Raw genomic sequence first — 72089 nt, forward strand, 5'->3', positions numbered from 1 at the left:
CACAGCCAACTTACCACAGCCAATTTGTCAAGGCCATCTTGCTGCGGCCAACTGGCCACGCGACAACTCACCACAGCCAGCTCGCTGTGGGGCAACTCACTGTGGGACAAGAGTTACACTAATATCAAAGCAATGGTAGAATAGAATAATTAAAGAAGGAATGCAAAAGGAGGGACAGAATGAAATGTGAATGATAAAAATTAAAATATTTTTATTTATTTTAAATCATTAAATTGAATTGTTAAATTGTTCCGTGACAACTCGTCCCACGGCGAGTGGGCCGTGTTGAATTGCTCTGTGGTGACTTGACTACAGCGAGTTGGCTGCAGCAAATTGTCCCATTTGGTTCCAAGGGTCATCTCATCACGACATTAAAGAGTGGTATTAACTCCTTCTATACTTGCATTGTAACGTTGCATACAAGTAAGGGGCACAGCATGCATTGTGATTGCACTTTTTTTCTGATGAAATATTAGCTTGCTGTAGGTTTCCTGGTACAAATGCAGGTATAGTGGTTAAGGTGCTGGCCTAGAAACCAGAAGAGGTTGAGTTCTAGTCCCGCCTTATGCATGAAAGGTGGTCAGTCACTCTCTTCTCTCAGCCCAACCCTCCTCACAGGGTTGTTGTTATTGGGAAAATAGGAGAAGGGAGCATTAGAAATGTGTGCTGCCTTGAATTCTTTGTCAAAAATAATAAAGGCAGGATAAAAATAAAATAAATAATTAAATAGAAAGCTAATCAGCTGATGATGCTCTTAATAATTTAGAAATTATTACACAATTGTTTGCTGCTTTTCCTAGCAGTAAAATTTGCCAAGGAAAAGAGAAATAGGGGCTTTGAGGCATACACTGAAGTTTGAATAAACTTGTCTATAAAACTTGGGCCTAAATGTATTTAATTAAGAAGTATGTTTTTTTATTTCAGGTGGAACTGTTTTTTGTCAAAATTAAGACAAGGGCCTGAAAAACACTTTTAGAAGGATCATGTGGAGTATAGAAATGCAGGAAAAATATTTTACCATTTTTTCTAGTTTGTTTCTTTTCACAAAGTCCCAATGAATTTTTCTTTCTTTCTGGTTCCTCATCTGGAGCAATCTTGTAAATTTTGCTTGCATTATAAGCATTCACATAGTATGTACAATTGGCAGTTTTTGCACCCATACTATACCTATCTTGAGAAGATAGACAGATAAAGATGATAGATGGATGGCTAGATGGATGGATGGATGGATGGATGGATGGATGGATGGATGGATGGATAGATAGATAGATAGATAGATAGATAGATAGATAGATAGATGATAGACAGACAGGCAGATATGTTACTTTTTATATGGAGTTGTGCATTTGTCTTTTTTTGATCCTAAACTGGAGTACATTTAAATGAAAATTTGAGTACAGTTTAGTGAACAGAAAAAAATGGACAGGCATAGCTTCTTTGGTGCGGGAAGCAGAACCCATGCTATGCCTGCATAAAAATCAAGCAACTGAATTCGTTGTTTCTAATCATGAGATTTTTGCTGGCAAGCCAAGGACAGGTGTCTGGCTGAAACGTCTGAGTGGCAACAACATTCAGAGTAGATTATTTGGATCTGCTGTCAGAAACAGGAACATCTTTCATTTATTTATAACCTGGACTGAGGCTTAAGGAATGCCAGAACAGCCTTGCTAATAATCATCTAAAGAAAAGGCAACTCAGAATGCATATACATGTGTGACAGTGGGAAGGGACAACTTTAATTGAATCCTTTTCTTTGATTCTACTTGAATGGAGGTGTTGTTTTTTGCTGGCTTTTCCATTTCAGGAGCATATAAAAGGAACCAGGCACAACATACCGGTCAAAGGTTTATTGGTGCAGCCATATGCTTCCTATTACATTCAGAAGAGTTGTATTGGGGTCTTTGCCCCGACAGTTCAGATTTGCTACACAGGGCACAATGGAGGTCACTGTCTGTGGGTGGGGTAGGCTGGCAGCCAGGTGGGAATGATTAGAGGAATATATATATATATATATATATATGGCCTCATGACAATCCAGCCCTCAACAGGTAACCCCTGAGGTAGGTGGGGAGGGACAGCCTCCATTTTACTAACAGAGAGAGGCAGTGGAGGAGAGTGGTGCCATGAACCAAATACTTATGCCATATGGTTTGCTGCCTCACTAGAGGCAAGAGTCAGGGTTGGCCTTTTGCGTATATCTTTTATTCCACTTACATAGAACAGATTTATGGAACAGGACTTCACAGTTCACAAGAGTCCCTGCATAATGACCCAATAGGATAGCACTTCTGGAATCTTGCGCTGAACGTTTGCTACATGGTGCTTGTGCATATGTTTGGCCTATGAATCAAGCACAAATGCAATGTACATGACTGAATGAATGCAACTGAAAAGGGAGCAGGCGTTTCAGATTCTAAAAGTTCAAATTTAGGGAACAAAGAAAATGCATCTTTTGTGCAATTTAGCTTTGTCACAAAATCTGATCTTTATATGACAACTGTAGAAGAAAGTAGCAGGGCTAAATTAAAAGAGAACTAGGCAGTTGTCAGCGGGAGAGACAAGGATGATATGGGCCTGAGAAAAAGGCAGAAGGTTTTAGGGTCAGGTAAAATCCAGGAGCTAGAAACTGTTGCTTTGACATATCAAAAGGCAAATGAAGACAATCCCTATAGAAAGCTTGTACAATACAGTGGTTCAAAACTACAAATGCAGAATATTTTAGCTCTCAGCGCCATCATTCTTATTCATTAATTATCAGGGCCAAACCATCAGTAGCTTTTCTGGAGAAGTGACTCTGTTGGCTCAGCTAGGGCTACTTAAAGAAATACTAAAATGAGCAATGCAATGACCATGGAGAGACTAAAGAACAAAGCACGAGGAGCAATGAAGGTAAAACATGGAAGAACACTAAGTGGAAAGGAGGTGACTGAGTACAACAAGAAGGCTTGGTGGATCAGATAATTAACCAGATTAGGTTTCAGACTTAGCTTCTGTGATTCCAAATTGTCTGGTTGCATATTTGACTCTCTTTGCAAGAGGGGAGAAAAACAGCATGAGAATACTGTAAAATCTTCTTGGATGATCTCACTTAGAACCATATCCATCATTCAATTTTCACTCCATCATTAGTCAATTTGTTCCTGATATCCAGCCTGTGTCATCAAATTTTACCTGCACTTCTTCCTTCCCTGTGTGAATGCATTTGCTTCCTAGATCACCCCAACACTTTGGACAACCAAGGAAACAGCAAACATAGGCACAGTACTTGCCCAAACTGATGCACGTGCCCACGACTATTGCACAAATACCACATTCCACTTGCTGAACACATCATGGTACTGAAATCCTTGCTGGCACACTTACAATCTGTGGTCTCCAGCAGTCCTTATTGCCATTCCTCAAAAGGAAAGGATCAAAAGTTCCCATAAACATGAAATCCCAGGCAAGGATATCATGCAGAAGAGCAGATGAAGCACACTCTCTTAGACAGTCATGAGACTAAGTGGCTAAAGTTCAGTAAGGAAACACCAGCTATTCTTCCACTTCCTGCTACCACACCAGAAAACTGTCAATTCTGGAAAAAAAAAAGCATCGCCCTCAACATTCCAGAAGGTTTACTTGCCTCTTTCTTTGTTAACCTGCTGCTATTTTTCCCACTGCAAAACAGTTTAATCTGCTTGACCTCTCTAGACAGGAGACTAATAACAACTGGCTAAGGTGTCTACGTATTCAGGTCAATATATGGCACAGCACTACAACAAGGTCTGTTCAGAAGGAGCATGGGTGATAGTGGCTGGAATTATATTCTGTGTCTGCCCATAAGAAGGCAGCAATTCCTCTTGCTCTGCCTTGCCCAAGTTCTCTTCTGGTCTGGAGCTTCTGGGAGGGTTGTGACTCAGCTGCCAATTGGACTAGACCTATGATCAGTTCAAAAGCCACTGCAGGAACAGCACGAGGAGAACAGCTTATCCCACAATGCCAGGAAAGAACCAGTAGACCATATAGCAGCCTGCTCATACTGGCATGTGAAGTTCATTGTATTCATCTCGCCCATCTTCATCGAAGTTTGGCTCTGCATCTTCCGAGTCTAGCTGCAAGTGAGAGGGAAGAAAGGAATAAGTATCCACTCAATTACAGTGGGTATCTCTGTTACAAGTCAAAAGCGTTGGGGATGTTGGAGGATGGTCGAGAGATATCTGGGAAAATGCGTATCTGCTATTCTAATGCAGTAAGGAAGACAAACATTAAATTGCTTGTTCTTCCTCTTCAAGTGGTATCTGCATGGCATACTTTATAGCAATACCGTGTTTCCCCGAAAATACAACCTGTCCTGAAACTAAAGCCTTGCCACATTTTTCGCGTGGGCAAAAATATAAGCCTACCCCCCCCCCCAAAAAAACCTGGACAACCCCCCCCCCCTCCGGCCAGGCAGAGTTGACACAGCCTGCAGTACTGCACTCTAACCACTGCGCCACCTCACCACCTTATAAAGCATACTATCCATTTGGCGAAAGTAAATGTGCCTAATGATCAAATAAAGATTAGTTCTCTTAATATCTTACCGCTTTCAGTTCTCTTTCATGGAAGAAACGTGGCAAAAGGTATCGCCGTAGAGGAACTGTCATGATCAGGACAAATGGGAAAGCCAGTGATGCCACTGTGGATTTTACCACCCATAGCAATACAATGCAGGCTAGTTGGATGCATGTGAAGAAATTCATTCGCCAAGTCTTCACCTGAAGGAGAAAAACGTGTTAAAAGAAATCTTGTGCACAGAAACAACAACCTGCTTACAAGACAAAGATTGATAACAAAAAAAACCAGAACTTGGAAATAATAATAACAGTATGAAACATCAACATCTGCCTATCCCATGTCCTTGGGAAGGACTCGATAGGGGAACAAAAATGCCAAATCCAATCTGAAATCTGGTTGACTGTGCGATGAACAACAACAACAACAACAATAATAAATTTATATGGTGTTTGAGCCCCGGTGACTCTCAGTGAAGAAAACTATAGGAAAAAGACAACAGGAATAGAAACATTAGACAATAATTATTATTAAAACACACAGTCTCTATATTCTAAATAAAACACCATTGTTTTGATGATGCCATCCCAATCTCCATTTACTACTTCTACCTGCAGACATTCTTCTCTTGCCATCCAATGGATTCATTGTTTACCTTCTCAATCCCCCTGAAAATATACTACAGTACCTTGATAACATAAACGTGATCAGGGTGATGCTTGGATGGCATGAAGATCAGAAGGAGCCTTTCATATAACTGAATGCCAGTCAAAGATGTGACGCCCATATACAGGAAAACCCCGAACAGCACAGCCAATGGAATCTGACGGAGTATACTTCCCATGGCAATGGAGAGACCTGCAAATAGCACAGAATGTTCCATTTTCTTTCAAAAATACCTATGTAACTATAGTGAGAATATAAGACAATGCCTAAAATGGCACATGTAACTTTCCAAGGAATTCAGAAGGACGGAGCTGGCAGAGATATACAAATATAGTGGTACCTCAGTACTCGACTACTTCAAACCGTATTGAATTTGGTATTCAACACATTTTGATGTTAAAATGTTGTCCTGGTACTCAGCGTTTGTTTGGTATTCGACACATTGCAAAAGGAAGTAGGGGACAGCTGCAGAAGACAGACGGAAAGTTGGCTATGCTGGGAAGATTGCTGACACAGGAAAAAGGACAAGATAGGAAATCTTTCCCAGCTGAAACAAAGTGTCATGTCACATGGTTAGTTTGGTACTCATCCTTTTGAGTACTTGTCATGCCTCCTGGAACCACTTAAGGGTGAGTACAGATCAGTGGTGGGTTTCAATTTTTTTTAGAACCTATTCCGTAGGTGTGGCCTATTTTGTGGGCGTGGCTTAGCGGTCATGTAACTGGGTGGGAGTGACCAACTTGTAAATGTGGTGAAACTCAATTAACAATGCTCTTGCTTAGGAACCAAAATTTTGGTCTCAATTGTGATCATAAGTTTTCTTCCTTTTTCTTTCTTTCTTTTTCTTTCTTCCTTCCTTCTTCCTTTCTTTCTTGTGTCTCTCTCTCCCTCTTTCTTTCCTTCCTTCCTTCCTTCCTTTCTTTCCTTCCTTCCTTCCTTTCTTGTGTCTCTCTCTCCCTCTTCCTTTCTTCCTTCCTTCTTCTTTTTCTTGTGTCTCTCTCCCCCACTTACTTTCTTTCTTCATTCCTTCTTGTGCCTCTCTTTCCCTCTTTCTTTCTTTCCTTCCTTTCTCTTCCTCTGTCTTCCTTCCTTCCTTCTTTCTTTCTTTCTTTCTTTCGTCTCTCTCCCCCACTTATTTCCTCCCTCCTCCCTTCCTTCCCTCCATCCTTCTTGTGTCTCTCTCTCCAACGTTCTTTCTTTCTCTTTCCTTCTTTTTCTTTCTCTCTTTCTCTTTCTATCTTTGTCTCTCTCTCTCTTTCTCTCTCTCTCCCCTCCTTCCTTTCTCTCTTACTCTTTCTTTCTCACTCTCCCCCCCCCCACACACACACACCTTCCAGTTGGCGAAAATTTCTGTTTTGCCAGCTGGGAGGCTGGCAAAGAAGCCTCGTTTTGCCTGCCGCCCTTGTCACTTCACTTGCTGCAACTCGGACAATGGGGAGGTGGGAGTAGCGCTGTCTGGGTTTGAGGAACGGATGTTCCTTCTGCTCAGCTTACGCACATGAAAGACCCCCGCAGTTCCACATCCACAGCTGATCCCTTCTTGGTCAAAAGGGCGCCTTTTCGGTCCCAGCTGGGCGTCTGGAAGAGAGTGGCCGAAGTTGCTTCTCTCTCCTCCTCCTGCAGCTGAAGGAAAAGCCCCGGGGAGACGGGCTCTGCGCGCTGCAGCCCGGCAGAGCAGCGTGTGGAGCCCGTCTCCCCGGGGCTTTTCCTTCGGCTGGTAGGAGGAGGAGAGAGACGGACTCCGCGCACTGCTCTGCAAGGCTGTCGCAGCCGATCCTCCACTGACCCCTAAAGAAGAAGCGGTGGTGGATCCTCTTCTTTAGGGGTCAGCGGAAGATCGGCTGCGACAGCCTTGCAGAGCAGCGCGTGGAGCCCGTCTCCCCGGGGCTTTTCCTTCGGCTGGTAGGAGGAGGAGAGAGACGGACTTTGCACGCTGCTCTGCAAGGCTGTCGCAGCCGACCCTCCGCTGACCCCTAAAGAAGAAGCGGTGGTGGATCCTCTTCTTCTTTAGGGGTCAGCGGAGGATCGGCTGCGACAGCCTTGCAGAGCAGCGCGCTGAGTCCGTCTCTCTCCTCCTCCTACCAGCCGAAGGAAAAGCCCCGGGGAGACGGGCTCCACGCGCTGCTCTGCAAGGCTGTCGCAGCCGATCCTCTGCTGACCCCTAAAGAAGAAGCGGTGGTGGATCCTCTTCTTCTTTAGGGGTCAGCGGAGGATCGGCTGCAACAGCCTTGCAGAGCAGCGCACTGAGTCCGTCTCTCTCCTCCTCCTACCAGCCGAAGGAAAAGCCCCGGGGAGACGGGCTCCACGCGCTGCTCTGCAAGGCTGTCGCAGCCGATCCTCCGCTGACCCCTAAAGAAGAGGATCCAAGCAGGGGTGGTGGTAGCTCCGAGCCTTCTCGCCTTCAGACAGAGCTGATTCTGCACCTTCTACGTTGTCCTGGGCATGCGCCCACCAGCTTGCCTGTCTTGTCTTACACAAGTTGGCCAGCTGAAGCCTCCCGCCTTTCCTGAGCAGCTGGCAGCTGCAAGAGGCGCGAAGGGGAGGCAGGTGGGGTTTGCAACCCGAAGGCTGGCATTTCGTCTCTGCAGCGTGAACCAGCTTGGGTGCGACCGGAGAAGCTTCCTCAGTGGAGCTCCTGAAAGGGACGCAGGCTGCCACCGCTCCACTGAAGACATTTCTGAGAAGAGAAACTTCTCCAGTCGCGCCCGAGCTTGTGGAGTGCAGGCAAGCGCCGTCCCGTGAAAGGGGCGGGGCAGGAAACTTACTTCCGGGTTCATTGGCCAACCGGATCGCACGATCCGGTGCGATCCGGCAGAAATCCACCACTGGTACAGATAGTCCTTGAGTTATTATCATAATTGAGCCCAAAATTTCTGTTGCTAAGTGAGACATTTCATAAATGAATTTTGTCGCATTTTATGGCATTTGTTGCCATAGTTGTTAAGTGAATCATTGCAGTTGTTAAGTTAGTATCATGGTTGTTAAGTGAATCTGGCTTCCCCATTGATTTTGCCTGTCAGAAGGTCACAAAAGGTGATCACATGACCCCGGAACACTGCAACCGTCATAAAGATGAGTCAGCTGCCAAGCATCTGAATTTCAATTGCATGACCAGTCAACAGTCATAAATGTGAAAAATGGTCATGTCACTTTTTTCAGTGCTGTTGTAACTTCGAACAGTCACTAAATGAACTGTTGTAAGTCAAGGACTACCTGTACCGAGGTACCACTGTATACAGATTCATAGTTTGGAAGGCAGAAGGATGATCTGCTGATTTTGTTGTTTCTATGATTTTGAGAAAATCATCTGCTCAAACCTCCAACCCAACTAAAATATATATTCGACAGAGTCATTAAACAGAAGATGATGGCTCAGCAGATTAATCTAACTTCATCAAGTGAACATAATCACAATTAGAACATATTCCTCTGAGAGGAACTCACCAACAAGACCAGCGATGAGCACTCCTGTCACACGTTGTTCTTTCACTTCCTTGATCTTTGGCTTCTCACCAGGTGCTATGGCCTTGCTCATTACAGTAAGGGCATTGACATGAGTGATGGAGCGGACAGTGGCAGCCGTGAGCCAAGGCAATCCCAAAAGGGCACAAAGTCCTCCCATTGTCCCAATAAGCAGCAAATCAAGATGGAAGCCTGACCCCTTCAACAGCTTCCGTTCCTTCTTGCTGACAATCAGACTACAAAAAATGGCAACAGAACATATGTGAGTTTCAAAAACACACTAACACTGCTTTGCTTTACTAAGGGAAATATAAAAAAGCCATGGTCTTAGAGGAGGAGGAGCCAACGTCGCGACGATATGGACGTGCGATCTCGATGCTCCGAGACAGCAGCTGGTACTTTTGCTGCTGGGTGGTCCAATCGGACCTAAACCGTCCCGCAGAGACAGTGAACAAGAAGAATACGTCTTGCTGATCTCAGGGACATCACAAAGTCCCTGATCGATCCAAGAGAAGTTCTTCAAGCTGGCGACAAAAAGTCCAGCCATTAGGCTGATGAAGTCGGGGTGGGTCCAAAATGGAAGGATATGGAAAGAGAAAGTGTTTCCAGCTGGTGAGGAATTTTTACCGTTTTAAAAGAGACTGCCTATAAAAAACTTAAAATAAATTTAAATTGGAGAACAGAAGAAATAAGCGGCGGAATTAAGTTTGGAATGGTTTTAGACAGTGGGTTATCTTACTTTTTAAATGCTATCTTCATGGATGGAATTTATGCAAGCCTTTTAAAACGAATGGATTAAGTTTTCTTCTTTTATTTTTTTCCTTTCTTTTATTATTCTTTGTAACCTATGGACTAAAATTCTCCTCTTTCACTACTGTGGGTGTTCTTCTAACTCATTCAAGAATCGGACTTTTTTAAAACTTGAAATACAAAAAAAATACAAAAAGAAACAAAGAAAATTGCAACAATAACACTGCTACTCGGAGGCTGGAGGTTTGTGTATTGGAAATGAAACACTCTTACTTTTCTCACTGATTATCCTGGCTTGGCACTCCAAGGTCTCACTGCTTGTTTATAGAGAGTGATAAGAAGAAAAGCATACAGATGTCGCTTTGAAGTATATTTTTAATCAGAGAAAAGTGAAAATAAAATGTTATTGTGAATCTATGCTTAATCTTGTTAAAACCTTCCAAGCTAGAGCAGCAGTGTTTGTTAGCTGGAGATAATGGCACAATTTCAACAGCAGAAAGAAACTTTAAGTCTGCAAAAGATATTCTTAGAAATACAGAAATTATCAAACACATATGAGAGGCTAGAGAAGAAGTTGGAAGACTTAGAGCATCTAACAGTAAAATATGATGAAGAAGTTGGAGATGTTTATCAAGTGGAAAAAGTGGTGGTTAAAATCCTAAAAATCGAAGAAGAAAATGAATATAAAGAAATTAAATTTGCTGGGTTTTTTTTTTGCAAAAAGTTTTTATTGGTTTTAAAACATTTATAGGGAAAAGGTAATAGGGTACATAGAAAATTTTAGTAGCTCCCGTGTTAGCAGTAGAAATCCCCCCAAATCTCACACTTTTACAATTTTAAAGATAACATGTAAAGGATAGCATAAACAGAATTCTTACTTTATATCAACAACATGTTCAATCATATCTTTCTTTGTCACTTTCTAATATATTAACAATTACAATAGTATTTCAGATATATTTATTTTTGTGACCTGAGCCTTTTCGAAAATTTGCTGATATTTATGGTGATTGCTTTGTCTCTGAAAATGGAAAGAGTGGAATACTGAAAGAGGAATTAAATGGAGGGGAAATCTACCCCAGATGGCAAGATACAGAAGAAGAAGAAACAAAAAGATTTATGGATTTAAAGAGATAAATTTTATTAGCAATATCATTGATAACACCACGGACAATCAAAGATAAGATGATTACGGAAACAGAAGAAGGGCATCGAAATTACATGAGAGATTTTACAAGCAAGGAATTGCTAAGAGGAGTCCATACAAAGTTGATTAAGGAGATGATTAGAGGACTGACACCACAAATGGCAGAAGATACGAGACTGTTCTGCTACTGGAAAGATACAGGTTGATAGATGGAAGAGTATAATTTAAAACTAGTTAAACTTAGTGAAATTTAGTGACAATAGATATAGTTAAATAAATAATTGATAATGATAATAATGTATACCATGTGTAGTGTTATGATAAGTAATAATTAGATATGAATATTGAATGGTACCCATGAAAGGAAGATTATAAATCCTTTTGGATTATATATAAAGGTTAATAAAAAAGAACTAAGTTAGATACAGTTAAGTCTTGATTATTAGGGGGAAAATGTTATGATACAGGATATAGTTAAATAAAGGAGGGATAATGATAACAATGTATATATAGGTATGGGTACAACATAAGGAAACTGGATGTAAATTGTAAACAGTGATTTGGAAAGGAAGATTAGAAAATTTTGTTATTAAATATTATGGATGTTTAGCTAGAATAGGACATAAGGATTCAGTGTTATTGGAGGATTTTAGAAATAGTAAATGAAATGCCAGTATGTGGTTATGTATTAAATCTTGGTATATTTTATGATGAAGGACGTTTAAACAATTATGTATAGTCAAAGGAAAATGGAGGTATGATGATGGTACCATGTAAAAATATCTGAGTTAAAATACTTGAGTTACCGTATTTATTCGAGTATAATGCGCACACGTGTATAACGCGCACCCCCTAATTTTCGATTAAAAATCGGTATAAAATTTTGTTTCACACCAAGCATTGTAATTGACAAAAAAACGTTGTTGAACACGTGCGGCCATGACTATTGCCGCTGCTGCTGCCGCCGTTCACAGGACCCGCCTCTCACCCTCTTCCTCCTGCTGACTGGAGGAAGAGGGTGAGAGGCGGGTCCTGTGAACGGTGGCAGCAGCGGCGGCAATAGTCGCAACTCAGCTGCCTGCCGCCTTTCCCCTCCTTTGTCTTCCAGCCGGGGCGGCCCGCCGCCGAGTTGCGACTATTGCCGCCGCCGCTGCAGAGGCGGGTCCTGTGAACGGCGGCAGCAGCAGCGGCAATAGTTGCAACTCGGCGGCGGGCCGCCCCGGCTGGGAGACAAAGGAGGGGAAAGGCGGCAGGCAGCTGAGTTGTGACTATTGAGCATGGCGCGGCGCCGCCTGAGGCCGGGATCGAGGCTGCAGTCCGGAAATTTACAATTTACAATTCGCCTGCGCCCTAAATGGACCGGCCGCCACTGCCACCCCACCCCAGCCCTCGTTTATAACGCGCACCCACACTTTGATTTCTTTTTTTGGTAGAAAATTTTGCGCGTTATACTCGAATAAATACGGTAATATGAATTATGTTTGTTGACTGTGGAAGAGATGCACAAAAGCCTTTTTGTAACCAACTGATAAGAAGGATGTGTTGTGTTTGTTTTGAAAATTAAAAATAAAAAAATTATTAAAAAAAAGCCATGGTCTTAAATGTTTTGCAACAACTTGTTTTTTTTTAGTTAGTAAAGAGATGGGGCACATTGGCAATAAATGAAAAAGCAGAGCCAGCAATTAAATTCTATACCGCAGATAAAGCTTCCTGTGTTACATGCTCATTTAGGATTCATAAGATGGTAAATATGAGTAACCCAATCTATAACATAATGGTCTGGCACTTACGTGGTGATCTGGGTTTCCATAAAGATAAGGATGAAGACTAGTAGTGCAGGAATGGCAGAAGCAAACATCATCCACAGGGGAAAGGGCTGCTGGCTTCCTAAGGGATGGATGAACCAGCCCCGTTTATCTGGGGCTGTAACTGATAGCACTGAGGGCACATTCAATTTCTGTAAGGAGAATATAACATATCAAGACACCAAATGTAAAAATCAGCATGCGATAATGGCACAGATGTATCCACACAGCTTTTTAGTTCTTAATAGACCCTAGCCCTACCAGTGTTGCTATGCATGTACAGAACTCCCAGCAACCCACTCCTGATATTTGTACACCATTTAATCCAGGGATTAATTGTTTATCTTAATAACATAAGTCAACTGGGAAGAAAAACAATCGTATACGGCTCAATTCAAAAGATTTCCTAAGTAATCTCAAAAGTTAATATGTCTGTGTGTAGAGTTTTTAGCCTTAAATTGGTTCTGTATGTTTAATCCCAATCGGATACATTTTGCTATAACTATGAAATCTAGATGGGAATTTTAGCTTTTAACTACACTAAAGACATGCCTGCTTCTATCATCACAATTATCCTAACTCTCCAGATTCACACCACAACATAGCATCTGGTGTATTTGGAAGACCAGATGAACAGTAATTGTCCTTAGATGACTTCACATTTAACAAAACCTCCCACTGAAGCAGAGGTCAGCTGATCAATACATCATACAACATGACTGGGACACCCTTTATTTTCTGCCTGGCAGCCTTCTGAATTCCTGAATGTTAAAAGGCACAAATTCAGAGTTCTACATCCACAAGGTTAACTCCAAGTTGATGGAGTTAGCAGAGATGGCCAAATTGACTGCTTTGATTAAAGAAAAAAAATACAATTACTTTTGTTTCTTGGAAACTTGAAAATTACTTGGAAACCGCTTCTGATTTTGTGCTTTAGGAGGAAAAAAATGAAACTTTGATTTTGGATTTGATCGATTAATGGGTTTGTTGTTAAACAAGTGACTAATTTGTAATATTATTATGTAAAAGTAAAAAGTTGAGGTTTGATGTTACTATCTTATTATTCTACTGTAACGAAGAGAAATGGAAGTCAATGCCTTTTCTTTCTTTTCCCCCCTTGTCATACACTTTTCCCTTTCCCTTTTTCTGCTCTATTTCCCAACTATTTTCTTTTGTATTTTGTATTATATATTATACACTAATAAAAAATTAAAAAGCAAAAAGATTAACTCCAAATGCCTAGAAAAATCAATGTATTTTAGTTCCCATGAGATGGTGAATACTTCGGACAAGCAACACCAACCTGTGTATATGTATCGGTAATAGTATAGTCTACCAGAACCATGACAAGTATGGAAATAGGGATTCCAAAATCTCCAATGATTCTCCGGGCCTATAGAACAAATATGGGAGATAACAATGAACATAAGACAAGTTGGAGATATTACTGGGGGATCAAATCTACCTTCTGAACCCAATTTTCCCCAACTTCTGAAGAAATGTCCCTTATGACATAGAAGGGTAATTCTAAGTAAAAATACATTAATAGGGCAATAATACACCTTCTGAAGGATAATGACTATATCTTTAATACTCTTATGTCTCTTTATCTCTACATTGCCAGTTCCATAGAACCTACCTGGCCAGGTTCAACATGATTTATTTTGAACACTCTCCAGGTTTAAAACAACTCAGGAGCATTTTTACTTTTAAATATAGTGGAAGTTGAATACCCAAATTTCTATAGAGACAGATTACAGCTGAGTATTTGCAGGGAGAAGAGGGAATATCTTTTGATTCCATAGCTATGATTTTGGCCAAGCTATCTATTAAGAAATTCACAAAGAAAGACTACTTCATTTATTACTTTTGGGAATCCTAATTTTATTGTGAATTAGAATGAAAAAGACAGATAAATCAGCTGAAATAGTTGCATGGGAGAAAAGCCACAATACATTTTTACTCAGAACCAGATCTTAGGGCTTACCTTTCCTCCCAAAAAACGGCTGTTCTTAAACTTGCGCATAAAAAAGGCAATGAAAAATGTCCCCAACATGAGGATGAGGGATAGAAGGGCTGTGTTGGGTTGCATTCGGATATCAAGGGCTGTAGAATCGGCAGGTAATATGCTAGTATTCAAATTTCTTTGAAGATTTGGTGGATAGAATCGCAGCAAAGGATGTTCTGCAAATATCTGGGAACACAGTATAGGGAAGAAAGGCATTTACTACTGTATCACTCCTTTCAGCCACAGAAATTGTAGCTGTTAACACCTTTTATTTAGAGCCAGAATGACAGGGGGTAGTTTAAAAAAAGATCAAAACTGGTAAAGAGTCAAATGCCTATCGGTTATTTTAAACTGAATCTGACAGCTTATATAAGCAGCTAATCACAAACTCTTTGGAGACAGACTTACCTTGTACAGTTTGTAGAATGTTTCATAAATGAAGATGAGGGAGATGAGGAAGGCAAAAATCTCCTGGGTGAAGGGTGTAATGTAGCGCACTAAGAAGCTGCCTTCAGCAGCTACAATAATGACAATGAAGACTATGAGCCAGAAGCCAATCCACACCCGACCTGTCAAATACTCGATGTTCTGGCTCTGACAAAACTGGCAAAATAAAAATAAAAATAAAATTGGGAGTTTAGAAACATCACCTAAGTCTGCCTTCTCACCTTGCATAGTTTCCTAACCTGTCCTCAAAAACACCCCATAATATGATCTCCTAAGTATCTGTTGTTTCAAGAAGACAACACTAATTGAAGTTTATCAAAAAAAAAATGCATAAGATTGCAGTAGAGATAATATAAACTCTAATTTGTATATGGAGAAAGTTTCAAAGAACCCACAGTGGGTTCCACATAGCCTACTTCCCAATATCCACTGTCTTGTTCTATTGAGCCTTACTAGGCTGCTTTGAGATAGAATTGCAGTTTATTTACCCAACCTCTCTTCCAGTGTAATACAATATAGAATACTAGCCACATGATTGCCAAACCTGCTGAAGTTACAGAGAGACCTTCTGGGTGCAAAATTCTTGCAGGCAAAGATAGAAAACATTCAAAGCAGCAGCAAAAACAGCCATGTTGGTCATTGATTAAGATACTTGGCTATAAAAATTGAATAAATATATAAATTTTTGCTGTATACTATTATACAGCAACACATTACCATCTTAGCTAAGGCAATGAATTTATTTTAAGTTATTAATTTGAGACCAGTGCTCTTATCCTAGGTACAATTTGCTGAAGTATGAATGCACAACAACTGACAACTATTGGATCTATTTGTGGAGATTAGAAAACTGTTTTTTAAAATAATATGAACCATCACTAGCTTTAAACAGGCCAAATCTAGATGTTACTTGAGCAGCATAATGGCTTCATAAATACATGCTACCAGAAAATATCAAGTCTTTGTGTAGTATGTCCTATATGTTATGACGTAAAAAAAACCATATTGGTAGCTAACTTTAATGAGATAGAAAAATAGTTTCAGCATAGGTGAGAAACACTTCATACAAATCATTTCTCACATGCCTTATCTGTTCAGTATTTTGACAGCAACTGTAATACCCAAATAAATGTGTGAATTAGACTATAAATGAGCTTTACAGGGATACACACACACACACACACACTGTGTAAATGTGTGTGTATGTATACACACTCTCACACACACACACACTAAAACGCTATAGAAACATATCAGAAGCAATATGTGATACCAGAGATTGTTAAAGTAATAAGAAAGGAATTATTTTTTAATACCTTGTAAAAAGCTTCTTCAAAGACCAGCAGGGGCCCTGAGAAACCAATGATAAGGAGTGGCTGTGCACTCAGAAGTGAAAAGAGCATGCCCAATACTGATGTGGAAATAATCAATTCTGAAACACCCATGAGACCATCTGTCTTCTCACCTGTAAAGAGAAAGCAATGTCTTTAGGATACACTGCAATTTTGCAGTTATAAATATCAATGCTGTTTCTTTTCACATCTGGGGTTTAGAGAGACAAAAAAACTTTTTTTCTCAATAACCCCTGCTAATGAGTCCTTCGATACATATCTATTCTATTATTACACCTGGATTCTGGAACAGATTAAATAAGGCCCACAATTGCATCTGAAAAGAGACACACACAGAGAAATACCCCACCTCACACACATCCCTACCCCCCAGCTAGGTTCTTATATCATACTAATTTTGACGTATTTAGGCACAACATGTTGAATAATCTATTGTTGCCTGAGTCTATATACTGTGTTATGATTCATGGCTAATAAACCACAATGGCTAAACTCATATAAAAGTCAAACTAAATAAACAGTATTATGGCTTAATGCAATGTATGAAGCTATCCTCTGCACATAATTCTTAGGGCCAAACAACTGATGTTCAATCTGTTCCAGAAAGATCTCTACTGGCTCTGAAGAGGACTGACAATAGCTAGTTACTTATGAGCAACTGTGATTTTACAGTGGTCATCTGTGAACTCACACATTATAGGTTCTATACCTGCGCAATATGCTGTCAGGAATGCTTCAGAGCTAATTTTTTGGCAACCTGTGTTAATCTTTAGATAGACTATACATCAATCTTCCACTGAAATCCTTAGATCTGCTTTTTCAAGAGGCAACTGGACTTTTTGGCTTTTCTTTGAGCTCAGAGCTGAAGAAGCTTCTTGGATGAACTGTGAAATGTCTTCAAAGAAAAGTCCAGTTGCCTCTTGGAAAAGCACCTTTGGGACAACCATGACTTGGATGATTGAGAATCCCCATAGACACTTAGCTCTGGAACATTCCAAGGTATAAGGGAATAGCCATATGTGTGAATTAGACAAACCCTCTTGAAAAAATATAAATTAGAGTAGAACTTAACTGACAGATTTTGAACTGATTCATTCAGCAAAATCATGTGGTGAACAAACCATGTCAATTGCCTATCTGCTTCCAAGTGAACTCACTGCAGTGGTACCTACCTTTAAATTTTTTAATCAGAGCTGGATAACCTTTTTTTCTTTCAATAGCCCCATTCTTTTGGGAATTATCTGTAGGTATGTGCATGTCCATGGAGGGACTTAAGCAGTGGGAGATGGTTAAAGCTAGTATTCTAAAGGGCTACACATAACTCTGTTTTCCATTTTGTTGCCCCTTTTTTAATCTCTTCCCCATTCTCCAATCCAACAAAAATGTTCTTGCTAGAAGTCTGAATAATTTGATTATGGAAATTTTATGCTTGAAATGTATTTGTTTGTTTATAGAATTTATTGGCTGCCCATCTTACCTCAGGGTAAGTAAATATGTATTCATTGGCCTCTAGCACCTATTCCAATTTTCCTTCACTTGTCTATAAGAAGAGATTAAAATTGACTTTTCTCATTTGCTGCCCTTATCCTTCTCCAGTTTGGACTGCTAGGTTGTTTGCTAATGGAAATCCCATTTTAGCAACATAACGGGTGATAGAGTTTTTGTGGTTGCCATAGAAGATGAGACATGCAGTAGACTAGAAAGCCCTAGAGCCAGGCAGGTATGAAACAGATCAAAGCCAAGCTCATCTGAATGCAGCAAGAGCCAAATGGAGCCTGTCGTACTAGACCAGCACAAATACAGGCGCACAAACCAATCCCAGTCACTCAGCTAGTAGAAGCAAAATGTTAACCTCCTGCTCAACATCTTGGGCAGCATAGAAAGACAGGAACCAGCTTGAGCAGAAAATGTGTGGGGAAGTGGGAGATGAGGAAAAAGGAGGGCGGACTTGTTACCTAGCAGTCCCCCAAAGGTGATGGCAGGAGAGAGAGCAGCGAAGTAGATGAATAGCACGGCTGCGAGGCACTGGCTGTGCAGGGCATCTCTGAGGTCACTCAGATACTTGGGGTACCTGCGCTTTATGTCCCGCACCAAACCACCAAAGAAAATGCCGGTGCGCTTCAGAGGGTCATCCTCCTCCTCCTCGCCCTCTTCTTCTTCTTCTTCAGCTTTCACCTCACATAGCTCTGGAAAGGCATAAATAGAAGAGCAGGGAAATGGTAGGAGAAGCTGAAACAAGACACATTTCCACACTAATACCCTACTATATATAATCAGACAGGTGCTCGGATCAAATTTTCCCTTATTTGCTTGTACTAATTGCCACAAAGTCTGCCTTCAAAATCTACTTTGTTACTACATTAATTTTTAATAGCATTACTGACATGTCAAGTCATATTTCAGTCATTCTAGTCTAGCCACAGTATGAATCAGAGGAATTAGACAGAATAGGCAAAGACAGAAGAGACCTTTGGATTCCTGGAAGTTTGTTTCTTTGAGGGACTTCTTCTGGTCCCGCTCTCTTCTCTTCTTCAGCAGCACTTTCTGGAAGGTGGCAATTGATCTGAGCAAATCTTTCCCTTCTACTTCTGATGGAGGAATGACAATGCTGCAGTCTAGGAACTCATTGATGGCATTAAGGAGATCTTGGCGGTCATCCGCCATGTAAGCCGCTTCATGGAAATGCTATAAACCAATGGGGAAACATGGTGAGACACAGACAGCATCTTTATACCTGGCCCTGCCCACCCTAATATTACGGCTTGGTGGTGTAGTCCCCATGTCAACATAAATCCCTCAGTTCATTTTCAGTGAAACAGTATAGCTGGCTTTAATTACCATTTTGTTCCCATTTTGCCTTTTGAGGAAAATGTGTGTGTGCGTGTGTGTGTGTGTGTGTGTACATACACATGCATTTCTTTAAAATATTATTACTTCTGAAGTCTTTAATGTCAGCACACAAGCAATTAAATATAATCTTGATTCCAGTAAGTGGATAATTCATGTATTGACACTAAAACATTATTTGGTGCTGAGATAAAACACATGATCTCCCAGTTGTTGCTGAACTCCAGCCTACAGCAGCCCCAGTCAATTTATCAATAACATGTTAGGAATATTAGGAATTACAGCTCCACAGTGACTATGATGATACTGATTTCCCATCTCTGTTTTAACAGTCCTTTCTATACAGTGTAACTTAATAAGTTTCATATTCAATTGTTAAGCATGATCTTGTTATGTGATAATTTAATTTTTCTGGTTTATCTTACATTTTTAAAATGCTGTTTTAAATCAAGGGGTGGGAGAGGGAGGCAGTAATATTTTTCTTTGTTTCAAAACAGATAGAAAATATATTACCTCATAAATATAGTGCGATTTGATATAAAATTAAACATTTAGAAAAACTATTAAATGGTTCTGGTCAGCTTGGTAGTACATTTACAACAAATAAAATAGGCTACTTCAGAATGAATAAGCAAAATTTTGAGCAGATAGAAAAACACTTTTAGAAATTTTAATACTGGTAGGAGAGAACTCAGACAGTGATCCTGGAATTTAAGAATCACTCCCTTTTCACTACTATATTTTAATTACATTAAAAAGAAGTGTGGATAAATTATTACTAAAAAATTCATCCACATGAAAAACAATGCTGAAGGCAAATAGGAGGACAGAGTTCACTCACAGCACATGCTACAAAAATGCTGGATCAATTGCTCAACAGAGCTGGCCGGACAGGAAATGGGGGGAAATATACTTCTTGTCATGATAGTTGACTTCTCAACCTCTGTTAAACTCTTGTGAATATTTGGAAGGACAAATATTTCACACAAAACTTACAACTGAATAGGAAAGTAGAAACTAAAACATAGCTGCAGCTCTAAGCCAGCTTTTTTTTTAAAAAAATTTCATCAAAAATTAAGACCATCAAAAATTAACTTCAAGGGATGTAAGCTTAACTTGGAAAAGATAGGGGAGTTAATATAGAATGCATCATTGTTGTTTTCTGAAATCTTAACATGTAGGACTTTTTCCCCCCTTCCATACTCTGCAATTTGGCCCTTGACATGTAGAATAGAATAGAACCTATTCTATTCTATTCTATTCTTCTATTCTATTCTACTCTATTCTATTCTACTCTACTCTGTTCTATTCTATTTCTTTCATGTGACCAGCATCTCTATTTATGCTTGAGCTTGAGCCTGAACCAATAGTCAGGTCTTTACCTTGTCTGACATGAGAGTAGAGATTGAACGTCCAATCTCATGGTAATCCACATTGGATTGACTTGGCCCTAGCAAAACAAAGATGAAGCGAACAGGAATAGGAACTTCCAGAACTGATTCCAGGAACACAGCTTCATTTAAACGGACAAAAGCCATTGATGGTTGTTCGAGAAATTCAACACAACCTATTAGGAGAGGAAGAATAAAACCAGAGTTATTGGATCAGGGTAGAACTTACAAGTAACAAGAAGTATGTCCCAGATAGGGAAGTCCAGGCAGAAAGCACACAGCATAGTCAGAGTCCTATTACATATTACATTTAGTAGTGCTTTACTACTTCAATTGCTGTTAACACAATGTCTGTAACTAATAGAAGTAGCTCAAATTAAAAGTTGGCAGTTACTGTCCTAATTTTTTTTGAAAGATATACAAAGATTAAATTTAAAAATAATAATCTTCATCTGTGTGCAACTATATTCTGATCCAAAAACAAATGCAACAAAGCCAATTCAGAAATTTCACCCCCACAACCCCCACTCCATAAATGAGGATAACCAAGAAGGAACAGAAGCTGTGTCAATCTTAATTTTTCTCAGTTTAAGAATTTCTTTTTTTGTAATAAAATTTTATTGGTTTTTCAAAATTTATAGGGAAAAGGGTAAATGGACAGGTATACAAATTTTGGCAGTTGCAAAGTGTGTGAGGCCCCCCTCCCTCCATACCCATAGCGTACATTTATATATAATGCATTAGTATATAATTGATTATAATCAGCATATTAGTTCTATTATTAAATTCAATCAAATTAAACATTACAATATAAAATCCAAATATAATTCCATTTTCACTTTCGGTCAATTTATAATAATATGATTTTCATATTTATTTCTGTGATCTGAGTCTTCTTGCTATTGCCCCATCTCCCTCCACTGGCAGAGCTCTGGCCCCTCCCGTGTCCTGCGTGTCCGTTGTAGTGTCTGGTGGTTTCTCTAGGAGTGTTTTATTTTTTTCCATAAAGGCCTGCGCCTCTATGGGTGAATTAATTCTGATTCTTGTCTCCTCCCAGAATATCAGCATACCTTCAGGCATCAACCATCTAAACCACACCCCTTTCTGGTATAATTTATTCGCTAATTGCGAATAATTTTTTCTTTTTTCTCTAATCTTCTTAGGGATCTGCTTCAGAATGGTTATCTCCATATCATGATATGTCAATGCTTGCCCCCTTTGTACACCCAGAATTTCATCTCTTGTGGTTTTTCTAAGGAATTTAATGTGAACCTCCCTGGGTAAATTGTGTGTTCTAGCATAAGCTGAGTTCACTCTATAAACCAGATCTATATCCCACCCCATCTGTTGTTTTTCTTTGTGTGTATAGTCAGCCAGAATGTTTGTCATGATGTCCCTTATATTTTCCCCATCTTCTTCTATAACATTTTGAAATCTAAGATAATAGGACATTCTCTCAAATTCTAATTTCATCTGTTGGATGTCAAGATCTTTGTTCCCTTTCTGCACAGCTTCCACCACCCCCCTCACCTCCTCCACCCCCCCTTCCACAAGATTCAGTCTTTGTGAGTTCTTATATATTTGGGCTTGATTTTCTTTAATTTCATCTTTCATTTCCCTTAACTGTTTCTTGATTTCCTCCTGGCCCTGTAGAATTTGTTGAAGCATTTGTTGAAAGTCCATCTCTGTAGTCTTATGTTGCATCAGTTCTGTTATCTTTGACTGTGTGGCTGGACTGGATGTTACGGATGTTGGAGCAGAAGTGGCAAAGCCAGGTTTTCCAGGAGGGGGTCTTTTAGATGCCATCCTTTATAACGTTAAAAGTTCAGTCCAAATATGAAGTAAGCAATTAGAAAAGAAGGGTAGCCAGGTGAATCCGGGAGCAGAATAACCAGGCAGAAGAGAATCTCTCCAATAAGTCTGGCAATAGATAGAAAATTTCCCCTAGAAGGTTAAAAAAATACCAATCCACAAGAGGTTCCTCTGGGAGACACGGAGACAAAGACCGGAAGCCTGAATTTTAAAGGTGGAGTCAGGTTTCAGAGTTCATAAAGACAACGGAAGTGTGCCATCTTGCCCTGCCAGTTTTGGGCACAGAGGCGTAACAAAGTTTTAAAAAGTTCCAAAAGTCCTCAAATCATTATAATATGTAAAATTAAATTGAAAAGAAAATCATCTCAGCCTAAGTGAGGCTTCATTCGTTGGCTCTCCCCCCTCCTCCTTCCCCGGGGGCTGAGAGCAAAATTGTTTCTTGCCGCTTGTCCAAGGGGGGGGGGAAAACCCCCCTCCCTCCAGCCGCACCTCCAAAATGCTCCGAAAGTTGTTTTAAAGTTTTAAAAGCTGAATCAAATCTTCATGCAAAGTAAGGGATGAAGAGAGAGGCAACCTCACCGCACCGCAGCTGCTTCCTTCAATTGTAGCATTCTCCAGTCGGCTTGTAGCGAGGCGCGAGGCGTGGAAACGCGATGCGCCCTCCGAGCTTGCTCCCCGGTGCCTTGGGCGCGCGAGAGAGCCCCCGCCGGCTGCCGCCGCTGCAGGAGACCTCCGCGATGCCGCCCCTCCGGCAGGACCCCTCTGCGGGGTGTCCTGTGCCCCCCAAGGAGTGGGGAAGCCCACCGGGGAGCCGGAGCGGGCAAAGAGCTGCCCGTCGCCGCCGCCGCCGGAACCGGAACCAGTTTAAGAATTTCTGAATTTCCAGTTGAGGAGCTAAGATGTCAGAATGATCTCATAGTTAATAGGTTACTGGCAGAAGCCTTTCTATATCAATGGAACACAAGCTGAGCCGCAGCAGTTAAGCAAATATGCACACACAGAGACTGATAATGCTTGTATTCTGGCTCTAACATGATGCTTTTGGTCAAATTATCTTATGCAATAAGCCAGTGGTAACGCTGCTACTACTGCCAGTAAATGATTATGAGGTTTTTTTTTATGTGCTCTCTTTCTCTCCTTTTGTCTAGTTACTTTGATATGAGCAGTTTGTGCTACTTATTGGCTTCTGTATTGGTAAGAGTGTTCTATTTTATTTTATTGGTTTATATTTATATACTGCTCCAATCATCCCTGGCTCAGGTTATACACATCCCAGAATAGAATAAGCAAAAATATGACAGCATAAACATAATTATAAATACCATAACTACACTAATTGCATGAGCCCTTCTCAAGGTATTTTGTACTACACTTTGACTTAGAATTCCTTACCAACAAGCACTACGGTGGCCTCAGCATCATCAGGAATCTTCTCCATCAATTTGATGTATTTGCCACGATGTCCCTCAGAGCTGTGAAGGTGCATGTTTTTCTGTCCCAACAAGAAATATCTGAATTAGCCTGAATTAGCCTGTGATGATTTTCATATGCCATATGGCTAGAACAGCCCCTGATTTTGTGAAATGTATAACCTACACTCTAGATACTAAGGTCCGACAAGGTACAGACTTTAACCTCTTACTTTTCTACATGTTTATTTAAAGTAAGACTAAAGACTGTTACATTATGTCCCCCTTACACATTCATGGATTTGTTAATTAATTAATTAATTAACTAATTAATTAATTAATTAATTAATACATCAATTCAATTTATTCTCGGGGCCATTATATTATACTAATTACTTTCTTAATTTAATTTAATTTAATGACCTACTTTCTCCATATACTCATATTATTAATTAAGTCACTTCTTAAAATTCTTCTTATTCCTTCTCCATGGCTAGTAGAAGCAGAAAAAACTGTAGAAGGTCCTGAAATATGTACAATTTCGTACTAATGGTAAAATCCAGGTTTTATTTGATACAAACTTTTTTAAAAATTGTTTTGTTTGTTTGCTTTCAGTGTGCACCCATATCAGTTCATAATTCATCTACTTACTTTTCTTGAACTTACACATCACTTTAAATTAGTTTTACAGATAAATTCAATCTGATCCTGTAATGGGCAGAAGAAATAATCTGAGGAACAGGAGGAAGAGCCACTACCAAGATACCGTCAGATAAAAGAAATCTGAGTGCAAGTAAGAATTGTAAGCTGAGAAAATGTTTCACACAAGATCCCTTTTAGTTCTCAAAAAAATAAAGGGATGAACAGGGGAAGTGCATTCAGACTTGCAAGATTCATGCAAAGATAATCATTGCAATGAATTTACTACTTGTAATAAAAAATACTATTAGCCTCTATGACTTAAATTTCCTAGCCTAGTCTACCTTGAAGGGTTGACATATCCTTTTTTAAACTCACCTCTCTGTACTCTGGGTCATGGATTCGTGGTTCTGTCATCTCAATCCTCTCTTCACCCATCAATGGCATGCAAGTGTCAATTGTGTGATTGTGATTGAGATGATGATTTCCCACTATAGAATTCAGGCTGGAATTGGAATGGTTCCGGGGGAAGAATGCTTCCTTCTCATCATTGGGGTGGCTGAGGAAATAATATGGATGTCAAAGATGTTAAACAACCTTGGCCTAATTTCTCTGGCTAAACAGTTGCTCTTCAAATATCTGTCCTAAAACCTGACTGAAGTGAAAAAAAAACCATTGTTCACTCTTGCTGAACAATTGCTTTTCAGCAAAAACAATGGTTTTTTAAGAAGCAAATTTCTGCTCATCTACCTTCCAGTTCCCCTATATGTTATAAAATTCTGATTTCCCTGCTTGTATGTAGATTTGCTGGAACTTCATATATGTGATGTTTTTCCTGTTTCAGGCTAGCCAGTATATTCGTACATTCTTTCTTCAATAACTTCTTCAAGGAATCACCAAAACGTTACCTTGTTCTCTTCAACTGCCTCTTATCATCTCAAGGACCTTGATTAATCTTTAGGATATAAAATTTTGTACTATGTCATAATTACTTATAATTTAGTAGTTCTTCCTCTTCTATTATAACTTTATCCACAATTCCAATTAACTGTGTTTCTAGGTTCACCATTTTACATTACATCACCTACCTATGCTTGAGCAGTAGGGCCCTCAGGACATTGGCTCTGTCTTCAGCCTTGATTTGATCTGAGATTATCATTGTTTCAACCACCAGATGAGCAATGCCTGGTAATGTTGTTTGTTCCAGGTCCAACAAAACAGCTCCTGAGATAATAATAGAAATAATAACAGGAATTATTTCACAGTCAAAAAATTTCTCAAGCAGATTGTCTCCTATTCTTACTTCTACTTTTCTTTTCTTTAGGCAAAAATGTAGGCAGAAATTCTTATGTTAGCAGCATATCTGCAAAATAGGCTGGTAAAAGCTTTGAGAAGCATTTTACATTCATACAAATGTATATGTCTTATGAAAAAGATAAATAAAAGCAAAAGCCAACCTTTAATGGTTTAATTATGTTATTTTCTTGTTCTATTATTACACTTTATGTTATATTCTGCCACAGGGCTAGGTTGATAATGACTACAACCATTGATCATTTTCTCTTTTTTGATGAATAAGTTTATTTCAATGCTAAAAATTCTTCCTTCATCTTAAAAAAAAGTGTCTTCCTTTAAGTGACAAGGCAGCTGGGATGTCAATACATGTTTCCAGCCAAAGCCTAACCTCATCAGGATTACTCACCATGGGCGATAGTCTTCCTAAGCTCCAAAAGGCTGCGAAAAGAAAGTGAGGCAACATGAGGCTTTCCCCAGCGTGCCGTATCCTCTTCCACATCCTCCTCAAATTTGATCCAGCGTGCTGTCTCCTTCCAGTGCATGTCCTGGTTTTTGTCCACTACTAATTCATTTAACTCCACAAAAACCTAAGAAAAAGCAAGACAGTTAAATTCCAGTCCATTACCCTGTTTTCTGCTATTAGTTTACAAGAATGGCTTCCCTATCTGCCCTATTATAACATTGCTGCAAGAAAGAGATAGTACCCTTTAGCCCTGCCCTTATAGTACCAGAGATTCTGTAGATGACACATGCTTAACAGCATCCAAAGTATAGTTCAAGAGGAAATTAGGGCCATTGCTTATGTCCTCATGTCAATTCAGTCATTCAAGTCTTAGCCACCCACCGAATGGATAACTGCAATGCACTCTATGTAGGACCAAGCTACCTTTGAAGAGTATTTGGAAGCTTCAACTGCCTTAAAATGTGCCAATATGGGCAATTATGGGTATTTGTCCTTCAGTCCATGTGACATCTCTGCTTTGCAAGCTGCACAGGATGTTTTTAGATGCAATTCAAGGTGCTAGCAGGTAGCTAAGTTAATTATAAGAGCTACTGTCCCCAGTGGAGTCTACCTATTCTATAAGATCTGGTAGGAGAGACATCTCCAGGTCCCAACCATAAGACAGTGGTATCTGGCAGGAGTGGATATCTTTGCCATGGCACTTGTCCTTTGGAACATCTTCCTCCCAAGAATAGGCTTGCCCTGTTTCTTCTGGCCATTCCCAAGGTGTTAAAAACTTGGCTCCTTTTTCAAGCCTAGGGCCCTGATGGTGTGAGTTAGCTGGTTTCTTGACTATATTGTCTATGGGATGTTGTTCTTGTTCTTTGCTATTTTATAGCATTTGTTTATAATTATTGGTTGTGTTTTTATTCTGTTTGTTTGTTTGTTTGTTTGTTTGTTTTAATTGTTAGCCACCAGAATCATGTGTGAGATGGATGGCCATATAAATACATATAAATGTATTAAATATATAAATAAGTAATATGCACTGAGAATATGCATAATGTAAGAGAAAGTAGCCTAGATTCATATCCTAAATAGTCTGTAACTGGACTATACAGTATAATCTCTTCCAAAAGTGTGTTAGAGAGTTGGATGAGGCTAGAATAAAAATCTATTTTTGATTCTAAAGCAACTATATCTATTGCTAATTAAAATTAAGTAAAGCTGATACTGTGTTATAATTCACTAATAATGAATTTCATGATTCTCTCTCATTTCACATGAAATATTGTAATTTTCAGATCACTCTGAGGGATACTTTCAGGATCATACTTGGCTCTTGGCCTCCCAGGTTGTACATTTCTAATTTACAACTGTAATTTTCCCTTCCAGGCCATTTTCTTCCCTGAAGATGATCTTATTTTATTACTGGAGAACCAGATAGCAAAAATTAGACTGGGACTATCTGTCTATATCCTAAAGCAATAGCCTTGGTTACTAGGCTTACGCTAATGCCGATTGTCCAATCTTATCATTTCTATTGTCCTTGATTTTATGGAAAGCCATTTACCAGTAAGCAATAAACTGAACAATGCATCAAGGTGCTGGTCTGGTGCCATACATTGTGAGATTCAAAAGGAAAGGCCATGATGGTACCTCATGGGGTTTTCGGTCAAGTTTCTTCTTTTTCTTCTTTTTCTTGAAAGATTGTGAGGACAAAGATGTTTTGCTGGACCTGTTGATTTGGCTACGAGATGGCTTCTTAACCAAATGTCTCCTTACTCCTGGATTATCTTCAAAACGATGGCCTGGAATAAAGGCAGGATAGGCCATGGGTACATATAACAGAAAGGTCCTTCTATAACAGAGCTACATGAATGTCATAAGTGCTCCATAGTAACAGAGACCTTTGTTAATTACTACAGAACTCAGGACTCATGAAATGTAGTTTTTATTTTAAATGCCCCATTTCCCAGGAATACATAAAGTATGTAGCTTTTGTAATGTCTGATAAAACTTAGAAGAAACGCAGAATAAATTATAAAAATATGCAAACATATATTATTTATTTTGTTTTTATGAATCATAAAATGCCTTTTTCCCCCCAGAACTAAATCTGAGAAAGCCATCAGTTCATTTTACCCAGCACCTCCTACACTGATAGCAATACTCGCAGTAGAATCTTCCTACCCAGACTAATTTTGTTGAGAGCTGAATTTGGAGAGTTTCCATGTGCAAAACGTTATGATGAGCATTTGATTTTCATTTAAAGAAATTGATATTGCAATACAGGAATTGGGCAAAAGCTCATTTTTAAAATTATTTCCCAATGCGAACAGGTGCAATTACAAGTGTTTGGCAAAATCCTATTTAAAAAGTGCTATGTATAAGAATTGCCATGTGTTCCATGAAGCATAACAGAACTTCTACTCCCTTGCTATTTTGCTGAGAGCTACAAAGACAACAGGAAAATCTAAAGCTGAAGCATTATGTTGTCAAGCATTATCTCGGAGCCTCATCTAAAGGACTGAGGGAAAGAGTTTTTATCATGTATGTATCACCATAATAAGATTTTTACGGCATATAATCGGTTAATTCTTAAATCAGTAATATTAAAGCATAGATAAACATTCTGTAAAATGAAAATATCTGGGTAAATAATAACTTTTTGTTTTGCAGATGATCATGTAACACAGATAGGAGTGGGCTCTTTGGGCAAGGTATTTCTCAGATGGACCTCTGGTTCTTTAAATAAGAAACCTCTAATAAAGCAGACATCTGGACGGTATACCCTCAAGTTATTTATAGTATAAAGGGAACTCACTGTACTACATGCACTTTATTATATTCATCAATTTTCTACTTTACCCCTCTTTTGGTTTCTGTAATCCTAATGCAACACTCTTAATTATGTTACATTACATAACAACTCAGTAGTTCTCCTCACAGCATATACTTTGACCACTACTGATTGTTAATCCAATGTAATTTCTCTATTGAACATTACTTACAGAAAAATGGAGAAAAATCAATCATATAAATTGATGAGTGGATTGCCTTTATAGGACTCATTAGATCACATAAGCATCTATGTAACTAACTAATTTTAGATCCCTTCTTTTTTGCACTGTTTCCATTTATGAATATAAACTGCCAAAGACATCTAAGGGCTATTTTTTTGTTTGGTACCCCATCAAAAGGTAATGTGTTTCATAATGGCAAAAGCAACCTTTAAGTACATAAGTACTGGCTATAAATGCTGTGATATAGTGTAGGAGAGTTGTTACCTCCGGCATAAAATGAGAATAACAACTACTGAGAAAGGTAAATTAAATCAGTGATACAGACCAAAGACAATTCTTTCTCCTCAAGACATTAGAAATCCCAGATGGCTTGCAGCCTACTGATCCACCAATTTGAGATTGTTGAAAGTTAAATCCCAATTTCCCATTTTCTTTCCCATTTTCCCATTTTTTGCTGCACACGATCAAAAACAAAGATATAACTGATTTTTAACCGGAAAGATGCAGATTGTTGTATATTGCTTATGTTTTTCAGTTGGGCTAATAGTTGCTTTTGAGACATTGGATTAAATCCTGCTCCAAATTAACTAGAACTCTGTGGACTGTGCATAACTTTCCTCATGTACTTTGTTATATATATTCAGGAAGATCAAAATGAAACATTTTAGGTAAGGGAGATTTTTTTTGACAAATCCAAGCAGTCTCCATTCCTATGCTCAGCATATTTAACCAGTAAAACTGCCCAATGCTGATAGTAGCAACTTCTGATGGTCTTTCAACATATGAATGTATGTTTATGAATGAGTTCATCTAACTTCAATAAGAAAAGCATGTCACATCACATAATGTACAATATCTGTGTATGGAGTGGGTGGGTGAATGGATGGTGTATGTTGATGGGAAAACGAATTATAGGCATCAAACTGAGAAATAAAGAGTTGCTAATTTGTTCATCGATGTGCATGTCTGAGACATGGGTGAGGAAATATAGGTTATAGTTAAATATCTTCAGCTTCACATTTCCAAAATATTTGAACAAGATATTTGAACAGAACAATAGAGAAATGAACTTTTGGGATAGGATAAAGTTAAGCAAATAAAAATTAACTTTAAATGGGCAAAGAACAATTAAAAGCAAAGGTGGACAAAATTGTTTTCCCTTAAAGAAAGTAATAGCAAAATAATTTTGAAATATACAATTGCCAGATGGTGATAAGATATATTGCATATAGTGATAAAATATATTTAGAACAAATGAAGTTTGTTATATTTAAAATCTGATTCTCTAAGGGAAAAAAAAGAAGTCTTAATGAAGTTGAGAGTAAATGTGTGGAAGGATGCACATATGTATAGCCTGTACATTTGAATCCTAGCGCAACTGCAGTACTTACGAATTGGCTCCAGACCAGGACAACCCAAGTGGTTCTGAATAGCCTCCCATAAATCATAGTCTTCAAAGTTGAGAGCAAACTCCTCAAAGTCATCATAATCTAAGGAATTATAGGCACAGACAGCTATCTCTATTTCTGGTCTGTCTCCTATTCCAGTGCCCTTTATTATCTCCTTTCCATTTGGAATCGCCATTGCTATGTTTGTTGGAAGATGAAAATTCTTGAATATGTCGCAAAGAGTAGGATTTAGGTAGGAGATGAGTTCCTCTTCTCTGAAATTTTTTCAGGTAGCACCACATCCAATGCCCAGGAATTTTTGGATAGAATTTGATTAAGAACGTTACTACTGACCATCTAGTGAAACAGTTAGCACCAAAATTGTGACTGCTTGTTTAGAATCCAAGTGGGAATGTATCCTTGCATAGTGCCAAAGCCAGCAATGAAATTCTGTAGGAAATCCAGTATATGATGTGTTGTGTTGTTTTTTCTTTGTGGCACAGCCTACTGTGTCCCTTCATATGCTTTTAGTTATCTCTAGCTACTGAAGCTTGGAAACTAGTCTATTGACATCTTCATATCCTGAGGCTCAAAACTGCATTTCCATGACGTCCCTTCTATGTTTTTGCATTGAGAGAATGGGAGAACTCAGCTTTCGGGGAGGGGAAGGAAAGATGTAGAACATAGCAATAAATAGATGTAATCTCAGTTCCAGACACTGTGCAACTTTGTAGGATTTAAGATCATTATAGAGCCTGCATTTTATACAGATTCCTACTCAAATTTGGCTACTCCCTCCAGAAATTGAAAAACATAATTCTCTGAGAGCAAAATGGTGAAGATAATTTTAGGTTAAGAAGGAGAAAGCAAAATCCTAATGGTTCAGCAAGGAAGATACTAGGTTAGCCTTAGCATATGAGAGTTGAATACCATCCAGTAAACTATGGATGAGTAGGAGCACAGAACATAGAGAATACAATTGTGCTCTAAGGTAACAGAAGACTAAATTGGATTGCACATTGTCAGGTCAAATTTGGAAAGCAGGTTGTGTATTTCAGGATTTTCTGTCGAGTAAAGAAAGGCCTAGAGAATCATCTTTAAGTAGAATGATTTATAACATCTTGTAGAATTTATAACATTTTGGAAGCTCCTCAGTGAGGGTTAAATAAATTAAATTAAATTAAATAATTTGTCAATATATTTCACCAGTCTTGCTGTCCTTCCTTCCTACCCTTCTTCTTTCCTTCTTCCCTCCCTCGCTCCCTAACTACCTATATATCACATGTGAGATTGCTAATATAACAAAAAAAAATCTCCTGTATATTCCTAAAAAGCAGTTTTTAGGCATAACTATTGAAAGCCTCACAGGTCAAAATATGTTATAAGTTAAAATAATGTATCTACATCTCATTATAGGCTCCTGTACTTTATAGCTAGCCTAGTACTAAAATAACATTATATTATGTTGCATGGCCATTAAAAGAATGGTTTATTATATTATATATAATATTATATGTTGTTATACCCAAAACCGCAATCTCTTTCAGACTACAAATATACCAAAGTATATCAAATGAATATCCTGAGAATTAAACATCTACATACATCATTTTGTCCTTATTAAAATTATTACACAATCCAGTTGCTTAGTTTTAACGGAGAAGAATACACTTATGTTTTTATGGGCCTCCCATATTCACCCAGTGCTGCAGTCAAGGTAAATCCCAGCATACAGGTACTGCCACCATCATCACCATTACTAGGGACAAAATCAAAGGTCAAAGTTGAATCTCACTTTTCATATCATCAAGGTCAGCAGAAGCCAACATTTGAGCTTCAGCCTCATCAGTGGGGATTCGTTGATATGTGGCATTCTCTATTGCAGTCATGCTGCCAATGCACACTCTCTCCTTCAGGTCATAGTTTGACCGCTGCCCACTTGGCACCTGACTCCATGGCCTGCGCTTATCCCATCCCCGAGATACATTATCTCTGTATTCAGGAAAGCTGTGGAGGCAAAAAAAGAGAACAATAATGACAGAGAAATAATAACTGAAAGTGAGAACTTATTCCTAGAAGATAGAATGCATGGTAATTCCAGAGTTCGGATATTTGAACAAGATTAAAGAGTTGCTTCGGGTTTTCTTTTAACCTGCATTCACTCAAGTTGCATTTGGAACACAACAATTCCACTTGAAATAAAGCAGGTGGTAAGTAGTGCCAGAAACCAAATTGGGTGATCCAACCTACTTTCTCTTTCTGATAACTTTTTTCTCTTTTCTGCCCACTTTCTCTTGTCAACACCCTTCTTCCCTTTCTGAAGTAGTAGACTTCGAGGAAAACAATAGATTAGTTCAGTCCATAGGTGTCTGCAGAGAGTGCCTGAAATAGGGTTGAGGACTAAAGAAATCTTAGGTTGTGAATATTCATTACACCAAACTGGCTCTCTACACACAATTTACCTTAAACTAATCTCGTTTACCTATATTAAGACAGCCTAAAGAGCTAAGTGGCTAAATCCCTGAGCAAAACATGAGTTTCCTTGAAGTTAAATACCCATGGAAGAATTTGATAGAGGCTTGTTTTATAATCTCCCCAGGAGAAGCAACTAACTATTGGGAAGGAAAGGATGGAAAGTATCACATTTCAGGTTGTACAATTGCATCTTCCAGGACCCCAGAAACAATATCACATAACCCATGCTTCTAGAGGTAGAAGTAATCAGACTTACAGTATATTAGGATTGATTTTATTTTGCATGTGCTTAAAGCAAGTTGCCTAATTTCTGCCCTGAAAGGCTTTCATTTTCTTTTTTGATGGGCCTACCCATTGTTCCTTTATTTACATCTGTTTTGTTGAATCCTAATTCTTTTTTTTTTTTGAAGACTAATACTTGCAATATATTATTGTAAGCTGTGTATCTTAACATACTCTCAATGCTATTTTAAACAAATATAGTAGTATTTGTTTATGTCATGGAGTGCTGGATCTAATAACATGTGTTGGAAAGTAGAGACTTTTGCAGATGCACTACCAAGATACCAGAACTTAAGATGCCTTTGCTTTTTTTTTTTCAAATTAATGGAAGGAGATTCTAGAATGGGAGATACATATTAAAATTAAATCTGGATGAGCTCTGTTTGAAATTAAGTTTATCCCATTTACACCCCCAAAGTAAACTCCTGAACCTGAATTGAAAAGGCAACTTACTACGTTGTCCTGAATGTCTCCAACCTATCTGAATTCCAAAACAGAAAATATCACCCTCTCTTACCTATTAGAAAAAGTAGGGCCTTTCTCTGGCAGCAGGCTGGAGAAACATGGGATTGGGGAAAGATGACTGTGTTCCTCAGCCATATCAAATGACAAAGTGCATTGGGTGCCATGAGCCTCCTCCTCTTCTTCCTCAGGCTCCTCTGGTCCAATGGTAAACTGAAAAAAGCAGCATAAAGTGCAAAATGACACAACATCCAGAAAAGTAACATTGCTATTGCGTTGTTTAAAACTGAGAAAAAATAAGGGACAGTGAGTTTTTAACACCAGGGGAAAAAATCGGAGATGATCCCATTTTTTCTGCTTTGTATCAGTCAACAGTTTCATACTAACATTGTGCTATAGATGTCTATGGAGATTCTCAATCATCCAGGCATGGTTGTTCAAAAGGTCTCATAGCACAATGTCCCAAAGGTGCTTTTATCAAATGGCAATTGGACCTTGAAAGCATTTTGCTTCTCATCCAAGGAGCTTCTGTAGAACATTTTCAAGAAAAAAGCCAAGAAAGGCCACTTGCCTTTTGAAAAGCATCTTTGGGACATTGTGCTACCTTTGACAAATGGCACACACACACATACCAAACACACAATATGTGATCTTGTACATGGGATTTGGGAATTCTTTCAATCTTCTTTCCACTATACCTAATTGTTGTGCATGAACTGCCAAGCCCAAAACTCCTCTTGCAGTGTGGATTGGAAGTCTCTCACCTCAACACTCCTTTCAGTCAGTCCTGCTGTTAAAGTGCTCAAAGACCTCTCTTTGGGAGAGGATTCAACATCAGACTCTGCTGAGATTTCCTTCTCCAGAACCTCTTCCCCCTCAGATTCTGCTTCTTCTTCTTCTTCCTCCTCCTCCTCCTCCTCTTCCTCCTGGATGGTTGGAGTGACGTTAGAGGGAGGCATAGACGTTTTCCTTGCCTTTTTCTTTTTTTTCTTTTTCCTATTAGAATGGAGACGTCTCTTTTGGGTCCTGGGGGGCGGAGGCAGGTGAGTTGACAGGGGGTGATGGATGTGGTGGGATGTTTGGCGATGGACTGTGGAAGAAAAATAGTGGAAGGAATTGTATTCCGGAGAGAGAAGAAAAAACTTTCTACAAAGCTTAAAAAACAAAGAAAAAAGTAGAAAAAAGAGACAGGAAATATATCCATCTAATTAGAATTTACATTCTTCTTGTCCCTCCTGGGATTTTAATAGTACCGCAAGAACAATATGTACTGATTACAGCAGGGGTGTTAAACCCAAGGTCCGGGGGCTGGATCTGGCCCACAGAGTTGTTAGATCTAGCCTGTGGGGCCGCCCTAGAAACAGTGAAGGACCAGCCCACGGTGCTTCTGCAAGCAAAAATGGAGCTAGGGTGGGCTCCGTAGGGCCCTCACAAGCTCAATTTTTGTTGCTGAGGGTTGCAGGAGGCCATCATAGTCAAAAATGTAGCTCAGTAGTCCATTTTTGCTGGCAGAGCACTCGGGCCATCATAAGAGCCCCCGATACGAGTGGCATTGAGCTAGCCATGCTCACCATACCCATGCCCAACCCCGCCCCCCAAGGTCAAACATAACCCTGGTGTGGCACTCAATGAAATCGAATTTGACACCCCTGGTTTACAGTATGCTAGAATAATATGTATTTATTTATATTGCATTTTTCAGACAGTAAGACTCAAAGTAGTTTATAGATAGATAGATTGATTGATTGACTAATTGAACAGTAATAAAAAGACATTTGCTGTTCTCAGACTTGTATAAAAATACATTCCCTTGCAATATTAATGTACTACCAAATCAACCTGGTTTTAAGCTTTCTGAAATAAGTTTACCAGATCATAATATCACAAAGCTGCACATTGTATTGGGTCTTTGCCTAAAATCCAAACTTCATCTGGAAGATATTGAAAGATAACAATGTCTAAATTTAGCCTCAGTGGCGCAGTAGTTAGAGTGCAGTACTGCAGGCTTCTTCTGCTGACTGTTTGCTGCCTGTAATTTGGCAGATCGAATCTCACAAGGCTCAAGGTTGACTCAGGCTTCCATGCTTTTGAGGTGGATAAAATGAGGATCCAGATTGTTGGGGGCAATATGCTAACTCTGTAAACCGCTTAGAGAGGACTGTAAAGCGGTATATAAGTCTAAGAGCTATTGCTATATTTATCCTTAATACAATGGTTGGGAAATGGATCTTACAAGTCAATGTGCTATTTGGCAGTGTATCCACCTGGGCAATATAATATATATTTGAAGATAAGTTGAACATGAAATCAATTGTTAATTTTGTTTTGATTTAGTATTTGAATGAAATAACTTTTTGAGTTTAGTCTTTCCCATGCTAATAAGTCTTCACATGTAAATATAGTCCTATAATCTATAATCCCCATTGCATTGGGAAGCTCGTGTCTTTCACACATGTCAACCATTAAATTCTCCTAAATCTATTTTTCATTTTAAGATTTAAGCTATATCATTCAAAAAAGCCAACACAGTTCTAGAATGCATCAACAGAGATAGTTATCAAAATCATGGGAAGTGATAGCACCCCTCTATACTTCACTAGTGAGGCCATGTTTAGAAAACTGCGTCCAACTCTGGTCACTGTGATACAAAAAACAAACAAACCCTGAAGCCCTAGAAAGGGTTCAAAGAGAAAAATAGATGATAAGGGTCTGGAGGCTTAATGAAGAAAAGGCTAGGGGAGACATTTATTTATTTATTTATTTATTAGCGTTTATATACCGCCCCCTCTCCCGAAAGGGACTCGGGGCGGTGTACAGTCCGTATCAAAATACAACAGATTAAAACATAGAAATAACTACATAAATACATGTATGAGAAGAGGATAAAATATGCCAAACTGTACAGCTAAATAAATAAATCAATACAAAAGTTTAAAATATCAGGTTAAATTTAAAACACTATCCCTCTAAAAACCCGTAAGAATGTGTATGCCAGGAGGTAGACGTTATAAATTATGCCAAACCAGCCAGTCGGAACAGGTGTGTCTTCAGTTTCTGTCGGAAGGAGCGGAGGTCAGTAGTGGTTCTAATGTCGGGGGGGAGGTCATTCCAGAGAGTTGGGCCCATCACAGAGAAGGCCCTACTCCTCGGTGTCGCCCGTTGGCATTGCCTCGTGGATGGCACCAGGAGAAGGCCCTCCCTGTGAGAGCAGATTGGCCGCAGGGATGTATGTGGGAGGATGCGATCCCGCAGGTAACTAGGCCCTATGCCATGGAGCGCTTTAAAGATGGTGATCAGAACCTTGAAACGCACCCGAAAGACCACAGGCAGCCAGTGCAGCTCGCGCAGGAGAGGTGTTACGTGGGAGTACCTAGTACTCCCCATGACTACCCGCGCGGCTGCGTTCTGGACTAGCTGCAGTCTTCGGGCGCGTCCCAAGGGAAGCCCCATGTAGAGAGCGTTACAGTAGTCCAGGCGAGACGTCACCAGTGCATGAGTGACTGTGCGTAGGGCATCACGGTCCAGAAGGGGGCGCAATTGGCGCACCAGGCGAACCTGGTGGAACGCCCCCCTTGCCACGGCTGCCACATGGTCATCCATTGACAGCCGGGCGTCTAGGAGGACGCCCAAATTGCGCGCCCGTTCCACAGGGGGCAATTGTTCGCCCCCTATGGCCAGTGATGGAATCAGCTGGCTGAACCGAGGTGCCGGTAGCTACAGCCACTCAGTCTTGGAGGGGTTGAGTTTGAGTCTGTTGTCCCCCATCCAGACCCCGACGACTTCCAAACACCAGGACATCACTTCGACAGCCTCGTTGGGGTGGCTTGGGATTGAGATGTACAACTGAGTATCATCAGCGTACAGATGGTACTCAACCCCAAAACCACGGATGATCTCACCCAGCGGCTTCACATATGCGTTGAACAAAAGGGGCGAGAGGACCGACCCCTGCGGCACCCCACAAGAGAGTGGCCTCAGGGTCGACCTCTGCCCCCCAGTCAACACATATTGCATCTGGCCGGAGAGGTAGGAGCCGAACCACCGTAAAACGGTGCCTCCGACTCCCATCCCCTCCAGCCGGCGCAGTAGGATACCATGGTCGATGGTATCAAAAGCCGCTGAGAGGTCTAATAGGACCAGGATAGAGGAACAACCTCTATCTCTGGCCCTCCAGAGATCATCCACCAACGCGACCAAGGCTGTCTCGGTGCTGTGCCCGGGTCGGAAGCCGGACTGGCGTGGGTCTAGATATACGGATTCGTCGAGGTGACGTGTAAATTGCTGCGCCACCACATTCTCAACAACCTTTGCTAAAAAGGGGAGGTTGGAGACTGGACGGTAATTAGCTAGCTCCGTTGGGTCAAGTGAAGGCCTCTTGAGCAGGGGCCTCACCACTGCCTCTTTCAAGGCAGTCGGTAAGGAACCCTCGCTCAATGAGGCGTTCACCAGGCCCAGAAGCCAGCCTCGCGTCACCTCCCAGGATGCCAGTACCAACCAGGAGGGGCACGGGTCCATTGAACATGTGGTGGGTCGCAGCCGTCCACGCAACCCGTCTAAATCCTCGGGGGCAACAGAGTCAAACTCATGACATGATAGCAACTGGAAGATTGTTATATGAAAGATGACATTGATTTATTCTCCATAACTTCTGAGGGCAAGAAAAGAAGCAATGGGTGAAGCTTATCAAAGGGAGATTCAAAGTGGAAATAAGGAGGAATTTGTTGATAGAACAATGGAACAGCTTGCTTCTTAGAGCTGTGGGTGCTCCATAGCTGGAGGTTTTCAAGAAAGGATTGGACAACCATTTGTCCGAGATGGTTATAAGGACTCCTGCTTTGGACAGGGGATTGGATTAGAGCACCTCCAAGGTCCCTTCCACCCCTATCTTTCTATGGTTAGAACTCTATGATAATTCAAGAGTTTGAGATAGAAAGCATGGACAGCCTTACCGCTATATGACACTAGATGGCAGTCTACACTTTACGCTAAAGTAAAGATGAATAGGTAGAAAATATGTAACAACAAATATATAAAGATATATTTGTTTTATCTATAAATAGACACAATTTTAGGGAAGGAATAAATAAATAAATAAATATAGGAGCAGCAATAGAGTTTTCAGACAGAATTATTTTGGTGTTATTAATAAAAGGTACTGTGCAGCTTTTCATCTTTTTCTTCCTAGCACATAATTATGAACCCTGCATTTAAAAAGCAGCAGGGAGTGAACAGGGAAGGAGCTATAGGTGAAAGTGTTATCTGAAATCTCTGAAGAATTCCATGTATGGGACAAGAATTTGGAAGTTGCTTGGCATAGAAAAAAAAATTATAGAGAACATTTCATTTGGAAACCTTAATTCTATGAGCAGCAGCTAATGTAGCTATTAAAGTCCTGAGGAGGTGAAGTGGTTTGGGTACGGCTTCTCACATAGTTTCACCCTACTACTCAAAGGTCTCCCTTCCTAAGCAAGGTAAGAATAATAAAGGCAGGGGTCCTGACAGCTTATTCTGAAGATTTTCAATGTAAATGGGGGTGGTTTGAAAATAAACTTTCTACTGGTTTGCTATCAGGGACACATCAGTACCTGACAAATATCTGCAGGCATGAGGAACTGAACAATCCTGCCTACCCTGATAAAGTGATATTCAATTGGACTGGCTCTATTTTTTTAGCCAATGCCCCTCTTATCACTGCTCAGTTTGTTTCATTGCCATACTCTCTTGAAAACCAAGGGCACAGATGATCATATCCAGCACATAAGAAGAGATGCTGCCTAGGGAAAAATCAGACAAGGACAGCATAGCAGGCAGCAAGATAGTGAGCAGGGCAAGAGAGCAGGGCAAGAATTAGGGAACCTCCCTAATTTCTCCAGAAATAAAAGAGATGGTAGGAGAATGGTACTTTCAGACTTGCAAAGTTCTATTAATGCAGTAGAATAAGCACATCTGGCTGTGATTCCTGTCTGGTCTACTTGGTAAGGCTGACATCAATCTTGCAAGAAGATGGTTTCTACATTTCAAATGCACTCTTAAACATAAATATATAAACATATTTATATATTGTAAAGGAATGTATACATAACAACCATAACCAATGCAATTATGAGGGCAGGCTGAGAGAATTTGTGAGGGATACAAAGATGGTAAATGTGAATATGGACCTGACTATTTTTGGTAGTGTTAAGAGTGAAATTTGTGGCAGGAAATGGAAATGGAAAAATAGAAAAGTGAAAGAAACTATGATAAAAATAAAATAACAGCCAGTAGAAAAAGTCTGATTCTAATATGGAAAAATACTGAATGACAGTTCAATATCCCAACAGAATTAACAGATATAAGGAAAAAGGATAGGAAAAACAGGGTAAAAATGCTATGTCAGGCCACTACAGTATTATGCTATGCAAAAAGACAATTGATATAATGATGAAGTGAAAAAAGCTGTAGGAGAGAAAATATACAAATAATATGATTACTGCAAAAGCTACTACCTAATGTAGAGTGAAATGTTGATTTAGCAAACCTTGATATAACAACTTTGGAGGCAAATGGATTAAATCTCTGTGATGATTAATTAGCATATACATAAAGACATTATGCATATAATATCAACTGTCACAATGATGTAATTTCATATTAAATGGACATTTGTTGATAACAGAGACATTGCCAATCAATAAACATGCAGAAAAGGAGACCTTGCTTTGAAACTCATTGGATTTGGTAGTCAACACATTTTGATGTGAAAATCTTGTACCGATACTCTCATTTGTTTGGTATTCAATGTACAAGTTAACATTTGTCAGTATTGACTGTATTGTGACTCACTGATTCTTTATGAGAAAAATCTGTTTGGTACTCATCGTTTTTAGTATTCATTATGCCTCCTGGACTCAAGGTACCAAGATACCACTGTATTTGCAAGGAATGCACTGAATAACAGCATTGAAGAATTAAAATTAAATAAGGCAGAGAAAGTACATAGTGATTTTTGCTGAAAATTATAAAAATATTTTGGAATTATGTAGAGAGCTATATCGAATAGAATTAAAAATAAAAATAAAAATGATCTAATTATTTGGGAGGAAACAGAACTGCTAGAACAAGTATTCTAGAGAACTGCATTGTAATGCTAATAATATGTCAAAGATTGGAACTGAAACAGATGCCACAAATGTTACAGTCTTTCAATGTTTCACACTAAGAATGCTGTGGCAATTTTGAAACATGTTAAATGTGTAGATGGTATAACTGGAGAACTATTAAATATGGATGTGCTTTGCTTATAGAATAGTTGAGTGACTAATGTGTATGAAGAATGTATTTGTGTCTTTGGATGGAAGAATTACATTACTGTTCCTCTATGTAAACAGAAAGATAGCAAGAGGGAAAGCTTAACTATAAGGGATTCATTTGTTATGTGAGCCTTGGAAAGCATTTACGTGGAATTCTGACTGAAGGGCATAAAAAAGTGTTAATGAGCAAAATTTGAGAAATAATATATGACTTTATGTTAGGGACAGAGAATGAAGACCAGATATTTGCACTTCAGTAAGACTCTGGGAAATATATTAATATAAGAAAAAATGTTTAAGTATGTTGTTGGTTTACAGGAAGTGTATATTGGACTGGAAAATGTTAACCCAAGTCACATATCATTCTGAGATTAGATCAGCAAAGTCTATTAGAAAAAATGATAAAGTAAAAACACAAGAATTCCAGTGAGGTTCCATTAAACCTCTAAATAGGCAACTGAGAGCAGTTAGCCTTCAACAGAAAACTCTATATAGGACATTCAGGGTAGACAGCTTCTTCCTTGCAAAGTTTTTGAGAAACAAGGGAGGCTACACCTAGAGACAAGTTCTAGAAACAGCTGCTAATGTCCTTATCAGGAAAACAGCTTTCTCAAAATGAAGTGCTTAGAGAATGCACAATAAGTGAGTAAGGAGAATGGAAAGGATGCATAAGTCCCTTTATTTTAATGTATTCATGGATAAATTAACAAGGATAATGCTTGTAGTGGCTTAATTGTGGATATGAATTTATGTGGTCATTTGTAGCTGATGTCTATGGAGATTCTTAATTGTCCAGGCAATGGTGCTTCCAGCTGACAAGCTCAGTGTCTTACCTACCGAGCCACTGTGCTACCCTAAGAAAGTGCATGTTTGATAAAATGCTTATTAAAGATGGAAATTCAGAATGAAATGGTAAGATATGCAAATGAAAAGGTAGTTGATAGTGATGAATGAATGTTATAAGAAGCAAAAATGGCTTTGTGTAATACCGATAGCAAGCTTTTGTCTGCTTCGTTTAGACAAACTTCTTCTATTTTTCTTTTATTGGAAATGAAAGTTGGTCAGTTGAAACATCAGTTACGCAAAACAGTGGGAGTTAAATATTTTTAAAAGAAACTGCAGTAAAAATAGAAGAGATTGTCAAGAATAAATGAGTGATGAATGTGGATTAAATACAAAGAATGAGTAATTTTTACATAAGTATGTTGAGGTGGTTTGGACATAGAGAATGAATGAGGATCAAGTTATATGCAAGGAAGTCAATGAGTTGAAAGGGGCATAAAGATGGAATAAATTGTGGTGGTGGAGGGAATTAATTAAATCCTCAAAAATGGAGAGATGTTTAAATGCAAAGTCTAAAGCAACATGTAGGAGTTTCTTCTTCCACTGGCTGGAATGGCTGCTATCAAAACAGGGAACAGATGTAGGTGACCAACGTTCCCGAAAAAGCAGGTTCATAGGAAAACCAGAAGGAAACTAACAAGAGTCTTGCTGTCCTAATTATTATTTGAAAGCAAGAAACTCGCTGGAATTGTATTATTAATCTTTTTTTTTTAAAAATGCTATTAGCCAGGTTCTAATAAAAGCTATTAATGAGTTATGGAACATATAGTAAACTGTATTGGTGTAAAATCTTTTTCTTATTTCATTACAGTACGTAATTGCTTTGTCTTAATCTTTCTTATTCCTCTTCTGCAGTCTATACAACACTGCTCACATTAAAAGGGAAAACACGATAGTATGTATGTGATTATATGAACTTAGATTTTGTTGATACACATTTAGTGGATGGGTCTCTTCTTCCCCATTTATAATTAAACAATATATAGCAGTTATAATTTGTATATTCAAAAATGAGGCTGTATTCTTGGAAAGATTGCACACACCATATGTGGGCTCGCCTCTTCCACATCCTGCCTTATAAAAGCAGATGAGGGCTAAGTAGATATGAATGATGATTGTTGCATTACTGTCGCAACTTTTTTTTCATGTCTAAAACAGTTGGTGGTGAGAATTTTGTTTTAAAAAGTTACATAAACTCCATAGCTTTATAAAGATTTTTAAATATAAAAAATTAAACCAGCCTTCATGAGCTAAAATGTATATGCCAATTCTCTAATACAGAAGGAAATCATAAGGACAAATAAACAATATCCAAGCAGATTCTGCTCAAACAGGTGAAATATGACAAGCTTTAGTTAAAATATTCAGTTATTTGAAATTCTGCATGGGTAGTTGGTACTTTCCTTTCTGTTTTGTCCTTTCCAAAACACATTTCTCTTTTTAAAATCCAGGCTTGGTTATATGGTTCTAAGTGAAAACTGTTATTAAAAGTTTCCTTGTGTGTAAGACTACAGAACTGAATATCTACGTATAACTTTAGTTCATAGGATCTTCCCAAGGTTAAGTGTTGTATTTCTGGGCTTTGGTTAAGAAGATCTATAACTTTAGTTCATAGGATCTTCCCAAGGTTAAGTGTTGTATTTCTGGGCTTTGGTTAAGAAGATCTCTTCTATTATTTCTGGAGTTTGATTTAAAAAAAAGCTCCTGGCAGAAAGCTAAAAATTTCCCATTTGAGCTGATTTAGCTGTATCAGAAGATTGAATTTGATTAATGGCAGACTACTGAAATTATTTCTGGAGACTCCCTGGAAGAAGAAGTATTATACACACACCTTGAGGAGCGCCTGGGGGGAAAGGCAGAATAAAAAAGTTTTTTTTTTAAAAAAAAGAAGTCTCCTTAGGGGTTCAAATCTTAAAATTATTGCCATTCCTAATACCGTATATCACAATCATCTTGAAGAGATTAAAAATGTCAGTCAAAAAATGAACGCAAAAGAGGTCTGTAACTGCTATTTCTTCTAATTTCTTTAGCGAAAGGATCAGATTTAATTTAGAAATCAGGAATGCCTGCTCATCAGATTTCAAGGACTCTTATGTGCAGCTCAATAGCAATGAATATATCACATCAGCTCTAGAACCTGACAATACAAGTAACATGCTAGCAGGGATAAGGGCTGTATTTTTTTTAATAAATAAAAGTCACAGGTAAAATTTCCATTGGAAATATAGAATTTTGATGTGCAATAATCAGCATTATGATACAAGTAAATTACTGTGTAATGATGCTGAGATTCAAAATCATTTAACTGGAAGGAGGATAAAAGCACAATAAGTGCAACAATGTGACAATGTTCAGAACTATGTATTGCTTCCCTGTCTGATGCATCCAGAATTTCCAGTCAACCCAGTCAGCATAATCCTTTGCAGGATAAGCAATATGGAGAGCATCAAATTAAAGCAAGTTGGCCACATCACAAAGAATGATTTGATTAATTAAGTAAGGAGGATTTTGATAGGACAAATACATGCCCATCTCCCATGAATATATATTTTTAAAAAAATTTTCCCTATTAGCAGTCATTTGTGCTTGGAACTATGGTCAATTCCAGATGGCAAGTTAATGCATTCCTGCATGGCAGCTTCACCTGCTGTTGCTATGGTTGACCATTCTGGATTGAAGTGGCTTGGCAATGAAACCACGTTAACTCTCAGTCTGAATGATAGCCATTGCATATCCTGACTGATCATTCCTCTCCTTCCTGCCTTCCTATCCATGCAAGGAAAGTTTCCCAGTTCCTACATTTTCCTTTTAGGGATTGTTCCCTCACTATTGATCTTTTTCTTTATTTTCAGATATTGCACATATGGATGCCTTCAGTTCTTCTTTGCGGGTCTTTTTTTCTTGACAACTTATTTAAAAAACATTGTGTCATTGCTTGCCTTAATACTATAAAAATTAAATGAAATGTTTGTTTGTTTGTTTGTTTTGTTTTTATTGGATTTAAATCCATTTTTATTGGATTTATATGGACTATTTCCTGATTTTGATGATCCATGGGAACACTGTAGTAAGGAAGAAATTCTGATGCAGCTTATAGAAGCAAAAGTAGAAATCAATAGTTTTATTCCAATATATCCATGTTGCAAGATTTAGGAGAGAGAAGGGTTTTGTGGTAAATAGTTTAAATAATTGCAAGTTTTGTTCTTAATCAAACTCTGTGAGATTCAGTTTGGTGAGGTTACATAGCTAAATGCTAACCTTCAATAGATCTGGAGTTCTGCGTGCATTAGCAGCCTACACACATGCCTATGTCTGTAGCAATAAAATAACAGGATGGAAATGAAAAGAGATCTTCCCTTTTTCTAGCATGAACATTTCTAGGATCAAATGTGTTTCATATTGATGGTTTTTTACATAATTATCTTAAACTAATTTAAAATCAACCTTGGGATCAGGATAAAGCTAAACATAAGGTAAAAAAAAACCCCAAACTCACAGTATTTTTCAGCTTTTATGGCCAGTCTAGTTGTTCCAAGGTCATGTCTCCTATAAATATAATTATAGATATGCTTGTCTGTCTCTCAGTAAGACAGAAAAAATGCTGATTGTAAGATAGGAAGGTCTAAAATGCAGAGCAAATCCACAAAAATATTTTGTACCATTATTGGCTAATAAAATATAATAGTAGTTTAAATGCCAAATAAAACTTTCATTCTCAAACACTTCTTTTTTTGAGATCCGATTTCATTGCCAATATTTAAGATTTACCACATAACTTTTAGGGCTAAAACATGTACACATCTGCATCATAATCAAAGTTCCACAATCTCAGATTCTTAACACCAGCTTCTTATAGCTTCAAAGTTTAACATTTGTTTAAATGTTAAATGTTTTAGTTTTAATCGGGATGGGTACACTGTATGCTACATTCCTTTATACATTGTTTAGAAGAATATGGTGGGGTAACCTAATCATTAATCTGCTTTAAAGCATATAGGTTGTATTTGGGCACAGGCCTTCATATTACTAAGTACTGTTCCATTCTGACGGCTATGGTCAGATTGCAAGGTAGGACCAGCGTGCAAGATTTACCTACATTCAAAGTCGGTCTCAGAGTAGCTGCGGCCTTGCTTTTCCTGGTCTCGTAATGCAGACTTGCTGATCAGGTCTCCAAACCGTTCAACACCCAAGGTCTTGTCCAATTCATCATCATCCTCCGTGCCAGGAAAGGCTGCCTCATCATCCCCGCCATCCTGCACATCAGTCAATAATATCATCAGCAAAACAAAGAAATGTCTCAATACCATACAATTGCCTCTCTTTGCCTGCTTTCCCCAAATAGTGCCCTCAAATCATATTTCCCTACTGTACAACCTCAAAACAGTAGAACTAAGAGGACGGTGAAGGATTGTTGATCCCAATCCCAATTTCAAACTTGAACCCTTTGCTTGACTGTTCTAACCTGGTTTTCCTTCATCCCTAGAGTAGGACTCTAGCACAGCTGGTTGCTCAGACGTCTGTCCAAATATCCCCAAACTGTAAAAGTGAGTAGACAGCACCTGGATTTATCAGTTCCAGACCTTCCTTCACCTTAGTCATTCTCCACTCTCTTCAGGATGAGTAGAAGTAAATCTGGTATTTAAACTGTCAATTTCCTTTCCATCCCCCTCCCATTCCAAAAAGAGGGAGACCCTGGCATCTTCCACCTCTGTCAGGGAAGCAAGTAGGGAATAGCACAGGTCAAGGACATGTGGATTGACCCGGAATATACAACTGGAAGAGGAATATATACAATGTAGTTCCCTGTACTCCACATTACATCAACCGGGGGCATCCCAGTAGCTGCCTACAGAGCCTTTCTAAGGCCTGAAGGTTTTTTCTCCATCTTGTCCAATTCCTTTCCAAGTCTTTACCACCGGGCCCAGATATTAAAGCTTATCTTCTGCTCTAGCCCAAATTCTCCCTCCCTCCTTTTTTTTTTTTTTGTTTCTATAATTTCCTCACGCCCCCGGCCACAATGATATAAACTGAAAAGAGGACAGGAAGTAACAATCATGAAAGTTTAATCCTGGGAGCTCTCTCAGTTTGGGCTCTTTCAGATCTTTAGCTCCAGCCACTGGTAAAAAGAAAAAAATCCTGTCAATTTAGCCTGAAATGCTGGTGCCAAGCTGTTGTGGACTCCTCGGTTACTATGGAAACACAGTAGGCCCAGCGATGGCAGATCTTTGCTGAATCAGAGAAAGCAAAACAGGTCTTAGCTAGAAACATTTAGCTTTAGAGAAAGACCTTCATAGGACTCTGCCCTTCTGTTTTCTGAACAGGTGAGTTTCTGCATCACTGCCACAAAAGAAAAGCAATTGCTGCACATTTTAGAGATAATTTCCACAGATGAAGCCTGATTAATTTCTTGCCATAAAAGTAAACACAGAGTTCTGTGCCATTTCAAAGAGTGACACTTTTATTACGGCATAATTTTTGGTGACATCTAAGAACTGAAGTGTTGTTTGTGAAAGCTTACTGGACGCTGTTATAGATTTGTTTGTGTTTACAATACCAGGAATTCTCTGTTAATTGAAATTAAATTCCAGTTTCAGCCTGGAATACATTTTTCGTGACAAAACTAATTCCTATTACGTATAAATTATGATGGGATGTAAAAGATATTTTAGAGCAAACTGAGTAGTTATACCCTTAGAAATAACATGATTGTAAGTAAGGACATACAAGATTTCAACCCCTCGGCCCATTATTTTAGACATTCAACACTGCTCTGTAATAGTATATCTGATGGCTTTTGAAGCAGCCTATCAGTAAATAGTCAATTTGCTTTTGGTGTACGGCACAGGGCTAATACAGCATCAAATTTCTTTTTTATGGAAAATTACAGAAAGCCCATAGAACTAGAGATTCCAAATGTCATAAATTATGTCTTAATGTTTCATTTAGAGGATTTCATTTGGGGACTAAAAGTGAAGCAAAGGTCAGCTATTTCTTATAGAAGTATATTTTTCAAATTCAAAATTTATATGTAAAAAATATGTAAGATCCATTTTTGAATTACATATCACAAAATACATTCCATTACCTGTTCACTTGGGGGAATTTTGTAAGCATAGCAAGAGGGTAACATAGTTGCTGATTGACCTATCCTTCCAAGAAGTTAACTGTTATTGATTTGAATTAAACTGTAGATTAATAGTTGACCTATTAGTAACAGATCAACATTATATAGCATGATAATCACTTTCCCCCAACTGTTTTGTATGTAATACTATTTTATTATAAAATAATAGTAATGAGACAGACAGTATAGAATTCTATACAATGCAGCTAATTATATGAAATTATCTGTTCACAGAAAGTTAATCTTTCTAGTCTTTGAAATGCCACACCAATGGAAATTTAGAATAAGAAAGAAGTGTCCTCCTCTTTCCTGCAGTTATCTGTAGTGTCTGAAAGTCTCTCTGACGGTCAAGTGTACCTCCTAAACAATGTAGAATGAGAAGAATCACTAAAAACCAGACTGAGGTCCACTCTGTCAGACTACTATTTATTAGATCTGTATTCCATAATTCCTTACCATACTTTAAAGCAGTACACATATCACTCTGTCCCCAGTTTTATCCTTTCTATAACCCTGCCATGTCAATTGGGCTGAGAGACAGCAACTGGCCCAAAGTTATCTAGTGAACTTTTTTTTATTGTAAATGTAGATTTCCACCACCTTAATTGCACCTTAAATATTATACTGCACATTTCTCTCCCCAAAACCTCTTCAGCACACTGTTTAAGGGAATCCTCTACTCTCTAAGGAAGGCTTTGGGGGAATGCAGATGATTGCAGGCTAGAAGATGATAAAGCCTTTTCCTGTTTATTTAATATCTCTCTTCTGAATATGAAAAAGGCAAAATATTGGTACTGACTTCCAGAGAGTAAATTGTTAATCTATTGCAAGAAAAATCAATTTAAAGTCTTATGGCATTATAAAGACTCAAAAAACTCTGGTACTAAGCTACGGTAATTGCTCAAGATATCTGGTTAGGCTTTAAAGTGCCACAATATTTTCAAGACTTTCAAATCTTTAACGTGCCATAAGGCAGAAAAAACATTGAGTGGCATTTTTTAATTATGGGAGTAATAAACTATTAGTCTAACATAGTGCTTGGACTGGGAATAATATGAATGATTTCTAGCTAAAATGCTTGTATTTCAACAACTTTTCCTAATTTCCAGTTTTCATAGTTTTCCATTTTTGCAATGCTTGAAAACCAACCTTTTCAGCATTTTTTTTTAAATTACCTGCTGTACATTAGTGAAGATGCCTCCCAAAGGAGCAGTATCCCCAGCTGCCATCTTGGTTTACAATCTATGGACCGTCATGCAATGTTTGGGCAAGTATCAACCCTTCTCTTTCATTAACAGGCATCCAATAAGTCTGAGGCGTGGCATAACCTGTGGAGAAAGGACATAAAGCCTTGGCAAGGGGGATCAGAGAAATGGCAGGAAACTGCAGCTACAGCTGTGAGAATAAACAGCTAATGGAAAACAAGAGCCACTATTCAAAATAATGTGACACCCTTATGCATGACACTGAGTTCTAAATTAATTATAAGCACTCAGAAAAGAAACCTGGATATTGCTCCACAGTTCAGCAACTTACTTGGTTCAGATTGCATATGATTAAGTATTAGGATGTACAAAGAATGCATAGCACAACAATAATTTAATAATTCAGAAAGCCATGTGCCACCATAGTCACCAGTTTCATGAAGTAGTGAGGGGAATGGCAGGGAAAGTCCACTGGATGATCCTGAGAGTTAATGAAATAGACTAGGGAGTGAAACAAAATGAGATCCCACAACAGATGTTTGCAAAGAATAAACAACAAACAGAACAAATAATACAAGAGTTAAATAGCAGCCATTTTCATTGTATTTAAATACAATGACAATAAAGATTATACTTATGTATAGCTAATCAGAGGCACAGTTGAGTAATCTCTCTATTTGTGTAATCCTTATGTAGCCCCTGGATCTCACAGAGCAGCAACTAGTTTCTGAATAGCTGGCTTGGGATTTTCCGATCGTTCTTCAAAATAGTTGGACAGTATACAGAACTGCTTTATCTTTGATTTAAAAAGGACTTGTGAAAGTATCCCCACCCTCCCCGGGCTAAATTTAATTTCTTTAATGATCTGTTTCAAGAGCAGTTGCTGGTCAATTTTATTTTATATCTCCGAAGGTCAATTAGATAAGGCCAATTAATAACTTCAGAGAGTTTTCTCTAGAAGAATCAAAATCTATTGTTTTCTTTAGAAGAAATAACAACTGGACCCATAGCAATGGAATTGTTTGATACAAATGGAGACATTAAGCTGATTGTAAAGATTTTCCCAATAACCAAATACAATCTTAACTAAATTTAATTATATATACATTTTGGATTTTTAAATTACTGCTGTGAAACAGAAATAATTTAGAGTTCCTAAAAAGACCATGCAATCAGCTCATTTAAAAGTGACACTTTATTTATATAGGAATTGTTAAATATACACACGCATGTCCTGGATTGCATGAAAGTTTAAAAATATAAAAGAATCCCTTCCCCCCAAAAAACAGGTGTGAAGTCCCAAATGTCCTCTGGAAGAGCTCTGTTTTAGCTGTTTCTGCAAGGTAGCTAATATCAGATTATTCCAAGATTAGTTTTAGATTAGTCTAAACTTTAGTGGAAGGCCAATCTAGAGAACTGGCGCTGCTACAGAAAAGCAGAGCCTTCAAGCCTGCTAAACCTCCCAAAAGTGGGAAACCACCAGTTGTTTTTTCTACAAGATTGAATTTGTCCAGTCAATTCTAGTTTGTGAATGCAGTCCTGAACGCATAAATTAAAGATTGGTCTTCTATTCATTTATATTATATTGAATAATAATGTTCAAAGTACAACTCTAGTGGGTGTTTTTTTTGTTTTGTTTTTTACATAGCACCACTCATCTAGTCAAAAATAAACACATTACCAACACCTTCTTATAATCTCATTTTCTCTGCTGCTGGTATGTTTTCTCTCATGTGCTGAGACAGCAAATCTTGAGATTCAAATGTTGTATTCTGACAGGTCAAAGTAGAGATCTCCATCAGTTTTAACAGCAACATTTTTCATAAGATTAGGAAATAATGTACTGTGTTGTGCAGGCACTGCAAAAGTTCTAATATTTTAAAATATGAAGTTTTGCTATTATGCAAATTTAGTTCTTTGGAGTTTGCTTCTGTCGATTCTGAATGACAACAAGTCTCTAGAAACTCAGACAAATCTTCCTTTCTTTAAAAATTCTGAAGATACTACGCAATAACACTATCATATTTCCTTTCCATTTCAATATCCACATTCACTGCTCCCTAAAGTGCGGCAAACAATGCTAAAAACCTAAGGCTTTTACAACTGCAGAGCAAAGAAAGGAAATGGAAAGGAAAAAAAATGTGTTCTCTTTTTATTTTTGGAAGCTTTTATCTCATACTTGTGGAGACATCCTAAACTATATGTATTAAATGACTAATAACATAGATTTATCCTACTTGAGTACACAAGCCCCAAAGAATTCTCAGACTTCTTCATTGGCATCCACATGCTATCCTAAGACTTTTTTTTTTTTTTGCAAAAGACACAAAAAAGAGACATTTGAAGAGTCTGTTCAAGCTCAAAGAAAGAAGAGGCAAGAATACTCAAGAGATTGGTGGAGCACATTATGGAGTGTTGGAATTTGTGGAGATGTGTGTCAATAGGATTGGGAGGCAAAGATCTGTGACCAGTATATTATACATCATGTTCACAATCTAAGGTTCATATAGTAACTGTTCTCAATGGCAGCAATTTAATCATTGGAAATTTCTCCATGATGGATATGTGGAACTGCAGATATTCAGAGGATAGGAAAAAGGAGCCTAAGAAGAGTATCACTAACAATAGTACATAGATTTCTGGAAACTCCATCTAGATTCATATGTCCTGAGATAGTGGCCTTGCCCTAGAGCATAAGAAGCAGGAAAGGGACAGTTATGAGATCAGGAGGCAAAAGGATTCTGTGAGTAGCCATAGAGATGTTTATGTTAATAAGATGAAGATTTGTAGATGATGGCTAGGAACGTCTTTTTACAATAGGACTATCTCTTTTTTCCTGGCAGAGTGCCCGTGTCCTGATAAACAGAAATTGACGAAATGATGCTTAGAAATATAGGAGCTATCCTATTGGGAAAGCGAGGTGTCAACTACCTTAATACTATCAACATTGACTAATACAATTCTGCAAGGTTGCAGGCATGGGTTTTTCTAGCCCAACCAGGAGATGCCAAGAATTTAAGGTACAGACTTAAACTGTTGAGTTTCTGATGTGCATATTTCTACTACATACAGTAATTGATCTGAAAATTAATAAATGTGCTAATTAACATTATATACAATATTCAGACACTTGTAAAGATTGCTGTTACTGATGGATCATTAATGTAACTTAAAGACTTGTAGAATAATTATTGATTCTTAAGGCATTATTAGTCTTGCTTGCAGTTTATCATTCTCTCATATGAATTGACATTTTTTATTGATTGTCCAGACTCTTATTTGTCTAACAGACCACTTTGGACATATTTTTATTTTGGATTTATCCATTGCTCAACATAATAGGAACACTGTTCATAATTTTGGCTTTTCAGACCAATTGCAATGAGCAAGGAAAAGCAATAGAAGGAAGAGAACAGATTTGATTAGAGACAGACGTCACTTGCAAATTATAGGTTGTTGGTGCCAAAAGGGAAAAAGGAGAGGGGCTGAATGTGCAACATGACAAGAAAAAAAATTGCTCCAAATCTCACATTATGTATATCTGAAGTTGAGAACTGACCCCAATGGGAAATGGACATACATCTTTCACAGAAGCACAAGAGAGAGATAATTTTTATGTGTGGTTTACTACAGTAATAGGAATCGCTTTCTGTGAGTAGTACCAGAGCTCACACCCACCTCACAGCCACACCCTCTGAAATGGAAGCATTGGTCACTAAATCTGAATAAACAGAGTTGAAGATACAAACGTACCTCTTCAAAGACAGTCTGTTCTTTGTTACTACATTTTCTATCACTGAGCCCTTCATTGAAAACGGCTTCCAGAGCTGAGTCTTACCTCAGATAAAATCTTTATGAGCAAAAAAGAGATGGGGGATTGCTTGTCTAAGGCTTGCACTGTTTCTCGTGAGAGGACTGCAGACTTAATGAGCAGGATGTTACTTGCCAAATATACTGGATCATATGCTGCCAAGAGGTGGGAGTGTACATACACTTGCTCTGCCAAGAGGTGGGAGTGCACATACGTGTGTGCCTCAGACCCCCTTTTCTCTCTCTTGCATTCCCTAAACAATCACATGGCATACTTAAAATCTTCCACCTACTAGTCTGGCAGATGCTTGGAATACCTTTTCTTGCCCAAAACAATTCGACACTCTGATGATTGGAGGCTAAGAACTCTTGATACAACAAGGCAGAGACAAGAGGAAAAGGATTTCTAAATGGAACCTGTCATGGAAACCTGGGCTCTGCTCCATGGGGGAAATCTCTGCCTTGCACCTGGTAATATCAGGGTAATGGAGATGCTGGATCAGAATGGGAGGGAGGCAGGAATGGGGGTGGGGAGGAAAAGAGGTGATATACAGTACCTTGCAGCTGCTGAGAAGGAGAGCGGCTTGCCTCCAGCCAGGGATCCACAAAATGCACACTGCTGCAACTGCCTTTTTCTTGCCCTCCTTCCTCCTGCTGAAGATCGTTCAACATGTGTCCATTTCTCTGCTCAGGTAGGGCGGCAGGCTGTGCTAAGACACCACCTCCTCTTCAGCGCAGCAGCTTTCCGTTTCTACTGCAGGCAGCCATCCACTGCTACTGGCTCTGCTTAGAGACGAGCTGCACATTGGCTGCTCCTCTCCTTTATTTGAAATTCTGTGTGGTAGTGAGCTGCAAGGCTATGAGTCACTAGCTGTTTTTTTTTTGCAGAAGCAGACAGCAGCTGAGCAAGTGGCTATTCTAGCGAGGGAAGTTGGAGGGAGGGTCACAAGTAGCTTATCTGATAGAGTGACATTGGCATCACTGTGCCTAATTAGCATAGTACTGGGCTGACCCGATGCAATTTATGGATGGGTAATCCAACACACACTCATTTATACTTGCATGCATTCTAGCAGTTTCACATAGCTATATGTGCCTTGTATTTCAGTGTATGATATTCATATATGACGTGAGAACTATCATGTTTGCTAAGCCATTTTCAAAATCACTGTTGCTTTCTCTTAAGAATCCCTTAATTGCACATCTCAGTCTGTCCCCTCCCATCATGTACTATGAAGGATAAAAATACTTTCAGGTTTGTTGTAATAATGATTAGATTGCATGTGTGGCATTTACGGCATTTATTTATAATACAAATAGTCAACCAATAAAAGAATTATACTGACATTGTGAACAATAGAATCTTTTGTTGATAGATTGTAAAAACATTCACATGCATAGGTGTACATTTAAAGCAACTTCTACTTGTAACATGATACTGAAGCAAGGTTGGAAGTTAGAGAAGAGAGGTATTTTGATTATCAATTGTATTAACAAATCAACCCTTCATTCTTGCAGACTTGTTTTGTCTTTCTTGCTAAAATCTAATTATTAATGCAGTTTTACCCCCTTGGCAACTAGAGCTGGTTATTTGACTCTCAGCTATTTTCTCAAAAGGATATAAACAGGAATGACAGGAGCAACTGTTGGTGCCTTATAATAACCCATCTAACAAGAAAAGTCTTGACATGAAGACTCTGAATTTTTCTCTAGGAACAGATGAAGCAAATCACATATTAAAGATTCTAAGGGCACGTCTACCTGTTTTTACTTTTACATTTATTCCTTAATTAATTTATTATTTATTACATTTTCATTCCACCTTTATTGCTTTTTTAAGTAATTCAAGGCAGCAGACATACATAATATCCCTTCCTCTTCTTTTTCCCCATAACCACCATCCTGTGAGGTGAGCTGGACTGACAGAGAGAGAGAGAAAGAGAGACTGCCTCAAAGTCACTCAGGCAATTTTCACACCTAAGGTGGGGCTAGAATTCAGTCTTGAGGTTTCTAGGTCAGCACCTTAACCTCTACACCAGTGTTTCTCAAACTTGGCGACTTTAAGTCCTGTGGACTTCAACTCCCAGAATTCTGGGAGTTGAAGTCCACAGGACTTCAAGTCGCCAAGTTTGAGAAACACTGCTCTACACTGAACTTGGTCTCGTTCTTTGGAGGACATCTCTGTAGAAGGCAATTCAAAACTTGTGTAAATCCCAGAGGTTTTTCTTAAATATAATTATTAAACTCTGCAGACGTCATCATAGGATGAACTTTACTTTACTCCTGAGTTTTAACCATATCACAGGCCCTTTAATAAGTATGCTAAGGTGAGAGGCACTTGTTTGCTTTCTGTTTCTTTTTGACTGGGGATGTGAAGACATGCAGAGCATTAAGCTGCCTGGATTTTTTAAAAAACTTTCCTTTTTGCATTGAGTAAAAAGATGTGGGATATTCCAGTGGAATTGAACCCTGCAATTAATGAAGAAGTGCCTTTTCCATAATTTACTTTGGCTTAAAAGGTATGATTTAGAATTTGTTGTTTCTTTTTCCACACTACTACAGTCTGAAACCATAGTTTGAAGCATTGGGAAAGGGATTTTTTTGGGGGGTAGTGTCTCAAGTCAATATTGACTCTTGGTGTTTGCCTGGATCAGATCCTGCAGTTCTCTTGACAAGATTTAGAAGTGGTTTGCCTAAGGTGGAACCCACCATCTCTCTGTTTCTAATCAAGTGCCTTAACGCCTACACCAAACTTGCCCTCTATTGAGACAATGCTTAGTTGAAAAATGGCTACTTTCATAGTTTTCACTGGGATTTTTAATAAAATGAAGAATAACATGTGATAGCCAGATAGCATCAATCCATTAAAAAATGATTGGGGTGGTGGTAGTGGAAGGCGGGAAGAGGTACCAGACCAATGTTCCAAAAGAATTGACAAATTAACTATATTTCCTTTTAGGATGGAATGAGATTTTCGTTATTGTTGCTCTAGAACTTTACTTTGTAAGAGGTTCTAACTGAATGGTAATTTTTTTGCCTGAGGTATTGGTCATGGGAAGAGAAATCACTGGTTATGAGCATCTTAAAGTCAGGAGAGTGATCACTGGTGGGTTACTTTCAAACTACTTTGGAGAGAATAGAGTGTGGAAATGAAGCTTGAGATAATGCTCCCATAAGTGGTTTGAAGGAGATCAGTGACTGCCATTCAAGGCTCGAGATGCTAGTAACAAGGAATGAAAATAACTATTTGTCCTGAGTTGCTGTATGTTCTGTAGTAACCCTCACCAGAAAAAATAGAAATAAAAGCAGCCTGGTGCTTTGCATGACTGCTAATGCAGAACAGAAGTGATCAGAAAACTGTCATTTGTTTTCTGATAAAATGCATCTCAATTTCACCTTGCTCCTTTTGTTCTGAGCTGCAAAGGACAACTTATAAAGCTGTCAAGCTAGAATTTCTTTTAGAGAACTGAATCTCAGGAGACAGGAATAGGGAATCGTTCAATGGAGAAAGAAAGCCACTGGTTTCCCAGGGGTTTCAACTAACTAAACCAACTGAATCAGAATAAATTAGCTCAGCTTCTCAGCACTGTTGGCATTATGAGAATATAGACGTCTAAGTGTGCTTCCAGATTAGTGCAGAATCATATGAGGAAGAGCCCAAATGCTTCAGGGACCCAGAAATTATCAATTTTCCATCAGTTAATGGGTTTATTTCTTCTTCCCATTTTTATCCCTTTTCCTAAAGCTTACTAAATGCTTTATATTATATGGGACTCCATTTATACGGGACTCCTGCTCTTACCATTCTCTACTTGTTGAGATTTATAATTTAGATAATATGGACTGTGAATAGATTTAGTGGCTATAATTACAAATTGTGGTGGAGTAATAAATACACACAATTGTTTTCATACTGTATTGATATATGTAGGAAGCAATTTCTAAGTAAACAATTGAACACCCCAACTGTTTAAATACCAATCATTTTCAAATGGTGCAAAGGCACCAGTGGCCCTCTCTACATGTTGAGGAGCAGTATGTTCGAGGTTTATGAAGGAAAACTGTAGTTTTGCATCATCTAACAAGTTGCAGGTTACCCAGCCATATAGTGTACATCCAGAAGACAATAGCAAAATTAAAATGGGAAGTACACAGGAACAGATGAATATGGTCGTGAATATTAAAGTTATAGTACTGTGGTTTACAAAGAGTTTAAATAAAAGTGATACTTTTTATAACATAAATTATAATATAGTTTTGACTGGCTGTTAGAAATCAGCTTTTTCAAAAAAAGAATCCTGAGACTTTGCTGCAGTCATTTTATAGTTGGATTTATGCAGCATAGCAAGCTATCTGAAATGCAAGAGTCCCTACTTACTGTCCTGGAAAGCCCTGAAAATCCTTTTCTAATGTTATACAGCCCATGGTGCTCTCTGAATTTGGTTGTTTTGTTTGCAAGCACTGCAAGGATTCCACAGTTCAATCTGAGCTATATATACAGACAGTCCTCAACTGAAAACAGTTCATTTAGTGACGGTTCAAAGCTATAACAGCACTGAAAAACGTGACTTATGATTATTTTTCACACTTAAGATCATTGCAGCATCCCTATGATCACATGATCAAAATTCAGATGATTGGTAACTGAACTCATATTTATGACGCCTGCAGTGTCCCGGGCTCAAGTGATCATCTTTTCCGACCTTCTGACAAAGTCAATGGGGAAGCCAGATCCACTTAACAACCATTTTACTAACTTAAACAAGTTAGGATGATTCAGGTAATAACGGTGGCAAGAAAAATGTTAAAATGGAGGCAAACTCATTCAACAAATGTTTCACTTAGCAACATAAATTTTGGGCTCAATTGTAGTTGTAACTCGAGGGGATTACCTGTATTCACTTTTACTGGTTCTTCCCAGATTCCCTACACAAGCCTGAATATATTATGCCACGTATTTGGGGGCTAAACCGTGAAAATCAGTTCCAGGCTTAAGTATACAGACACCTAGGAACAATGTTGGTTTCAGCAAAGCGGAATATTGCTTGCTATTCAGATGCCCCGTGCGTATTAGGAGGCATTCCTAAGGGCGGTTTCTGTCCTGGAAATATTATGAGCTTTGGGCTATTCCTCGTGTAGAAGGGGTGGGATCGGGTGGGGAGTCTGACGGCTTTGAGAAAACTCACAAAGCGGATTGGGAAAGTAAGCGGGAAAGACCCGAGGTCGCCGTTACCACGAACTAAGGCGAAGGACACAGGGCGGCTATGAAAGCGAATTTACAAGAGCAGAGGCGGGACCTACTCTCTCCGTTTGGCGGAACCCGGAGGATACTCTCTACAATTTTGTACGTGCTCTATGGTAGTGCGGAAACCAGGAAGGACTCTACCTTATTTTCTAGGGACGGTGGGGTTGCTTCGGTTTCCAAAGGCGAGTTTTAAAGATTCTCTCCCCCCTCCTCTTCCAGGTGGTGGAGAGGCTACGCGAGCGTTACCATGGTTACCTCCGGGCCGGTTGGCGTTGCCTGTATCATGTGCTGGTTGCTTTGTCTTTCCTGCGCCAGGCTTCCCTTTCCTGTCATGGAACGGGAGGGAACCTGGTAATTTCTGAATTCTACAGTACTCTGCGGCCTGTCTAGGGTAGGTAAAACAGCAAAAAATAAGAAGATTTTTCCCCCTGGCCTTTTGTCGCTGAGGGTTCGTTAGAGGGGTCAAGTGGAAGAAGGCTACTGCCCCTTGCTTAAATTAAGAGGGGGAGGGTGGATAATTATGGTCGCTGTCACGCGCCTGCATGTGAGTATTGCAACATTTGGTCTAGGAAATGCCTGGATTGGCCTTTGAGCTTGCCTGGGTTGGTTTAAGCTTCAAACCAAGTATTTGAACAGAGAGGTTTGCTTCAATCACTTCTTCACTGGGGTTCGAGTCTCTTTCTCAGGTAGGGGATTGTGTTTCGCCAGTCTCTGCCTACATGGTTGTGTGGGTTAAAGTCCTTCTTTTGAATTAGCATGTGTTGAGATAACTAAATGTGGCATGAACTTTCTGGTTCTTAAGAAATTATCATTATTTCTTCTTCCCCTGCCCCCTGTCTTTGCAGATGGCACCCTCTGCTGCGCCCAAAAAAATAATGCTTCAAAGTCTAGCACAGTTGCTGCAGGATTCCGGTGAGGTTCTAATGATGTGGAGAACTTTTCTTTGAGATATTTGGAAAGTGGACTTAAGCTCTACTCTGGAATGGAAATAAATATGGCTATCCTTGGGTCTATGCAATGATTGCTCAAATTAATAATAATGGTTGCATATTGAAGCTCTGGGTTCAGGTGCAGCAGAGTTTTAAATAGGAGAAAACATTTAATTGAATTTCCATGGTTAGTATATTTCCCAAAACTCTAGGAGTGTTTTTCTCACAGCCTGTAATTGTAATAGATATCAAAGATAATCCAAACTCATATATATATTATAATACATATATTAGGTTAAAGGAAGATAATATTAGGACCAGGCTTTACCCATGTATAGGTTGTCCTCGACTTACAATCACAATCTCGTCACTGAGCAAAGCAGTCATTAAGCGAGATATGTGACTGCTTTGTTTAATGACTGCAAGTGTGGCATTCCTGGTTGTGGTCATCAAGTAATCTTGTAGGTTGTTAGGTGGACAGAGATCCACATAAGGAAAGTAGGGTGTCTTCTGGGTGGTGGGAGTGATCTGGAAGGATCTGCTGAGGACTTGAAAATTCTGTCTGATGAAATCCAAGCAGGATTTTCAGTCCCTGAACAGAGAGGCACTTGTGGGCAGCCTGTCCCATCCTGCTGAAACATTCTGTACTACTTTCTTTACTGTACTGCCTCTTTGCTTAGAAGCTGAAAATCCTTCCTGCCAAAATCCGAGTAGGATTTTCAGTCCCTGTGAAGAACCACTGTGCATGGCCTGTGCTGGGTGTTCTGGGGCAGCCCACACTGTGCTCCTTACTTCCACGCTGTTTCTCTACTTTCTGCTTTGATTTTGGTTTCCTCTTGTCTTTAGCAGCTGGCTGGAAGAGTTTGCTCCCTTTCCATACACAGCTGGGAGAATCCTCCAACAGAGTGCAGGAACAGAGCTCAGATCTTGAGGATTTGCACTCCATTTCTGCATCTAACTGAAGGAGTTCAGCTCTCCTTCATGCAGAGGAGGAAACTCCTCTGGCAGGATGCAGGAGGTGATCTCAAATCTTCAGGATTTGTGCTCTTATTTCTGCACCATGCTGAAAGAGTTCTGCTCCCCTGGTAGGCAGTTCTTTCAGCCATCAGATATAAGAGGAAGTCTTGTTGGCAAGCAGCGGCAGCTAGTAACCTTCCCTGCTGATTTCTCCATTGACCTTCTGTGGAAGCTAACAGAGAAGATTGCAAATGACAAATCCATGATTGTGGGCTGCTTGGTAACGATTGTAAATTTGCACAGGTTGCCAAGCACCCAGATTGTGATCATGTGACTACAGGAATGGTGGTTCAACATTTTGCTGTAAAGCTCCCTTTTGGAGGCTGTTGTAATTCCAGACCATCATTAAGCAAATAGTTGTAAGTAGAGGACTACCTATATTCTGTTAAATAAGTTTCTCCAGAGATACAGTATGTTTTTCACTTTTGTTCATTCTTCATTGAGGAAGGTTCTGTTCGGTGTTTGGGCAACAAAATGAAACACAAATTGCCCAACTACTTTTTATGGTTAGCTTATATTATGCAAAGTGAATCTAGTGCTTTAAATATAAAAGGACCTTGTAGTTCAGGAGAGTGGAATATACTTTATATATCAAGCTGTGGCGTGTGTAGAGTAAGACTCAATAGCTTGCATCCCATGCCTTTAAATGTAAGACTTCAGGCCAGATATTGCAGTAAAACATATTCTACAGTCCAGACACAACTCAGTATCCAGAAACTTGTTTACATTAAAAGTCCATATGTTTACATAATTATTCTGTCTGGCCTGATAACCACTAGTTATTCCCTTGCTAGCTTCATCCCTTATATTAAGGGTGGCAATCATAATACTTTAACATTACAGGTAATCCTCAACTTACAACCACAGTTGAGCCCAGTATTTATGTTACTAAGTGAAAAATTTGTTAAGTGTGTTTTGCTCCATTTCACGACTTCACATTTGTTAAGTGAGTCTGGCTTCTCCATTGATTTTGCTTGTTGAAAGATCGCAAAAGATAATCACATGACCCTGGGACACTGCAACTATCATAAATATGAACTACGGTAGTTGTCAACCATCGAAGTGTGAATCACGTAACCATGGGGATGCTGCAATGATCATAAGTGTGAAAAATGGCCGTAAGTCACTTGTTTCAGTGCTATTGTAACTTTGAACGGTCACCGAATGAACTGTTGTAAGTCAAGGACCACCTACATATTATTGACCTTTCCCTCATGCAGTTATTCTATGCAGTAAATATACATTGATCTGTTAATGTTTGTTTTTGTTCATCAGGGGACTTGATTCTGGATGGTACTAGCACCTTGACCTTGTTCACTTCCACACTTCAAATTCTCAATCAGATTTTTGAGCAGTACCTACTGCCACGAAATCAGAATCATGGCTTCATTGCACTCTCATCACACCCTGCTGAAACATCTGCTATTCTTCAAGCCCAGTTTCTCTTTGATGTCTTGCAAAAAACTCTCTCACTGAAGGTGTGTCCTGAAATGTGAAATTCTGTGTATTAGATGCCTGCTTTGGGAAAAAGCTTATATCTTGCGGAGGATTTGGATTTGGATATTTGGATTGTTCTGATATAATTGAATGTTACTACTCTGCTATATAATTATGATATAACAGAGAATATGAGGTCTTTAGATATTGCTGAACAGCAATTTTCAACCTCCCTCTGCCTGCGTAGCCAATGCTGAGGTACACTGAAAGTTAGAGTTCAGCAACATATTAGATTGACAAATTATGTGCCATCAAATTGTTTTCAACAAGTTTCTCAACTCAGAAATGTGTATCAGTGCTGTTAAAGTCTTTAAAAGGTAACTTTGCTTTCACATAAAACATTTTATTTCAAATACTATGAAATTTAACAGTCTCCATAACCTCTTTCAGCATTGAGAAGCATCACAAATTGCAAATCGAAATAAAAATGTGTGGAAAAAGGGAAGGATCCCTAATGCAAGTTGCTAAGGAGTAAATTGGATTAGATAGTATAAAGCTCTTTATGGCTGTTCTTTAGTCTTGAATATTCAAAGTTAGGAGAAATTAATTATTAACCTATGAAATGCTCCTAATGTGAATTTGGTTATTAGTCCATCTAGTCTGGCCCTAGCTTTGTGAGGTCTAAGAGAACCATGCTGCATACAATCTTTTTTAAGGAGCATTTTTTAAAAGATTGTTGGAGTTGCCACATTGGAATTATAAAGGAGGCTTGGCAAAGATGATGACAAGAATTTTGAGAAAAGAGATGTAGAAACTTTGAGACGGTGAATGTTAGATGTTAGAATGTTAGAACTTTCTGGACTCTTAAAGAGTGTGGTGAGAAAGAAAGGATATATAATTTGTCTGATCAAGATGAAAATAATAGGTTGTTATTTTAATTGATTTTTTTAAAAAATTGGGACTGGATGGTGATGGTTATTTCTGGTAATGATTTTTTTTTAAAACTAGGATTGGATTGGATTATTTGAAAAGTGGAAATGGGGAGGAATTTGTTTAAATGGAAAGGAATGATTTAAATTGGTTGCAGTAGATATAATTTGTAATATTTATGTTGTTATTTCTGGTAACTCTTACTGGGCTTTTGCTGATTAATATGGAAATACAAGGTTTTAGAGATGGGCTTATAGAGAATGGGATAAGGTATGGAACTAAGAAGGGTTTGACTACATTTTCAGAGATAGTGATAAGTTGTTAATGTAGATTATATTTGCTGAGGATAAAGGGTAAGGTTTATTTTTCTATTTTTCTTTTTCTCTCCCCCTTTTTTCTTTTTCTGCATTTTTTAAAAATGTATTTCTGTAGTATGCAGTTATATTAGTTTTCTGAATGTATAGTTCTGCATTTTTTTTAGTAACAGCATAAATGTAGACAGTCCTCCATTGTATGTGGTGCTTAATTAGACTAATTTTATAGTGCTCAATATAACTCTGATAAAAAAATAATGAAATTGCTTTAAATTGGATTATTTCACAAAAAATATGGAAGTTGAGGATGTTCCTGATAAAATTACAATATGTCTAGAGTGTTCTCTATTCTGTTGTCTAGAAACTATTGTGTGGGCAACAGCAGTTTCTGCCAGGTCTACTTGGCATAAGTCTGAGGAGGTGGTAAACGATTGGCAAAGGAACTAGCTTCCTCTTGGCTGCAAATGTATATCCATGCCATCTGTTCAAGCAGACAAAAAGCAGATTGGGGATCTGGGATATGCTGGAATTGGTATTCGTGAATGTTTAGCAATTTAGCCTCACGATAACTGAAGAGACATGTAATGGTATATAAGAAGGCTAGATGAATATGAGTTATCTGATTTAAGTTGGAGGTTTTGAACAGTAGTACGGTATTACAATTCTGCTCTGTAGAGCTCAGCTGTCTGCCCAGAAGATTTAAACTGAAGAGTGTATGTATTTACTGAAGTTGCAGATATATTTTAGTAGTATAATCTGGAAAGTGTCTTTCTTCTTTCTGCAATTGTTTTCAGCACGAGAAAACGACACGTCCTTGGGGGGAGGGGATTACTCTTCATTAAATACCAGACTTGTATGTGGCTTCTTATATTTTTAAACTTTACCAGGAATAACTTCTGTGAAAGAGGATTTAAAAAAAAAAATACAAAAAGTGATAGATGTTATTTTTGAGAACTGACTAAAAATAGAGACTATATTATTCTGAAGTTGAGCCTTTCTTTGACGTGTTAATTGTATCTCTTGGTCTTGGGTATTTCAAGGTTGGAGATGCTGCATAGGGAAGTGTATAAAACCATTCTATTTTTTTTTACTAGTAGGCAAAAGATTTGTAATCTTTTTGTAAGTTCAGGCTTTGATAGTCATGAAACATTTAGCAAGAACGGGGATTATATACAGGAGTGGATTGAAATAAGCTTCCTATTTTGAGATAGTTATGCTGTGGCACTCTGTAATTTAATTTATTGTGAAATTAATTGAAAAGCTGTATTACTATTTAAAGAAACTAAATTCAAGTTTTAACCTTTAAATGAGAAATTGGATAAAGTCTTGAAACTATTCATTACAACATATGGTCTATGTATGAGAACATACAAAGCTTGCATAGTGGACACTTGAGTAAAGGTGTGCTTGAATTGTTATAGAGAGTTCACTTATTTAAAAAATTGAAACCTCTTTAACAAAGCAGAAGGGAACATGGTATCTCACCCTCCTGTCATGGAATAGATACTGTGATGATTATCTAAAGCCCTCATGTCTATTTATTACTATATACTATTTGATGTGATGATAATGGCATCTGTTGCATGCCTCTGCCCTCTTTCCAAGTTTCTATTCTTCTGGAATATTTTTAGCTAAATGATCAGTGTATAGTCAGCCTTTATATCTTCATGATAACTTTATCATGAGAAGATTGCCATTGAAATCTCTATTTGAACAATAAACTTTGCTCCATTTTGTTCTTCACTGAGCTTGCTTTGCCTGTAACTTGAGTATGAGGGCCTTCTAGGTTGTATCTTATGCCTGCTATCTACAGTAGTTGAATTTAGGTATATTTTTGGCCTATGCAAGAGTAATTGTAAAAATTATTCTGATGAATTATGGGTTAGGAGTTTATGAAAAAAAACATTAAGGAATAGCATGATAAAGTAGTTTAATATTACATAAAAGACTGCTTTAAATGCATTATTGGAAATCTAAGAGTAATGAATAAATCATGAAAGAAATCTACAGCCATCCCATTTCTATTCATTTTTTCTTTGAGCTTTGTCTTCCTGAATTTGGTTTAGTGAGGAAAACTAGAAAACACAATGGGGAAAATGAACCCCATTTTCCCAGATTCCCACATCAGCTACTGTTGTTTCTCTGAGATTCTTAGATAGAATTATCATGCAAAGGCAACCCCCAATGGAAGTGTATGCTTTAGTACTCTCTTTATTAGTCAGCATGTAAGATATAGCTAGATTAGAACACTGGAACTCTAGCGACTATATACTTGGGGTGCAACATTACGCCTACATCGAGTACATGATTACTTCTGGTAGTTATTCATTCTTTCATTTGCTGGATTTTTCAGAATTGCTGATGTAAGGATGAACATTTTGAAATAGCACCAGCTTGGTTTCATAAAAAGTGGGAGGCAGAACTATATATTATTTGGGGATAAGATGAGCTTGCAATATTAGATACCTTTGCTAATAGTTGGTGTCACTTTTTATGTTTCTTTCAGCTCATATTTGTTCCTGAATGTTCTCTACCAGCTCCTGTGAAGATTTCTCCCTTTAAATCATTGCGACGTTTAGAGGTGAGTTTCAAGTACTACTACAGAGTCCTTTTATGTATGGAGTAAGTTTTGGTTTGGTATTATCTCTGGGAGTCCTGGGGATAAAGCAGTACTTTTCCGAAGCATATATCGATAGCTGGATAGTGGGATATTTCATACCTGTCTTTTCCCCCCAGAATATTTGAATATTTTTTTTCAAAATATGGAAATGAATTTTAGTTTGCTGCATGATCTAAAAAGAGTCTTTCTAAATTTGATATAACAATTACATAATAGCATGAAAGATAGGACTCGAAAGAGCTCAAAAATTGTATAATCATACTGTAGCTCTATTTTTGCAAGGTGGTATTGTTTGAGTTAAGGAAAAATACATATGAAATAAATAGTATCCTACTGTTCCAGAGGTGGACAAAGCTGAAACGCTATATAATGTGCTGCAGAACAGCTTTTAAGAATTGATAACTAACAGGGGCATGGATGAGGGATGCTGGCAGTTGTTCAGCAACATCTGGAGAGAAACCATTTCTTTACTCTGTCTAGAATATATATCCCCACGTATATATATGCATACAGGACAAGATTAGTGAACCTGCAATGGATATTTTTTTTTATATTAACTTTTCTCTTTTTGTTCCCTTTAGTTGAGATGTGTTCCTCTGCACTATCTTCAGGGCCTGAGGTTTGTTTATTCCCAGTTAGAGGCTTTGACCTGTTCCAGATGTGTGAATTCTCTGGAAGTGAGTGGTGATATTCCATATTGGACTTTTTTTTACCATCAGGAAAATAATGGCTGGCAAAAAATATGCATTTTGCATAGAGTGTCATAAGGCACCTGCATTAATATTTTCCTGATGAGTTTTATGGAACACTATGATTTGAAGCGGAAGTTCACATAGACCAGGGGTGGCGAACAAGTTCGACAAAAAGAGCCAAAATTTTAAACTGTGAGAGTCAGAGAGCCACACCACACAGTGACCTGCCAAAACAGACCCGGAAGCAATGTTCCCTCTAATTTTTTTTCGATGTGAGCAGAAAAGTATAGTGTTTGAGCGGCACATTTTCATGCCTGAGCACCCAATTTTTTTTCACAGATGTCACCTAAGACAACAACGAAATCAGTATTATTTGAAACTCAAAGTTATGTTTCTTCAAGGTACCCGCTTAATTCAAAGTGTTATATAATATCAGTATCACTTAACAACGCTCCTGCTTAGCAACCAAAATGTTGGCTCAGAAACTCTGGCATTTGAAGCACGCAACTCTTAAAGCTGTCAAGTTACAAGCCCCTTGCACCCCTAACCCTTTAGGGAAAAAAACCCCCAGGGGTCTTCAAACCTGACAGCTTTAACACTTGTGAACTTCAACTCCCAGAATTCCTCCTCCAGTCATGTTGCAGCGACGTCATATGCGTGGATCTGCTCCATCTTTGCTTTCTTCATTGTGGGCAGGGCTTCTGCTGAAGATGCCGACGAGCACGAGTTGCCACCAGAATAACTGCTGCTACCTCCTCCTCCTCCTCCAACAGAATCACCAGATTTGCTCCTGAGCTCAGCGCTGGGTTACCTCTGCCCCCTCCCCCTCCTCCGTGCTTTTGAGGAGCCATGAGGCTTTTTTTCCCCTGCTCCCCCCCCCCCCCGCCTTCCTACTGGCTCCTGCAGCCTCATGGCTCCTCAAAAGCATGGAGGAGGAGGAGGAGGGGCAGGGGTAACCCAGCGCTGACTGAGCTCAGCTGCTCCGAGCGGAGGGGAGGCGCCGCTGCCACGCGCGGAGATGCTGGCTGGAGCTTTGGCGGCTTCATCTCAGCCACAGCGCCGGGCGGCAAATCCGGCAGTGCTGCCTGTTAGAGGAGGATGAGGAGGAGGTGGCAGCAGTTCTTCCGGTGGCGGTGGGGGCTTTGGGGCTTCACAACTAGCCTCAGTCGCCCCGTGCTCCTCAAAGCAAGTCTGGGGAAGTCCTTTGCAGGCGGCCCGTTCTAGCTGCCTGCAAAGGACCTCCCCAGCTTCCGAAAGGGAGCGCGCGATCCGAGCCACAGTATACTAAATAATGATAAGAGGCAAAGAGCCTCATTTATTTTGGCCGGGAGCCGCATGCGGCTCGTGAGCCGCGTGTTCGCCACCCCTGACATAGACGAAAGGGGAGGGAGATTGGGTTTTTTTTTTGCCTTAATAATATTGCTTCTTCCTGGCAGCTTTTTAACTCACAAGAAACAGTTCCTAGTAAGGAAAAAATGGCCTTAAGTCTCTGTTATTTCCTCCTCTCTCAGTGAACTTTCTCTACAAATTGTATATTCCTATATCTGATCTGGTCCTATTCTGGTTTTTAAATACTTTTTGGGAAAGGCAATGAATTATAATGAATATCATGTATATCCCAAAGGTGCTTTTTTCAAGAGGCAACTGGACTTTCTGGTTTTTCTTTGAAGACGTTTCACTTCTCATCAAAGCTTTTTCAGATCTGACTGGATGGTGGGGATCTGAAAAAGTTTCCAAAGTAGCTGGAACACTCTGCCTTAGCACCATTATTTATTTATTTTTTATTTATTTTCAAAATTTATAGACCGCCCCCTCTCCCCGAAGGGACTCGGGGCGGTGTACAGGCATCACATTAAAACAGATACAAAAGATAAATACCCTTACATACCCTTAAAAGTGAATTAAACCTAAATTCAGCTGTACAGAATAATAAAAGTTAAAATCAGCTAAAAAGCGTACCCCTAAAAATTTAAAAATGCAGACTTGAGGGACCCTAATTTGGGATTAGGCCAGGCCGGCTAAATTGAACAGGTGGGTTTTCAGTTTCTTACGGAAGGTCGGTGGTAGTTCTGATGTCCGGGGGGAGGTCATTCCAGAGGGTCGGGCCCATCACAGAGAAGGCCCTACTCCTGGGCGTCGCCCTCTGGCATTGCCTAGTGGACGGCACCCGGAGGAGTCCCTCTCTGTGAGAGCGAATCGGCCGAAGGGATGTATGGGGCAGGATACGATCCCGCAAATAACTAGGTCATTGGCTTGGTTGCATAACTTGGGAAGAGTGAGTATTTACTGTTATTCCGTAGCATTAGGGGTAAAAGTGGCTCAGAGTAAGTGCTTGGATGAGAAACGAAACATCTTCAAAGAAAAACCAGAAAGTCCAGTTGCCTCTTGAAAAATCACTTTTGAGACAACCATGACCTGGATGACTGAGAATCTCCATAGACCAGGGGTGTCCAAACTTGGGAACTTTAAGACTTGTGGACTTCAATTCCCAGAATTCCCCAGCCAGCCTGGCTGGGGAATTCTGGGAATTGAAGTCCACAAGTCTTAAAGTTCTCAAGTTTGGACACCCCTGCCATAGACAATATCATGTATAGTTTAATAATAAGTATAATTATATACTTTGTAGATGGTATATTGCTGTTTTACAAGAATGTGATTTATGACCACTTTTTGTAAAAACAAAGTTGTAACAGTTGCTGAGAGCTATATAACATGAAGATACATTGTATAACATGAAGATACTGTTATGGAATGTATGAATTCTGATATGTTGAAGAATTAAAGTGCCTTTTTTCTGTCAAAAATCTCATTGCAAATTGCAGTTTGATTTCTTGGCAGTTTGCCATCAAACTTCAGTAGTGTAGTTGTTGGGATTGGAAAAAAAGGCTTTATGTTAATAATATAACAATGTAATATAAAAATTATTATAGTTTCCTACTCCTGTTCAATCGTGAATCACAATCTCCCCTCTTTATGAACGTCTTAGCTAATGGACAGTAAGGAGTCCATTATACCTAGTACATTCAACCACCACAACATTTTTTCCCAGTGGATATTGAAAGTGCTTCCTAGTGTGAAATGTCTTTCAGTCTTGAAGCAAAAACTTAAAAGCAGGTTACTGAGAGGCACAGGTGGCCACCCTAATTTTATCACCGAGTTATCCATTTTCTTTATTTACAGGAGATCCTTTCTGCATGTGGTGGAGATCTTAGTTCTGCACTTCCTTGGCTGGAATTACATACAGCCAACTTCAGCTACAATTCTATTGCAACATTGGATGATTCACTGGTATGAGGCTTTTCCCCCTATACAGCTGAAGGCAGCAAACATATAATACTCCTTCCTTCTCCTATTTTCCTCACAACAACCTGAGTGACTGAGTTGGGCTGAGAAAGAGAGACTGGCCCAAAGCCACCTAGCCAGTTTTTTCATGCCTAAATTAGGACTAGAATCCATGGTCTCATTGTTTTTAGATCAACTGTTGTGCAAGTAAGATGTACTAATTGGTGAAATCGTATCCTTTTTAAAATGGAATACTGCACAGAGGGTAATTGCCAGAAATAAGCACACAATCTGATGGTAGTCTAATACTGTAGTCTTTTATCTATTGACTATCTTTCTCAGAAAATGGAATAGGAGGGATTTTTGAATGATTGTACTATAATTTACCATCTTCAGTGTTAGATACTTGTTCTTTGGATTTGGTTTATTTGTAATCATTAAACTCTTGCTCTTTCTTCTCTCTATTAAGCAATTATTAAATGTCCTGAAGGCTTTGGATCTTAGTCATAATCTCATCCAGGACTGCCAGCACTACCTGACTGTAAGTATCTGGCAGTGAGCTCAGTGCTACCTTTCTGAAGTTAACTATGCCAATTAACAGCTCCAATAACAGTAAATGGTATTTTTCATCATTTAAGCAAAAAAACCTGTTGCTATCAGAGAAAGCATTACATTTCCTTGAAATGTTTAGTGATATTTTATTTCCACTTAATGCTCCATTTTCTGTGTTACTGCTCTATAAAGTTCTTGAAGTTCCTTATATCTTTTCAGCTTACTTTATTAAATTCAATAATATTTTCCTTGTTATAACAGTTCTGAATAGGTAAAATATATACCAAAGGTAGAGTTATTCTAGTATCCTGAAAATAGACTGTTACAACATTGCCCTTTTCGATTTGCTTCTTTCTATTTTGTCTTTTGAAGTTAAAAATGTTTATTTTTATTTTTGGGGTGAGAAGCTATTTTAAATGTTTTTATTACTTTTTTTAACTTAATTGTAGAGGTAGGTTTCTGCTGGTTCGCCCTAGACCAGACCGAACAGGTAGTGGTGGCGGCGGGAGGCCCCGCCCACCTGCCTGGACGCTTCTGTGCATGTGCAGAGGTGTTATGCGTGCGCATGAGCAAACTGGTAATAAAAGAAATTGAAACCCACCATTGAATTATAGGTATTCAATCCTAGTAATGTATGTAATTATTTTTCATTTGCTTACAAAAAGGCATTTTGGTAGTTTTAATTTCAAGTTTATAACATTTAAAATATATTGAATAAATAAATAAAATCTTGAAATCTCTGTGCCACAATAGGCTTTTAATTTTTCCATAATGGTAATTTACTAGTGGTTAAGTATTCATCCTACCCATAAGAGTGGGGACCTATAATAAATTCAAATTTAGTTTAATACTAGAGACAAATTTCAAGGAACAATTGACTTTCTTGTTGTGACACTCCATAATATTATTAGTACCCTTTGTGACTTACGGATGGATAATTTTATGTCTTGGGATTTTTTTTTCACTAGGTCATGTTTAGGCACAGGTTAAATTTATTATCTTGACTCCTGAATGCTAATAATCAAGTAATATAGATGTTTATGGATTTTGCTATAACCTCTTGACACCTTTCTAGTGAAGGTGGGCAATTGCACTATGACTTCCAATATTTTAAGCTCAAGTATTACATTTAGTATGTTACTGCCAATATTTAAGCTCAAGTAATACATTAAGTAATGTTTTTAATTATTTATTGCAAGAAAATGGAGAAACAATATAAAGTTCAAAAATAAATTATTTAGGAAAAATTTGAAAAAAATTAAGGCTACCATTCCAATGTAGTATTACACCAAGACTTTAAATCTCAGTTGAATATAGAACTATACAGATACTGGAGGAAGAGGAATGCTAGTAATTGAATTTGTAAGTGGTTATAGAATCCAGTTGACAGAATTAGATATGTTCTCTTAATATTTGGAGACAGGAATATTTCATAAGTGTTGATAAATAAGGCCACAGCTGCATCTTGACCAACATAGTGTTCCAATAGTGATTAACAAGTCAGATGCCCCTGAAAAAAATAAGGAGACTGGCATGGTTAGTAGCTTATCTGTTGTAGGAAACTTTGAATCAAGACTATTTCTGAATTCCTTGTTTGAATATTTTGATTAAAGTCAAGATGAAGCGGGGATTGTCATACTTGGTTTACTAGAGAATGAAAACAGTTGGTTGTTATGAGTGCACTAATGACACATCATTCTATAGGTAGTCCTTGACTTACAACTATTTGTTTAGCAACTGTTTGAAGTTACAGTGAGGCTGAAAAAAGTGACTTACAAATGGTTCTTTTGACCATTGCAGCATCCTTGCGGTCACATGATCAGAATTTGGGTCCTTGGCAACTGGCATATATTTATGATACCTAGAGCATCCCAGGGTCATGTGATTGCCATTTGCATCCTTCTCAGCTGGCTTCTGACAAAGTCAATGGGGGAAACCTCTATTTGCTTAATGATTTCATGATTCATTAACAATTGCAGCGATTTGCTTAATGACAATAAATAATAATAATAATATTTAATGCTTCTAGACCGCCCCCTCTCCCGCAAGGGACTCGGGGCGGTGTACAGTTCATACAAAATATAACAGGATACAATAAAATTAAATTAAATATGTACAGTTGACAATTGACATGGAGGAGGTTAAAATGTAGTTAAAA

At 38.7% G+C, this 72089-nt stretch overlaps 2 protein-coding genes across 9 annotated transcripts in view; one reads left to right on the forward strand and one right to left on the reverse strand.

The window, feature by feature from the left end:
* Window positions 1-1832: 1832 nt before the first annotated feature.
* SLC4A3 (solute carrier family 4 member 3) lies at window positions 1833-54544 on the reverse strand. 4 transcript variants are annotated; one of them, XM_081936418.1, is made up of 24 exons: window positions 53471-54544; window positions 49074-49226; window positions 45867-46027; window positions 45271-45320; window positions 34404-34729; window positions 33695-33852; window positions 32216-32427; window positions 27666-27817; window positions 25971-26151; window positions 25357-25492; window positions 24647-24827; window positions 23613-23712; window positions 20400-20584; window positions 18639-18855; window positions 18126-18356; window positions 16135-16283; window positions 14780-14974; window positions 14351-14557; window positions 13667-13756; window positions 12349-12515; window positions 8644-8897; window positions 5222-5391; window positions 4563-4736; window positions 1833-4091 (listed from the first exon to the last, which is right to left on the reverse strand). In XM_081936418.1, the coding sequence occupies exons 2-24, from the start codon at window positions 49125-49127 to the stop codon at window positions 4014-4016; spliced, it is 3828 nt and encodes a 1275-aa protein (XP_081792544.1). In that variant the 5' UTR covers window positions 49128-49226; window positions 53471-54544; the 3' UTR covers window positions 1833-4013. The 4 variants fall into 4 exon arrangements, with proteins under 4 accessions (XP_081792544.1, XP_081792545.1, XP_081792546.1 ...); XM_081936419.1 differs by lacking the exon at window positions 53471-54544 and adding an exon at window positions 52942-53019; XM_081936420.1 differs by lacking the exon at window positions 45271-45320 and having other exon boundaries at window positions 45871-46027; window positions 53471-54543.
* A 3577-nt stretch (window positions 54545-58121) lies between these two features.
* Window positions 58122-72089, forward strand: part of STK11IP (serine/threonine kinase 11 interacting protein) — a 34091-nt gene continuing 20123 nt past the window's right edge. The window contains exons 1-7 of one of the 5 annotated variants that reach the window (XM_081936429.1): window positions 58122-58340; window positions 59004-59070; window positions 61380-61582; window positions 65292-65366; window positions 65987-66082; window positions 69278-69385; window positions 69849-69920. In XM_081936429.1, the coding sequence (XP_081792555.1) occupies window positions 58269-58340; window positions 59004-59070; window positions 61380-61582; window positions 65292-65366; window positions 65987-66082; window positions 69278-69385; window positions 69849-69920 (693 nt within the window). In that variant the 5' untranslated portion in view covers window positions 58122-58268. Of the gene's footprint in view, window positions 58550-58663; window positions 58703-58730; window positions 58845-59003; window positions 59071-61379; window positions 61583-65291; window positions 65367-65986; window positions 66083-69277; window positions 69386-69848; window positions 69921-72089 lie in introns of those variants that run through there. The other 4 variants (XM_081936425.1, XM_081936427.1, XM_081936426.1 and 1 more) reach the window with 4 other exon arrangements.

The sequence above is a fragment of the Natrix helvetica genome, assembly GCF_964273705.1.
Source record: "Natrix helvetica genome assembly, chromosome: 1".
Classification (NCBI taxonomy): Eukaryota; Metazoa; Chordata; class Lepidosauria; order Squamata; family Natricidae; genus Natrix; species Natrix helvetica.

What these genes read in the sequence shown, in the direction of transcription:
- SLC4A3 (XM_081936418.1), bottom strand. Translation starts at nt 49,127, where the DNA reads ATGGCAGCTGGGGATACTGCTCCTTTGGGAGGCATCTTCACTAATGTA. An exon ending in CATAAAAGCTGAAAAATACT is followed by an intron (nt 34,730 to 45,270) that starts GTGAGTTTGGGG and finishes TTTCTTCCACAG; the next exon opens with TCCATCGCCAAACATCCCAC. An exon ending in CTACTCTCATGTCAGACAAG is followed by an intron (nt 18,856 to 20,399) that starts GTAAAGACCTGA and finishes ATTGGTTTATAG; the next exon opens with CATTTCCATGAAGCGGCTTA.